General features: G+C 35.6%; 6 protein-coding genes across 6 annotated transcripts; 1 reads left to right on the top strand and 5 right to left on the bottom strand.

Moving 5' to 3' along the window:
* The first annotated feature begins 15,911 nt into the window (after positions 1-15,911).
* On the top strand, positions 15,912-16,232 carry LOC113351818 (ATP-dependent DNA helicase pif1-like). The gene has a single exon (XM_026595745.1). It carries the CDS (start codon positions 15,912-15,914, stop codon positions 16,230-16,232), a length of 321 nt encoding a protein of 106 aa, XP_026451530.1.
* Positions 16,233-41,633: 25,401 nt separating this feature from the next.
* Positions 41,634-45,494, bottom strand: LOC113348910 (dicarboxylate transporter 1, chloroplastic-like). The gene is made up of 3 exons (XM_026592813.1): positions 44,252-45,494; positions 42,326-42,547; positions 41,634-42,189 (listed from the first exon to the last, which is right to left on the bottom strand). Exons 1-3 carry the CDS (start codon positions 45,383-45,385, stop codon positions 41,827-41,829), a joined length of 1,719 nt encoding a protein of 572 aa, XP_026448598.1. The 5' UTR covers positions 45,386-45,494; the 3' UTR covers positions 41,634-41,826.
* Positions 45,495-46,704: 1,210 nt separating this feature from the next.
* On the bottom strand, positions 46,705-49,654 carry LOC113351817. Its single transcript, XM_026595744.1, has 3 exons — positions 49,513-49,654; positions 47,787-48,690; positions 46,705-47,554 (listed from the first exon to the last, which is right to left on the bottom strand). Exons 1-2 carry the CDS (start codon positions 49,652-49,654, stop codon positions 47,972-47,974), a joined length of 861 nt encoding a protein of 286 aa, XP_026451529.1. The 3' UTR covers positions 46,705-47,554; positions 47,787-47,971.
* Positions 49,655-50,145: 491 nt separating this feature from the next.
* LOC113351816 (protein KOKOPELLI-like) lies at positions 50,146-51,063 on the bottom strand. Its single transcript, XM_026595743.1, has one exon. It carries the CDS (start codon positions 51,061-51,063, stop codon positions 50,146-50,148), a length of 918 nt encoding a protein of 305 aa, XP_026451528.1.
* On the bottom strand, positions 50,492-51,950 carry LOC113353840. The gene is made up of 3 exons (XM_026597316.1): positions 51,823-51,950; positions 51,608-51,682; positions 50,492-51,492 (listed from the first exon to the last, which is right to left on the bottom strand). Exons 1-3 carry the CDS (start codon positions 51,916-51,918, stop codon positions 51,220-51,222), a joined length of 444 nt encoding a protein of 147 aa, XP_026453101.1. The 5' UTR covers positions 51,919-51,950; the 3' UTR covers positions 50,492-51,219.
* Positions 51,951-52,635: 685 nt separating this feature from the next.
* Positions 52,636-58,042, bottom strand: LOC113348908 (25S rRNA (cytosine-C(5))-methyltransferase nop2-like). Its single transcript, XM_026592812.1, has 17 exons — positions 57,638-58,042; positions 57,361-57,551; positions 57,206-57,266; positions 56,979-57,112; positions 56,756-56,839; positions 56,538-56,612; positions 56,388-56,459; positions 56,207-56,280; positions 55,867-55,919; positions 55,179-55,288; positions 54,601-54,669; positions 54,424-54,498; positions 53,825-53,917; positions 53,665-53,744; positions 53,486-53,585; positions 53,121-53,386; positions 52,636-52,896 (listed from the first exon to the last, which is right to left on the bottom strand). Exons 1-17 carry the CDS (start codon positions 57,978-57,980, stop codon positions 52,812-52,814), a joined length of 1,965 nt encoding a protein of 654 aa, XP_026448597.1. The 5' UTR covers positions 57,981-58,042; the 3' UTR covers positions 52,636-52,811.
* Positions 58,043-72,089: the final 14,047 nt, after the last annotated feature.

Genomic DNA, 72,089 nt, shown 5'->3' with positions numbered 1-72,089 from the left:
AGAGTTTTTGGAAGTTTGTAAGTGCTACATTCTGAAAGATCGAGAACAGAAATGGAAATTTGATTCTAAATGCGATGAAGGTATCTTTCTTGGCTATGCATCTGATAGTCGTGGTTTTCGAGTTTTTAATCTCAGAACCCAAGTTATGATGGAATCTGCAAACGTCATCATCGATGATCTAAGAAATTTTCGTCATGATAGTTCTCCTGCTAAATTGCCTCCAACTGAGACAATTGAGAAAGTCAAGGAAATTCCAGAATCAGTAGAAGTTGTTCCAACAGTTATTGATCCTGACATTTCTAGTGGCGAGGAGAAAATCCCTAACCCGACTATTCCTGTTGAACAAGAACTTGCTCCTCCTCGGCGCCTTGAGTTCAAAGGAATCATGATACTAACAATATTATTGGAGGAAATGATTCTACAGCTAAGACGAGAGGAAAACTTCAAAATATTTGTAATTTTGGTTGTTATCTATCGCAAGTAGAACCGAAAAATATTGATGAATCCCTTAGTGATCCCTTTTGAGTGAATGCAATGCATGAAGAGTTAAATCAATTTCAAAGACAAGATGTATGGGAGCTTGTACCTTGTCCCTCCAATATCAATATTGTTGGTACCAAATGGATATTCAAGAACAAGTCTGATGAATTTGGCACCATTGTTAGAAACAAAGCCAGACTCGTCCCTCAGGGATATTCACAGATTGAAGGTATCGACTTTGACGAAACTTTAAATGGATAAAATCCGCGTTCCTAAACGGAAATTTAAAGGAATAGGTCTATGTCCTCAACCTAAGGGATTTGAAGATCCTGAATTCTCATATCATGTCCCTAAGCTCAACAAGGAATTATATGGGTCAAAACAAGCACCTCGTGCCTGGTTCAAAAAACTAACTACTTCTCTTCTTAGGAAAGGTTTTTCGAGAGGTGGAGATGATAAAACTTTGTTTACCAAATGAAGTAGGAAAGATGTTGTCATTGCTCAAGTCTATGTAGATGATATCATCTATGGATCAACATCTGAGAAACTTGCAAAAGATTTTCAGGTCTCTCTTGGTAAGGAATTTGAAATGAGCAATGTTGGTGAATTAAAATTCTTTTTAGGATTACAGATTCAACAACATAAGGATGGATTTACTTATCTCAAGAAAAATATGCTAAGGATCTTGTGACAAGGTTCGGTCTTGATAAGTCAACTCCAAAACTAACTCATATGTCCACCACTGGTAAATTACATCGAGATGAGAAATGAGTAAGTGTGGATCAAAAACTTTATCGATCGATCATTGAAAGCCTTTTATATCTCACAGCTACTAGACCTGATATTTATTTTAGTGTTGGTTGTTGTGCTAGATTTCAGGCTAATCCAAAGGAGTCTCATCTTGCAGCTGCAAAAATGATCATGTGATACATTCGACACACTATCAGGTATGGTCTTTCTTATACTTTTGATACTAACACTGATCTTACTGCCTTTTCAGATGTTGATTGGGCAGGATGTGCGGAAGACATAAATAGTACACCTGGAGGTTTCTACTATGTAGGATTGAATCTTATGGCTTGGCATAGCAAGAATCAAAATTCACAACAAATGTGAAGCAGAATACATTGCTGCAGGATCATGTTATACTCAACTTCTATGGATGAAACAAATGCTTGTTGATTATGGAATTGACATTGGAATAATGAAAATCTTTTGCGATAACTCTAACGCGATTAGCATCACTGAAAATCCTGTTGAGCACTCAAGAACTAAGCACATCGGCATCAGGAATCATTTTATTAGAGATCTCTATGAAAATGGTATAATTAGTATGGAATTTGTGCCGTGCGAACAACAATTGGCTGTTATCCTCACCAATCCTCTAGCAAATGCTACGTTTCAACACTTACAACAGTCTATTTCCCCTGGATCTATCAATATCTTTTGGGCAATAAAATCTTGAAGTTTTAGTGAAGTGTTGTTTCAATTCCTCATTTGTTTCTAGTTGTAGTAGTTTGTTTCTGTTTAGTATCAAAATAAAACCCTTCTTTTCTTGTGAAAGTAAGGTCGCTCTTGTTGTTCTTTCGGGAATGACATTTTATGGGGGAGAGTTCTTATTTGAACTTGTGCTTAATTGCCAAATCTTTGCGGGGAGTGCGGCTGTGGGATATTGTAGGAGTTTTCTTGTATCTTTATAAACTCCTTGATGAATACACTAAGTTTCGACTATGTGAAATCATCGACAAAGTTGATATGTTCTCTTTTAGTCATGAAGTATCTCTATGAGAATTCATTATGATCCCACTAGTTTTCGTACCTTTGCCAATTTATATTGACAAAAAGGGGGATAAATAATGTGTAGTTCACACTACAAATACATATGGTTTACGAATCATTATGTAAGGGGGAGTGGTTTTCATTGTGAGATGAAGTATTGACTAAGGGAGATTGATACATATCACCGTAGTATTATTGTCAAAGTTGTGATACAATTGGACTTTGATGATGTGTAATAATACTATGACAATGTATAACAATAAGAAAACAATCTTGTGGAATTATTGTTATGGCTATGGATCTTCAACAACTATGATGCTGAGTTGAACACGTCCAGAATCACTGGAGTACTTGGAAGTGACGAAGATTTCGAGTAATGTTAAGGAATCAAGGAAATCAAGAATTTGGATGAGAAGCTACAAATTTTATTTATTTTATAATTCGTATGTATTGATAGTTTTGTCACTAAAATTGACAAAGGGGGAGATTGTTAAAGCACTGCTCGTTCGAACTCGCAAGCGTTACTATCTCAAGATTGTTGTCAAGTTTAGTTGCCAAAACTATAAGTCTTGATTTCTAGTCTACTTATAGTTATGTATCGGATTAGGATAGAATGTGTAGCCGAGCTTTAGATTTCACGGCGTCCATCGATTGAATACGAAGAACTACTAAGGGGAGCGTGTGGAACTTCATCAACAAAAGGTATGTGGAGATTTGAACTCATCTATCACTCAGAAGTCTATTTCTATTCTATCTCCTACTGAGACAAAAGTCGTATAGCTACATAGACTTTATATTATACACATTTGATATTTCGAGCTGAGTTTAACTCGCTTACATATTTCTAGAAATATGTGTTGGTAAGCTTTCGCTTTAACCAAGTTTATCTGTATTCTTGACGAAAGTCAAAAGATGATTATATGAAAATCGCCTGGTAACATCTTACATGATTTGTGTGAGACAGTCATTTGATGTAGACTCGGAATGTTTCGTATTGATCTAGTGATCATTTGAAAATTGCTTTGAAACTAATAGTTTGTGTGAGACAGCTATTCCCGTCTTCCAAGAATGTTTCAATGATTAAGATGGAGTTTATAACGATTAACCATTGATTGGATATACCACAATATGCGTACTTGTATGGTAACTGTTGCAAGTTATTCAAAGTCCGGGAACCATAGTATGCATACCCGTATACGTACTATTTTGATAGTTGAAGTCTGAGAACTTAGTATGCATACCCGTATGCGTACCGGCTGAAAAGTTCAAGTCCGGGAATTTAACTGAGTTTGGTCACGTATGAAAGTATGCATACCCGTTCGCATACTGGCGAAACCAGACCAAGTCCGGAACCTTAAGTATGCGTACCCGTTTGCATACTTGAGCGGGTTAAGTTCTAAAATCGGTTTGTTCATGAACAAATATATTTATATATGAAGGAATACAATCTTTTGCAAACCGTGGCTATAATCTTCATGAATTGATTCAAGTGAATCCAAATCGATTTTGCTTCAATCGTGTCTTGTATACTTCTATGAGAATATAAACAATTGAATAACTCCATAACTAGTTTCATTTGAGTCATTTGAACTAGTTGTAATTAAGATGAACAAGGTTGATATGGAAGTGTTCATATGGCTAACTTCGGTTAATTATTGTTGATCCATCTATGTGCACGTGTTTGGGTACGGTTACTCATACCTAAATGAAGTCACATTTCATTTGTATATAACAAGTTAAGATTCGATCTAACGGTTGAAATATATTAGCTTGACTCTAACCAGGTTTTCATCTAACGGTGAATATTGAATGCTTTGTTACTGAGGTAGCATTGATTGCAAACCCTGATTTGAAGACTATATAAGGGAGAACTCTAGCAACTGGGAAACCTAATCGACATACCTCATATATGATACTAGTTGCGACTAGAGTCGATTCTCCTTTAACCTAAGTTTTTACTAGAACCATTATAGCTTAACGACTTAAAGACTTCATTGGGATTCTGAAGCAAGACCCAACTATTTTTTTTGTAGTTGCGTGTTCTTCGGGAATATAAGTCCGGCATATCAATTGGTTCCTGTTCACCTTGATTTATCAAAAAACGGAACAAAAACTTGTAGGTATTTCTGTGTGAGACAAATTTATCTATTCAATAGACTTTTCTGTGTGAGACAATTTTTTTTATCAAGTCTTCGACTTTGGGTCGTAACAACTCTTAGTTGTGGGTGAGATCAGCTAAGGGAATCAAGTGTGCAGAATCCGGCGTGGTTCAAGAGGCGTAAGGAATACGACGGTACCTTAATCAGTGTGAGATTGGTTAGGGTTCAACTACATTCTATTCTGAAGTTAATTGGTAATAGGCTAGTGTCTGTAGCGGTTTAATACAGTGTGGTATTCAAATATGGACTAGGTTTCGGGGTTTTTCTGCATTTTCGGTTTCCTCGTTAACAAAATTTCTGGTGTTTGTGTTATCTCTTTTCCGCATTATATTTTTTATATAATTGAATATCACAGGTTGTGCGTAGTTCAATCAATTAGATAATCCAACCTTTGGTTGTTGATATAAATTGATTCACACTTGGATATTGGTCTTTGGTACCATCCAACTTATTTCTCATATTAATCCGGCTCACAGATTTCAATCTGTTCAATTGTAGATTGATTTGAGATATTGAGATATAACTCTCGGATGTATTTTTCTTGATTGAGTCTGACTGTCTAGTTGATTCTATTGGAAATATATTGGAGTTAGTCCATACAGATTGCCTCAACAAAATATTAGGTGTGGTTGTTAGACCCCTGGTTTTTCAGATACCAAGGAAACTAGGTAACTAGGGGTAGTTTACTTGGTCTCAACTATACGAAGTTGGTAGTGTCTTTGTATAACGACTTAATTCTTAGAGTATTCAAAACTTGACTAGGTACTAGGGTTTTTATGCATTAGCGGTTTTCTCGTTAACAAAATCTTGTTGTGTCATTTACTTTACTTCCGCATTATAATTATTTTTTAGTTATAATAAAGTAAATTACAATTGTACGTTAACCAGATACTTGATATTGATCTTATAGTTTAATCGGTCTTGTACCATAACTATTATCAAGTGATTATCTTGTTATTGTTTTTTCTCGACTTCTTTGCCCATAGACAACCACACAAGGTATCAGAGTTATAGGTTGATATTGAAAAGATTGTGGTGTACTTGGTACCCTCGTCATTTCATGATCAATGTATCCAAGTTGCACAAAGGACAAATATCATTGTTAACAATACCAAACTTAAATGGATAGTTTTTCAAAGATAAAATATTATGAATGCACTTCCAAATAAACTATCTGGACTTTGGTAAAGTTTTCGTATGCCATAACCCGAGCCATTGATTTTATGGATGAGCAGAATAATTACATTGATTAGCTAACAGAGCTTTATATACAAAAATATGGTGGAGAAGTCTCCATAATTTGTAAGAGACCACCAGATACTGTCATTCCCAGAGGAGGGAAGTCTAATGTGCAATATTTGATCAACTTGATTCCGATTAAACAGTCTAGTAAGAGTTGACTCATCAATAGGGATTAATTAGCTGAGAAACATGAGTATAGTCCTACAGATGATACTCAGTTGGTCTTACAAGAGGCTGCGAGTCTTTCGCTACCCAGTTGTCCTGCCAAATGATGTTATCCTCACATGTAAGCACTTCTCATGTGTGAAATTGTCTAACAACAGATAAAACTTTAGTTATCTCTCTTCATACCCAAGTACCTTCATTCTTAGCTACTGAATGTAGTGGTGTATGTTTTGGAAAATGTTTGGACTTGGGCCCATAAGGCATCAGGATGGTTTAATACTCTCCATGTCACTTATTAAAAGCATTGCTAAATTGAACTTACTAAGATTCTTAAAGCCCATACCTCACACAAACTTCCGAGTCTTTTTATGCTGGTGCAGCTTGAACATTTTTGATCAAACAACATCACAAACAACCATTGGTAAAATGAACGACATAAATCAATTTGGCATTTTTTTTTCTTTTCTCAAGTATTTTTACAAGTATCATCATGAACAACCATATGTAAACAGGTTATTTATAATGTTGTTAGATACAAACTGCTCGTGTGAACAATTTTATTCCCAAACTTTCTGCAAGATTGAAGATTTGGATAAAGCTTAAAAAAATTAATCAAAAGATACCATATCATTTATTTTTCCTTCCTTGCATGTGTTTTAGTTTGTTTATCGAAGGCGGTCTCCAATCTCCATAAGCTGGCTGATCGTTTTTAAAATAGTAAGAGAACTCAACAGTTGGGATTTTTATTACACAAGTAATCTTTTTATACACGAAATAGTTTCGTAAAGATTTCATGTTAAACAAATCTTATAAAGACGGTTTTGTAGAAGAAGATGGTTTTGAAGAAGAAGTAGAGGGTTTTGAAGAAGAAATGGGTTTTAAAGAAGAAGAGGATTTTGGAGAATCTAACAAGAGGGTTTAATGATGGTCAGAAGAATATGCAGAGATGGTAGAGTGAGCAGAAGCTCAGTAGGAAAGCATGTCTCTACCCATACAAATGATATGTTATTTTATGGCCAATAAACTACAAAAAGAAGGAGATAGTTGTGTTAGCTGGGGATGCACATGGTTCGGTTTAGTATGGTTATTGGAAAAAAAAATACGAAACCAAAGTACTCGGTTTTCCAGATTTGGAAACTGATGCAACCATTGCGCTTATTCAGTTCGGTCCAGTTTCTTACCGACTCGGTTCGATTTTGAAATGGTCGGTTATGGTTAACCACCAAATTGACAGATAATTTTTATTTTTGTTAGTTCTGTAAACCTGACAAGAATTTTTTTTGACGAAAAGGTGACAATGATAAACCTGACAAATATTGGTTTCTGCCACATTTAAAGTTCTAACATACATCAATACAAACCAAAAGAAGAGTAAGGACACAGGATTCCTTCTTTCAAGAGAGCACTATGACTCCCAAATTCTTCTTCGTCTACCTTTAGTATTATTAAGAACCTGAAAAACAAGATCATGCATTACATCAGTAACTCATACGATTAAATCTTAAGTAACTAACTTATATAGGATCTTTCAAATTCTATATAGAAACCACATATCAAAAAACAGTGCTGAAGAGTATGGGCATCACACACAAAATTGTTTAAGAAAAGCATGTCCATTGCGCAAATAATTGCTTAGAGAATGTGTGAGAATACCGCAAATAGGATTTTTTTTTTTTTGATGGTTCAATATAATTACAAAATGCACCACCATCTCTACATTGCAAGTGTCTAACTAGCTTAATCAGTTATAGAGAGGAAACTTGAAAGCACTACAACTTAATATTATGGAACTAGTTTCCCAAAATATGATCCAACATTAAAGTGGTACGCTTACAAATTCAAATCAAACATGTGGCTTAACATTATATAAAACAAATTCAGATCAAACATGTGGTTGTTCATGGAATGCAATATCGCATAGTTACCACTAATAAACAATGAGTCCAATTTCAAGAACAATAAGCTTACACCAACAAGGAACTATGGTAGCAACTTGATTACATCTAAAATGTGAGCATACCTACTAAAATCTAGATAATACTTTTGTTCCTGAAATCGATGTGCGGAAAAGAAAAAAATATAACTGTGCGTACTATCCTATAAGTACTATCTCTCCATAAACACAAAATGTGAAAATGACAATTATCCAGTTCCATTTTTCAATCGCCTAATCTCATAACAATTGAACTATCGACAACCCATAATACCAACCATCAGTTTGTTCAAAGTAATTCCTCCAATAATACCTAATGGTTTTCTAGCCACCGATATCCCATATATTATAAATATACTTTCATCAAATGATAATAAGAACACCATTATCAGCTTCTGCCATCACCATGACAAGTTTTTTCATGAACTTAAGGAAGTAACAAGCAATAGTGTTAACCATGACTACATCCTAAAATGATGAAACAAATCAAAGCCTACATTCTAAATGATCCAATTGATAAAAACCCACAATCAAATCATCCAAATTCATCAAAGAACATGTACACAAGAACAAATATGACTAGAATTTTGAGACATGAAGTCAAGCAAAAATCGAACCAAAACACATAATAAAATCAAAGCTAAATTAACATGCTCCATGTCTCTATTTACAGAATAGTCATACAAAAATTGGATTGATAAAATTTATTAGAGAAACCCTAAATCTCTAAATTTAATTAGATTTCTAATATAATTAAACAAATGAAAACAAACGGTAAAAAATTAATCATCGGTTATCTTGAACAAGGATTGAAAGAAGATCCTTGCGAGAGAATTGGCAGTAAGGACAAGGTAGTAGTGGATGGTGCTCTTCCTCTACTGTTATCGCGACGAAGGAATGAAAATGAAGAAGAGAAACAGAAGTGAGAAAATAAAAATGTAGTTAGGGTTAAATATCACAGTAACATCAATGGATAAAATTCATTCAGATCAATGTTTTTATAAACCGTTGGTTTCAGTTTGGTATTACAACAATCTTAACCGTTGATTACCATTAGATTAACGGTTTCATTTCGGTTCGATTAAGAATATAACGATTTCAGTTCCGTTCACGGTTCTGGTTGGGTTTTGTGCGACCCTAGTGTTAGCTGATATTTGTTTATATTGGCAATTAGTATGTCGAACGGGATCATTATCTCTAACTAATTATTTGAACAATAAAAGCAATATCCTAGAAGGTATAAAGAAAAGAAAAAAAAATGTTAATTCTAATACATCTTTGTTAAAAATGTATTACACATGTAATTATGAAAAAACATATATTTATCTGAAAAATATTCATAATGTTCCAAAAAATTATACTTCTTATGTTATACGTATAAAGTCAAGACCTAAAAATATATTACTCACTCTAATATAAAATCTATTGACTCTATTCTTATAACTTTCCAATATTGGGGCCAGAAAATTTTATTGTTATATGAAGGTTATTCCAATATGGATGTGGAGTTTCTATTGTACTTGGTTTAAAGGAGCAGCAACATTACAAAAGTTTTCTTACAACCTCATGTATTTGTCACCTCATGTATCTTCTCAATTACATCTCAATTATTCTCTCAGATTCATAGTATCTCAAGCACACTTAATTAATGACAACAAATAATGACAAATCGAAATTGTTGAACTTAAGGTTAGAGTTGAAGCTCTACGCATATGTCTGATATGTCAAGCGAAGAACAAATAGAAACAAATCCAAATTAACATGGAAACAGATTTAGCTAAGGTGGATGCAGAAATACGAAGCTTACAGGAAAAAGTCAGGTCTGCAAAGTCTCATCTAAAGAAGTGTGAAGGACTAATTCAGAAAAAACAGATTAAAATCAAAATAGACTCTCACATACTTGGGATGACAAGTGAGAGTAAAAAAAAAACGAATCCTCGGAGTTCAAGAGTTTTAAGCAAAGGATGCTAGATGACATGCTTAGGCATAAAACAATATTTGAGTCTAAATCGTCAGGGGAGGTTGATTCCAAGGAAGTTATTGATCTACGTTAATCTTTGAAGGTTAGTTATATTTAAGAATGTATGCTTCCTTGTCCTTTGTTTTTATTTGTTCTTCCTGATTGCTAATTCACATGTTTTCTGTCCTCTCATACTTACTTTTCTGAAATGAGTAAATATAATTTTTTTCAAATGGGTTTGGCTATATATAATCAGAATGGTTAAAATATTATTGGTCAATCAACATTCATAACCAATCCCCCTTAGTCATATGCACATTTATAAATATGTTTGTGCATGGTTTTAAGTTATGTTTGCTTTGTATGCTAAATATATATGTCTCGATTTATGTACAACAAATCCTCAAGGATGTCATATCGGAAGACGGATAGGTTGTCCACGTCGAAGTGTTGTAGGAATATCTTCATTCCATAATTGCGCAAGAGGAGTTACTTACCAAGTTGAATTAATTAATAAAGTATCATTTGCCACCATTAGAAACATGTCAAAAATGTCAAGCGAAGCTTTTCTATCGTGAATCAGAGAATTTTTGTTGTGGTAAGGGAAATATATTTACCATTTGTTGATCCACTTATAGAACTTCTGGAGTTGTTTGATGATCAGTGTGCAAGAGGGAAAGAGTTTAGAATCAACATCATATCTTATAATCGTTGTTTCTCGCTTACTTCGATAGGGGTTTACTTTGATAAGGATCTCGTTGATGGTACATAAGGGGTTTATACTTTTCGTATTCAAGGACAGATTTACCACATGATAGGTAGTCTTTTACCTCCATATAAAGCTCCTCGACCACGATATCTACAAATATATTTCTATGACACAGATCAGGAGATTAAGTGGAGGATGAAGGAAGGTAACGATGTGTTGTATAGAGATGTGTTGAAGTTTTTAAGGGAGATATTGAATAAACAAAATATTTTTATCCATGTTTTTCGTCAAGGTGTATAACAAGAAGATCTTTTGAATTTCCAGTTGATTATTAAAGAGCAACCTAAATATCAATCGCAGTGCACTTTTCCAAGTACTTCCCAGGTTGCAGCTATTGTGCCAGTAGGTGATGAAAGTTACCAACATATTTAACGTGAAATATTAGTGCAGACAACGTCTGGGAATCTCTTACAGATCTTTGAGACAGGTGGTAATTACGATCCTATGCAATATCCGGTTTTACTCCCTTATGGAAGCTACGGGTGGGACATAATAGCAAAGATGAAAATGGAAGAAAGATGTCATGTCGTGGATACTATTCGTACATTCTGCGGGTATTAATACGGTCTTTGATTATGAAAGATTTTGAATTCATGTTTTTCCTGAATTATGACACATTGTTTACTGTATCCATACATCATATCTTCTCTAATGTGTTTCCGACTATAACTTCTGTAGGTATTAAGTAATATAGTCTATAAATCTAAAGACCTGAACTCATATTTTTATAGTATCTTTTAATCAATTTTTTGGGTGTTTTTATATCTTTTAATTGTTGGACAGATCCGAAGCAATCATGATTCACTTTTTCTCCGAGGAGGGCGATTGTTGCAACAGTACATTATGGATAATTGGATTAAAATTGACTCTGTCAGACTCGGATGGATTTACAAGTCATCAAAACTAAATAAGGGCAGAAATCTACGAAGGACTACAAGATACACAAAGAGCGGGAGAAACCAGCGCATGTAAGTTATAAGTAGAATACATATTTGCATTCTGTTTTTTTTTTCTTTCTAAAATCAAATTCAAACTCAAAGCTTCAAAATCCACTTTTGTTTTAAAACAAAGCAAAACACTTGGTATGTTTCTAATTTTATATCCTAAATACATCAAACATGCATGAATTCGTGATACGTTTTTTTTGTCTCAATAGACGAACTAGGCAAGAAGATAGTGAAAACACCGGGGTTCCAAAATACACCACCAACTTTTTCGTAGGAAATATGTATGGACAAACTCAACACAACTCCGAGAGTTGAACTCATTCAAGGAAAAATATCTAGAGTTATCTCTCTCTCTCTCTCTCTCTCTCTCGCAATTAGAACGTTTACATAACCAAATCCGTAAACCTAATTACAAAGACATAACTTGGACGGTACCAAGACCAATGTCCAAGAATCAATCAAGTGGTATTCAAAAAAAAAGGTCAGATGTATCTACTATGATTGATTAACGCATAATCTGTGACATTTCAATTATAAAGATAAACAATATAATACGGAAAAAGAATTAACACAAACACCAGAAGTTTTGTTAACGAGGAAACCGCAAATGCAGAAAAACCCCGGGACCTAGTCCAGATTGAATACCAAACTGTATTAAGCCACTACAAACACTATCCTGCTACCAATTAACTTTGGTCTGGAATGTAGTTTATCCCGAACTCAATCTCACACCGATTCAGGTACAATCGCGCTCCTTACGCCTCTTGAATCCCATCAGGACTCCATACAATTTATTCCCTTAGACGATGTCACACCAACTAAGAGTTTCTTCAACTCAATTAAAGAATTTAAACCAATCTGCCTCCCACAGATTAAGCCTATATAAGTGATTTCTTTTACGATCAAAAACAAGATTTCTATCAAAGTGGTTTGGAAATCGATAGCAATACAAAGTCTATCCAACCTCAAAATCCGGACTTATGCAACCCGAAGTGCAACCTAGATTATTATTCACCTCACAAGTATAAAACTTGCGGAATCACAAAGTTTGAGACTAAGAAAACTTTGTGATTTTTATCTATCTTGTTCAAGTGATAAATCAACAATCGAATAAGATCAAGATACTCGAGTTATCGAGGTAAAAAATAACTGGACCTGGCTTCACGAATCCCTATGAAGTCTTTGTAGTCGCTAAACCATAAAAGGGTTTCTGGAGAGGATGACTCTAGATACAACTAGGACACACCAAAAAGTAATGTCGAGGTTCAAAGATACCAGTTGCTCGGAGTTCCCCTTACATATATATATATATATATATATATATATATATATATATTAAAAGCATAGGTTGCTTTAGGTTTAAGCTAAGATAGCTTTGGAACCAAGCAAACAATATCCACCGTTAGATGAATATTTGAATCTTATTCACGTAAACAAGATATACACTCTGGTTAGGTGAAACCGTAAGCGATCCGTGTATAAAGACTATGTTCAAGGTGGTTAGACGAAACTAGCCGATGTGAACTTATAAGCTTAACATTCATTTTCATAAACACTTAAGACATTAACTTTGAGTCACAATCATGTGATCAAATAAGTCTATGGTGTTTTTAGAGATTCGATCAAATGCTAATTATCTCGTATAAATAATTCTATTGCATTTGACAACAATCGACATGGTTAGTAAATGTACAAAGTACAAATGCATTGTCATTCGTGAGTCAGGTCAGTCATAATACGTGTAACGGTTTGTATACTAAAACCCAGTTCTGGAGTTCACAGAATTATTTAGGTTTGCGTACCGGTTTGTGTACCTTAAGACTATGACCGGTTCCGAAGTCCACATAACAATTTAGGTTTGCGTACTGGTATGGATACTAAACCATGTTCCGTAACACAGAACTTTTCTGGTACGTGTACCGGTATGGATACCAAGCCGGATCCATGAACACAATTCCTTTTCAATTAAAATACGGGTATGCGTATCGGTCCAGTTCACGAGTCAAACAGATTTTACATGATGTGCATAAAGATATGCATATCACAAATCTGCAAGTCGACATATAGATACTCCGTTAAGTGTACGAGTATATGTAATACAACTTCAGATTTCCCAGTTTGTAAGACTGATAACACTGTCTTGTATCCAAATATAATAGTTCTACATTTCTCTCTAAATCGAATCGAAACATTCCTGAATAACATTCAATGCCATATATCACTGTTCCAGGCTATTTTCAAATAATAAAACTTGAATCATAATTTTGATTGCGAACGATAAATTTTCCTTAACCAAAATTCATCAAGTATGAACAAATGTTCATTAAGCTTAGTCATTATATTTCGAGAAGTCTCTTAACCTGATAATTAGTTCTCCATTCGAAATTCTTGTCTATGCATGATAGTCTAATTAGTTACGCGACATCGTCTCAATGATAGAAAAGTGAATATAACTTGAGAAATAGGTGGTTCAGTCTTCACTTACCTTTTGTTGATGAAGTTCTCCAAAAGCTTCGGTTGATCTTCGCCTTCAAACGGTAGAACGCAATGATGACTGGTTCGTTACTCAACTATCTTTATCCTAGACCGAGACTTAAATAATTGTAGAATAAAAATCAAGATATAGTTTTGACAATAATCTTGAGATATCAACACTTGTGAGTTCCACCGAGCAATGCTCTAACAAATAGTATTACCTTCTTCATACATTGGTGGGCCGCGTGATATGTACCAGCGATACCAAGATGTGATTGCATTGATACAAAAATATGGGAAGCTTGATATATTTTTTTACAATGACTTGAAATCCAATTTGGCCCGAGATCGTATCTGAGTTACGTCCCGATCAATCTGCATCAGATAGACTTGATTTAATAAATATGGTATTTCGTGCTAAATTTTAAGAGTTGAAGGAAGATATATTTAACAAGAATGTACTAGGAAGAGTATATGCCCATGTTCATGAGATTGAGTTTCAGAAAAGAGGTCTAACTCATGTCCATATGTTGGTCATTTTGGAAAAATAAGGCAAGTTATAAAATCCCGATGATTATGATCGCATAGCTAGAGAAGAAATTCCTGATAAGAAGAAAGAGCCCGAGTTGTATAAGTGTGTGAAAAAATGGATGATTCATGGTCCATGTGGTACCAAGTGCATGAGGGAAGAAAAGTGCAAGAGAAGGTTTCCGAAATAATTTGCTGAATGTACCGTGCAAGGCAAGGATGCATATCCAGTTTACTAGAGGAGAGATGATGAAATACCATACCAATGAGTAAGAACTTCATAGCATATAACAGATTTGTGGTGCCTTACAATCCTTGGATTCTTCAGAAATACGATTGCCACAAAAATGTAGAAGTTTGTTCCAGTGTCCAAAGTGCGAAGTATCTTTATAAGTACGTCTATAAGGGCCCAGATTGTATTTCCTTTCGAGTGCAACCATTGCAGCTAGAATCCAAGAATGACAAGGTAGCACGTTATATCAATGCAATATGGGTGTTTGCTCAAGAGGAAATGTAGAGAATATACAGGTTTATGATGAATAATATGTGTCCATCAGTTCAACGATTGCAGTTGCATCTTCTCAGACAAAATAGTGTCACGTTATACGAGCATCAGACAGTCGAAGAGGTCTTGGAAAATGAAAGTAATTCCAAAACGATGTTGACTGAGTATTTTATTACAAATGCATGTGATCCTATGGCTAGGAAATGGTTGTATCAGGAGTTTCCTGAACACTACAAATAGGATAAAGCAATTATGAAATGGCAGAGAAAAAGAACAAAGCAAAGGGTATATTTTGTACCACATATTGCGGATGAAAGGTTTTTTCTGAGGCTCATATTTATGCATGTTAGGGGTGCCACTTCATATGAAGATTTGTTGACAGTTGACGGCAAAAGATATCAGACATTTAAAAGTGCAGCCGAGGCACGAGGATTGTTGGAGAATAATAACAGTGTGAGGGCATGTATGGACGACGCAGCAACAAACAAGATGCCATCTGATTTGGGAACTATTTTTGGTAGCGTATTGATTTTTTATAACTCGGTGGACACTATAAAGCTGTGTAGGAGTTCTTCAACAACATGGTTGAAGACTACTCAAGTTCAAGTGAAGCTCTGCATACTTATTTGATCGTCTTGTTAGAGAGTTTAGTCAAATGCTTCATCAACATGGAAAGTGTCTAAAAGATTATGATTTTCCAGTAATTGTTGGAATATCGGATGATAATTTACACGTATCTGATTTGATCGAAGAGGAGGTATCCATTACGGTTTCTGAAGAAGATACGTTGAATGTGGACTTGTTGAATGAAGATCAGACCAAGGCTTATGATGCAATTGTGGGTGTCGTCGGAAGAAAAGAAAGCAGAGTTTCTTTGTTGATGGTCCAGGAGGTACCGAGAAGACTTTTCTCTAACGTGCTATTTTATCGACCGTTAGAAGAAGTGGTGGTATTTCCATAGCAACAACTATGTCTGGATTTGCAGCTACTATGTTACCTGGTGGAATAACTGCACACTCAAGATTCAAGCTTCCATTTACCCCAACATCAATTTCTACATGTGACATCGCTAAAAGTGACAAGTTGGCTGATATTCTCCATCAAGCTACTGTGATTATGTGGGATGAAGCAACCATGGCACATCAATATTCTGTCGAGGCATTCAATAGGACTATGAGAGATATAACGGGAGACGAGAAGCCGTTTGGTGGTAAGATTGTTATTATCGGAGGTGATTTCCGCCAGGTTCTTCCAGTTGTACCAAAAGCTTCAAGGGGGGAAAATGATTGATTTGTATATATCTTACCAGGTCGCCTCTGTGGAGAAATGTATAGTTCTTCGTCTGAAGAAGAATATGCGTGCAATGGGCGATACGTCTTATTCTGAGTTCTTGATGCGAGTTGGTAACGGAAATGAACCTTCTTCGCAAATGACGTGATAAAGATGTCAGATGATACGTTGATACTCTGGATTGGTGAAGATTCAGTGTCCCAACTGATAGATGCTACCTTTCCCGACTTGGTAGATAATTCTGAGAATTACTTGCTTAACCGGGCACTGATTATACCACTGAATGAGCATGTTGATAAGTTAAATGATCGAGTGCTTAGCATGTTTCCTTGAGAAGAGCATACATATTATTCATTTGATTTTGTGGAACATGATATCCAAAACCTCTATTTTCAAGAACACTTGAGTGGAATATCCTCGGGTGGTTTACCTCCTCATGAGTTGAAACTGAATCTAGGAGCACCTATTATGTTACTCAGGAATGTTAGTGCCAAGAACGGATTATGCAATGGTACTAGGCTTATCATAAAGAAGTTCTTTCCAAATTATACCGATGAAGTGATCCTTAGTGGGAATTCAGCGGGTAAAAGAGTATTCCTCCATATGATTCCAATGAGCCCGCCAGAGAATCTTGAGTTTCCTTATAAGATGATTCACAAGAAATTCCCAGTACGTATGTGCTTTTCATTCACCTTCAACAAAGCACAAAAAAAAACAATTTAAGTCATGGAAAATTGTATGTTGGGCTTTCAAGGGGTTTTTCTCGCAACAATATTAAGGTGTTAATCAAGAAATGAGGCATTGCTGATAAAGTTGGAACGTTCACCAAGAACGTTGTGTACAAGGAAGTTCTTACGTCTTCTTAGCTTAGGTAAACAAAAATAAATATTATAATATCTTACAAACTGATGTTGTCCGCAAAGTTCTTAATTGGTATATTGTTTTTTAATTTAATGTTTAGTTCTAGTTTCATCTTACACTTTAGTGTTTATTGTATACGAATTTTTCACTCACTAAAATGTAAGTCACATCTATTCTAATTGATTACAAGAGATAGAACTGTGAAACGGTAATGTGTATTGTTTCTGTTTGAAGACGTTTGCTTTAGTTTATTACTCATTATATTTTGTAACGGAACGACAAGTATGCAAGTGCATCGCACGTGCATGTATAAAGTCAAGACCTAAAAAAAATATTACTCACTCTAATATAAAGTCTATCGACTCTATTCTTATAACTTGCCAATATTGGGGACAGAAAATTTTATTGTTATATGAAGGTTATTCCTTATAGAGAATTCTTATACGGAGTTTCTATTGTACTTATTTTAAAGAAGAAGCAACATTACAAACCTCATGTATCTCTCCCCTCATGTATCTTCCCAATTACATCTCAGTTATTCACTCAGATTCATACCATCTCAAACACACTTGATGGCAACAAATAGTGACAAAATCGAAATGGTTGGACCTAAGGTTGGAGTTGAAGCTCCACGCACAAAAAAGACAGAGATTTTGATAGCTTCATACATGTTGTTTAATCTTAACAACAATAAATTTTTAAAATCTTAGTCAAATATATCTATCCATAAACTTCATGAAAGGTTTCTCATTTCTCACCCTAACTCATATTATCGTCTATGTGTATCTATCGGTCCATTCTATCATCATGGAGCCATCTATTAATTTATTTATGAAATGGAATAAGTTAAAGAGAGTTTGGAAAATAAAATCATTAATCCAATAAGAAAGGCATAGATAAAAAAGTAGTATTTACGAGTGTCCTAAAGAGTGTTATTTGGATAAATTTGATTATTCAAACTAGTTTTTTCTCAAAGATTATGGTTACTGATAGAATGTTTTTTATTGAGTCGTTATAAAGGTATTTGAAAAGGAGAAGGTACAAAATACACTACCAACTTTTTTGTTCGACAAACTGTATGGACAAAACCTAATACAATTGCAAGTATACCAACTTAATGATCCTTGACAAGATGTATATAGATTTTATATCTGTAACTCTTCTCAATAAAAAAGTCTAGACACAAGAGTCCGTGAACCTGATTGTTAAGAAGAGTACTTGCACGATCTCAAAATTCAATGTCCAAGATCAACCTAGTCGTATCCAAGTAATCAAATCAGAATTCTGCCTAGTATGAAACTTATTATCTATCTTTCAAATAAGATTTCTACAAGAAAGAATCTCGTAATCGATCACAATTAATATGGACTTATCTACTCAATTCAATACTTGTGTTATTCTTATTATACTGCGTAAAAAGGAAAGCACACAAGATACCAGAAGTTTTGTTAATGAGGTAAGCGCAACTGTAGAAGTACCCTGGGACCTCCCCCAGATTTGAACATCGAACTGCATAAATCCCCTATAGACACTAGCCTACTATAAGACTTCGGTCTGGAATGTAGTTGAGATCGAATTCACCCTCCAAGAAATTCAGTTGCAATCGTGCTCCTTAATTACGTCTCTTGAACCTCGCAAGGCTTTGCACAATTAATTCCCTTAACTTACGTCCTTTAGAGCCTCAGAGTTGCTTCAGCGTAAGTGAAGACTCTTGATACCAATCTGCCTCTAACATATAATCCTATTTGATTTACCTTTAAATCGAATAGATCAAGGCTTGCAAAATATGTTCACAATAGACAAAGCTAGCAAACCTCACAAATACGGAACACTTACACTCAGTTAGATGAGAAGCCTGGATTCTTAACCACCTCTCAAGAATAATCGTGAACTAATCAATTAAGAATAGTTTTTAGATATCTATCTTGATGAATCACAAAGTTTGAGACGAAGAAAACTTTGCGATTTGTATATATCTCGTTCCTAAAAGAGATTACTAAAACCTCGATAATATAAAGAATTAACAAGATCAGGATATACGAACTATCAAGGTAAATATAGTCATACTTGGCTTCACAAATTCCTAAATGTCTTTAAGCCGTAGACCTAATTATATTTTTCAGGGGAAACCTATGTCAATAGCGGACGACTCTAGCAATCAACTAGAACACAGAAGTGTCAGGGGATTATATTTCCCTGTTAAATAAGTCTCCCAGTAATAGATTTTCAAGACTGAGGCTATCTTAGAATTCAACATAAGATAATTTGAGAATCAAGCAAACACTTTCTCTGTTTAGATGAATCTCTAGTTAGGGTTTGAAGTAATCATGTGAGAAACTTGTCTTTAAATCACATAGAAGAATATACGTTGTGGTCTGATAGACGCATTTATGTGTCTAATATATCTCATTTGTATATACTGTTAGTGCCCATTTTTATACTTATTATGGTGTTTTATTTATTTATAGGTGTTTTTGGAAAAATAATCTTTTGAGGCGAAATTGGTTTAAAATACGGCGTTTGGAGCTCCGTTGATAGCGCACCGGAAGTACCCCAGAAGTGCACCGGAAACATCCCAGAAATGTCCTGGAAGAACCCAGAAAAATTACTATTTCCACCCAAAATTACTATTTCAGCCCAAATTGCTAAAGGGGCACCCAAACTGGATTAGGGGACACCATCTTCAACATTTCAAATATTTGAATTTTGGAGGGAAAATGAGTGAATAGTGCTGTCAAATTAGGGTTAGGATTTTGGAGGTCTTATAATGAGACTAAACAGCTAAAAATCATTGGGTATCTTCCATTGAGCTAAACAGAGATAGTGGTATGATCGAATTCAGTTAAAATTGGCTGGATAATCACCAATTGATCAAAACATCAAGAACAATTTTGGCGGGAAAAAATATATTCAAATAATGGTTTTGGCGGGAAAATATATTCTCTCCCTGGCAGATTTTCAAATTGATTTTCGATGGATTTGTGGAGAGACTAAATTGCTGGAATTAATTGGGTCATATCCATTGAGTATAACAAGATTATTCTGAGCGTTGGAATGAGTTAAATTTGGCTAGAATCCGCTAACTTTCAATCGAGAGTTAAACAGGGGAGATACGCTCGAGTTCTCTGTGAGAGGAATTTTTGGAAAGTTTTGTGGACTAAATGGGGAAGATATCTGATCTTCTTAAGTGTTTATGCAACTATGGAAGTATTACAACTCATATGCGCAGGCAGAAGGGATGGAGAAGATCATATCTCGGCTGACAGTGAAGAAAATGGAAAAAAATATTTTCCGAGTAATGGAGGATTATGTGGAGTTATTGCGAGTGATTCGTTGCGCCTGTTGGGTATAAAAGGGACCCTTGGGAGCTGATAGAGGGTTATCAAGAGTTTGGGGAAGTTTTGGAGCCGAGAGAAGCGAAGGGGAGAAATCTCTCCTGCTGCTGCTGCTGCGCTCGAGGAGGAGGAAGAAGAAGATGAAGAACTGACGCTCCAGAAACGTCGTTCTTCAACAGTACCCACAGCAGTTCAGTTGTGTCGATGTTTACAGCACTAAGGTTGTATCGTTCTTTATTACACTTCAGTTTTGTTTTATACAGCGCAATTGTAACGCTTATAACTGTTGCGAATCTTTGTTTAACATTTTCTCATCTTTTAATCAACTTTTTGAGCTATAAAAATGTATTTTGAGAACATGATTAATATGAGTAGATAAACCCCAATACTGGGATGATGGAGGAAGCCATATTTCACGCATATGATAATTATATTTAATTCTTTTTGACTACTTGCACTTTTTATTAATCGTTTTATGATTTTTCTTAATTGATTGTCATTTCATTTGATGGTTTATGCTTGGTCATAGTGCTTTTGATATGCCATGCTTTCGATTTACAGTTAATCTTCTAAAAATCTACCTTGGCAAGAATGAGAGTCCTTATTATTTGAGCTATAACTATTTGGAATAAATATATGAATCCTGTGAATGATTAATGGTGGTATCCTGAGTCCCAGTGTCTCTTGATCCTGTGACAAATTTTGTATATATTTTTGTTTTAAAAATCTTTTCAAGTCCGAGCAACGAATTCTTATTTACCGCAAAATTAATACTACAACAAAAATGGCGCCGCCGACACGGACTTGTATATAGATTTATTTTAATTTTTTGTAGGTTTATTTTTATTTATTTTTATTTTTGTTCTTCTTTACGTTTTTGGGTTTTTGTCTTTTTCTTTCAGATTTTGGAAGTTGGAGCGAAAGAAAATTTTGCCAAAGTTTTTGGTGAATACTTAAAGACTGGAGTAAAAGGCAAAGCGAAAGGGGGGAAAGAAGAAGATTTTTTATTTTTTTTATTTTGATAAAAAAAAAAAGAGATATTTGTATTTTATTTTTTTTATTTTTATTTTTTTTAGACTTTTTATTTTTCTTAGACTCTATTTTTTCTTTTGCACTTTTTTTATGGACTTTGGAATTTAAATTTTGGGACATTATTTTTCATACCCTACAGAAGGGTATTATTAATTAAAAAAAAAATTATATATAAACTGTGTGCAGGGAAGGACGACGATTACTATATCGTCTCGGCCCCTCGGGTTCGTACATGACATAGGAGTCGTGGCCCGAGTCGACTTCAACGGTTCATCCCCCGTCTGGTACGGGAGGTAAGTCCATCGAAACACTCGCGAATCTCCTGTAAGCGAGTTACTGTATTCCTTAAGGTGATTCATTGATTGAGGACGAATTTGGACTGTTTTTAAATTCCTAGTAAAGGGCAAGGCCTGGCCAATACAAGATAAGGGTTCGGATTTCATCACCGCTCCCTTCTTGCCCGCCTTAGGAAAACGAAACCTAACGCGAACCCAAGCTTAAAACTTGACTAGAACGAGACCGATAGGGTAACGCGCTTATTAGGAAAAAATTTCGAAGGATATTGGTTACTTTCTTAAGCACACCTCAAAGTTCAAGAAGGTTATTGTGAGTTGAAATAAACCGCCTTGTAATGCCGGTGAGGCCTTGGGTATCCAAGCTCCATTGAGCTTCCCTCGCCTCAAGTTTCCTCACATTAGCTCGGATTGATTCCAGAGGGGTTTGCTCAAACTGTAACGAATTCCCCTTCGAGAGATAGAAGCAAGTCTAGAAACAATCTAAGTGAAGCCATCATGATTTTTGTTTGCTAGAAATCTTTAGGTTTGTTTTGGTGGAGTCGAGTCGGCCTTGTTTGTGGTTGTGTAGAATTCCCTTGCAATTAAGAATGTCGAACTGGTATGATAGAAGCCAATACAATGAGTATCGACCTGAATTTGAATATGGACATCATCCTTTTTATGACCATGTTGGGAATAGTGGTTGGGAACGCCATCCTTTGGAAGGATATGGGTCATTACCCTGGTGAGCCCAATTATTATCCACACATGCATCAGTCTTACGAGCAAGAAGATTATAGTACTAGTTCTTCGTCTCTAAAGGATACAATCAAACTATTGAAAAGTAGTCTTTTTTATGATCCCTCTGTTCCTATTCCTCCTTTAGAAGAGTCCCTCAGGAAGTTAGCTGAGTCGACGCGTAAGTTACCTGAGATGAATAGTATAATTATAGACGAAAGAACTACAATAATGAGTGAACCTTCTTTAGAAGACCACCTCAAGCGGATAGCTGAGACGAACGAAAGAATTGCTCGAAATTACTTGAATTGCCAATATAGTGTATCCAATAATACCCTTGAGAATGAAGATAGTTATTTACATAATCAAGATAACAAGGATAGAATTGGTAGCACTACTTGTTTTGATGAGGTTCGATCTTTTTCATGTTATTATGATGAGGATAGTGTTGATGGAGAATCATACTTATGTAGGAATAATGATCAGGAAATGGATACTCCAATTGAGCTTTACAATGATAATATTATTTCTATTTCAAATCCAAATAATTTTAATAATTATTCACCTATTCAAAAGGACGAGGATTTGACTAGATATACCCTCGTTTTACACGATGTAGTATTTCCTGTCTACGAAGCCGGTGATAGTTTTGAGGAACGAGTTTATTCGGAGAATATTGTTTTAGAGTATAGAAATTTAGAAACATTAGACTTAGAAAAATAAATGAACTCTTAGAAATGAGTGAGGATGGACCCGACTTAGAAGAATCAATTGACCATTTTCAGGAATCCGATGACCTAGAAATTAGGGAGATTGTGACCAGTCTATCTAGAGACGCTGAAAACTCTAAGTTTGGGGGTGATTATCGTTCTCCGTGTGCTTTAACTCTTAAAAAGGTCCCTCACTTGGGACTTGACATCAATGCCTCGACCATTCTAAAAGATTATCTTCATACACGTTTTCCTGAATCTAATGGTGTCCATAAGGAAATTCAGTCGTTAGAAACCCATCCTCTGGTTGATGTGGTTTACCCAGGCTATGATTCCAAGATCGATTTTGTTTTCCCACCAAAAAATTTTCTACCAATTGTGGGAACATATGAGTTTAAAATGTGTCAATTTTTAAGTTTTGAGACTAAACCTAATTATTTTAGGAGATTAGGGTCGACACATCTGTTTAAGGAAGACTATCACTCTCTGGCTTGTGGCAGTCTCCTTTTGTCAGCTCTTTTTGGTTTTGAAGACCCACAGTTATTCCGATTACTATTATACGGTTCGAGTTGACTAAACGTTTCCTAAGTCTGGCTGAAGACTTTAAACTTAACACTTCTTGGGAGGTAACCCAATCTCATGCAACCCGGTAATATCCTTCCTTAACTCTTTTACTTCAAATGGTAACAGTTTCTCCTTGTTCATGTTTTTAATTTTATCTTTAGAACATTGAGGACAATGTTAGATTTAAGTTTGGGGGTATTGGGAGAAACTTTTTAGATGCATAATAAATAAACTCCAGAGCCTAAAAACTTATGCTTATTTAGGATGGCACTAACCAATCTAAGTGGATAGAAGCATTTTGGTTTTAGGAGTTGAGGGACCAATCTGACTAGATGGAAACATCTAAAGAGTCTATTCATAAAAGCACAAAGCTCAGGTGTTAGAAATAACATGATAGTTTCGCCATATTTTGTTGAGTCCTTTTCATTTATGTTTCTATTTTATTTTATTTTTAATCTATGTTTCTCTAGGTGATTAGGTGGGGCTTACGATTCAAGTTGTTACCACTGCTAGGGTAAAATAGAGTGACTGAGAATGAAAAAAAAAAGTTATGAAAAAAAATAATATTTAGACCAGACCATTTGACCAAACGGAATAAAATTCAATAAAGTCGACCACTGGAGCCCTTGTATATGCCAGTTGTGTTGACCTAGAGTTAGGATTATCTTACACTGGTTCCCTTGTATATGCCAGTGATTTGATACTAGTCAGACTATCTCAGTCATTTAGGATAGGATTATTTTGGCAGTGGCCTTCAAACAGATATGAGAAACACCGTTCACTTAGTCAACATCAAAACCATCTATATTTTTCTATATCCATCTCTTAATCTATCCATATGATTAGTCTGACTCCGAGTATGATGTCCATCGTGAAACTATCTTAGTAGAGCTCTGTCACTTATATGAATTTTAGTATGCTTGAGTGAAAACTCGTGTACAACAATTGGAATTTCGCATCAGGGTACTTCCTCATGTAATTAATAAGTATGCCAACCAAGGAGGTTCTTTAGTGCTTTCTAAGATTTTGCCTAAATATCTAGGGTCTGGAGTAATGATTTTGTGGGTATATCTCTGGTAAGCCCTCCTGAGACTATAACTCGGCCGCTAGGGCCACCTAGGGGTTTAAAGACTTATTGCATATGCTAAATCCAATCGACGATGCTTGTGAAAGTGAGTTAGGATTTTATTTTATAGTTTTCATTTGCTCGGGACTAGCAAATAATAAGTTTGGGGGTATTTGATAGACGCATTTATGTGTCTAATATATCTCATTTGTATATACTGTTAGTGCCCATTTTTATACTTATTATGGTGTTTTATTTATTTATAGGTGTTTTTGGAAAAATAATCTTTTGAGGCGAAACTGGTTTAAAATGCGGTGTTTGGAGCTCCGTTGATAGCGCACCGGAAGTACCGCAGAAGTGCACCGTAAACATCCCATAAATGTCCTGGAAGAACCCAGAAAAATTACTATTTCCACCCAAAATTACTATTTCAGCCCAGATTGCTAAAGGGACACCCAAACTGGATTAGGGGACACCATCTTCAACATTTCAAATATTTGAATTTTGGAGGGAAAATGGGTGAATAGTGCTGTCAAATTAGGGTTAGGATTTTGGAGGTCTTATAGTGAGACTAAACAGCTAAAAATCATTGGGTATCTTCCATTGAGCTAAACAGAGATAGTGGTATGATCGAATTCAGTTAAAATTGGCTGGATAATCACCAATTGATCAAAACATCAAGAACAATTTTGGCGGGAAACAAAAAATTCAAATAATGGTTTTGGTGGGAAAATATATTCTCTCCCTGGCAGATTTTCAAATTGATTTTCGATGGATTTGTGGAAAGACTAAATGGCTGGAATTAATTGGGTCATATCTATTGATTATAACAATATTATTCTGAGCGTTGGAATGAGTTAAATTTGGCTAGAATCCGCTAACTTTCAATCGAGAGTTAAACAGGGGAGATACGCTCGAGTTCTCTGTGAGATGAATTTTTGGGAAGTTTTATGGACTAAATGGGGAAGATATCTGATCTTCTTAAGTGTTTATGCAACTATGGAAGTATTACAACTCATATTCGCAGGCAGAGGGGATGGAGAAGATCATATCTCGGCTGACAGTGAAGAAAATGGAAAAAAATATTTTCCGAGTAATGGAGGATTATGTGGAGTTATTGCGAGTGATTCGTTGCGCCTGTTGGGTATAAAAGGGACCCTTGGGAGCTGATAGAGGGTTATCAAGAGTTTGGGGAAGTTTTGGAGCCGAGAGAAGCGAAGGGGAGAAATCTCTCCTGCTGCTGCTGCTGTGCTCGAGGAGGAGGAAGAAGATGAAGAAATGACGCTCCAGAAGCGTCGTTCTTCAACAGTACCCGCAGCAGTTCAGTTGTGTCGCTGTTTACAGCACTAAGGTTGTATCGTTCTTTACTACACTTCAGTTTGTTTTATACAGCGCAATTGTAACGCTTATAACTGTTGCGAATCTTTGTTTTAGCATTTTCTCATCTTTTAATCAACTTTTTGAGCTATAAAAATGTATTTTGAGAACATGATTAATATGAGTAGCTAAACCCCAATACTGGGATGATGGAGGAAGCCATATTTCACGCATATGATAATTATATTTGATTCTTTTTGACTACTTGTACTTTTTATTAATCGTTTTATGATTTTTCTTAATTGATTGTCATTTCATTTGATGGTTTATGCTTGGTCATAGTGCTTTTGGTATGCCATGCTTTCGATTTACAGTTAATCTTTTAAAAATCTACCTTGGCAAGAATGAGAGTCCTTATTATTTGAGCTATAACTATTTGGAATAAATATATGAATCCTGTGAATGATTAATGGTGGAATCCTGAGTCCCAGTGTCTCTTGATCCTGTGACAAATTTTGTATATATTTTTGTTTTAAAAATCTTTTCAAGTCCGAGCAACGAATTCTTATTTACCGCAAAATTAATACTACAACATGGTCCGGGTTCCAGAACCGTGTATAATGATAGTTATTGGTAAATATACCTTTTAAACTTGTAAGAATTATTGTGATCATTTAAACACTTAAGACTTGAATCATGATGGACATACACAAAGGTGTTTTAGTGATCATAGATGTTCTTAGAGGTATTTATAAGAGTCATATCAATGTTAAACATATTTATAAAAATAGTTTTTGAGCATCTGCTAATACTACTGAGACTGTATCTGAAACAGTTCATGAACCGTTAGCCAGTTCGTGAATTCAGGATGCTACGTTTCGTGAACCATTCATCAATTTCCAACTTATATGTCTACGGTTCATGAACTATTTCACAAATTCAGATCACCACAGTTCGCGAACTTGGTTCATGAACTGTCCCATTTGGAACTCTACGGTTCGCGAATTGGGTTAGTGAATCTACCTATATTTCGGAATTTCAGATACCCATGGTTTGCGAGATATTTCGTCAACCTACCTTGAGTCCAGATTTTAGTAGTTCCGATACACTCTCTTTTGACGTTGAAACATTCTCATTTGCAATAGATATAAAATATCATTTCTTGGACAATTTTCAAATAATCCGTATGACACAAAATTAGTCCTTGAACTATAAATTGGTTCAAACGAAGATTGCTAAGGACCAATGAACATCCATTGATTAAATCATATTTCAAGATGTTTAACAAGACAAGCTTGACTCAAAATTTCTTCTTTTTAGTTTTAAATCTAATAGAAGTCACAGTCTCATAAATATAAAATAGTAATGCATGTGAGTAATTAGAATGGTTTGGTCTTCACATACCACTTTGTTGATGAAGTTCTCCAAATGTATTCGTCGATCTTCAGTCCTCGAGGGTTATCCAGTGATGTCTGATACTCCACTATTAACCTCTACACCTAGTCCGAGTCTTGACTTTAGTAGACTAGAAAATTAAGATATAGTTTTGTTCATCTAACATTGAAAACAAGCTTGAGATAACAAAACTTGTGAATTCGAACTAGCAGTGCTCTAAAAATATTTAAATAAACTACCAGTATAATTTCTTGACTCTAACATATTTCGCTAGTTCATTTGCCACTCCATTGGCTTCTTTATTAACAAAATAACAGCTCCAACTAGTAAAATATTTTAGCAATAAAAGACATTCCTGAATAACACTATTGTAGTCCATATGATAACATTGAAGGTACCGTTAGTAGCAAAAACATCATTTTTATTATCTCCTTCCAAATGAAACACAAAAGAATCTTTCTTCTTGACCCATTTTATCGCCTCTAGTGCAGAATTGGCCTTCCCTTGTTCCTCACCTATTTGCCTTTGAGCCATCGTCTTCTGCTACCTAACATTCACCTATAAAGTTGTGCAGACTTTGTCCGGTTTATATTATCATATTATGTTTAAAGAAAGGAACATTCAAATTCACTTTCACTGTTGGATGAGCTGGTAGACTCCAAGAAAGAATCTACAAGTTAGTCAAAGAATTATCATTGATGTTTATAGTAAATTCGCAGTAATACATGAACTTTTTGAAGGACTTTACATATGAATTTGGTAGGTCTAAACTGAACTTTATCAAACACAATAGAACATTAGAGTTTCCTGATAAACCAAGGAACACTACCTACAAACCTGATATTTTCCTAAATCATGTCATCACTAAATTGACTAGATTAAGCCAAATAGAAAAGTCAGTATAACTTATTGAACTAGAAAGAGTATTGTCCATAGCAAACCAAATATTTTGGGATACAGAGCATCACATAAATAAGTGTTGCATATTTTCATTGGAATTGCCATATAGAGGACAACTGCAATTAGTCTCAATTCTGGATGTATTTTCCTATGATTCTATGGACAACCTTTCCTTGCCTCCCTCAAGGAATATTTCTATGGAATTACTTTCTTTCCCAACTATCAACACGACGTAAAATACATTCAAGATCCTCGTGAGAATCAAGGGTATATGAACTAATTCTATATGATCGTGATATGCACATCGATATATACTTGCAGATTACTTACACATTGAGATGATGTAGTGAGGTGGCTTACTTATTCGAATTGCATTTCTTCGATGTCATCAATCTTAAGAGAGGGAAATGAAAAGTGAAGTTGTCTTCCCAGATTCTTTAAGTTTACCCTATGCGAACGTCCAAAATATTTTTATTCTGTTTTACGTCATAATTAATCATAGACTATCAAATCCATCGGTTAAACTAAACATCACGATTGAAATTTTGCATATGCTTGGGATGATAGCTAATTATCTTATAGTACAAATAAATATAAATCTAAAATAATAATTATTTAATCTCGATGTAATGACGCACTGCAGAAATACTTGCGAGTTATTAAGCAGGTAAAGTAAATATAATTAAGTAATTGACACAATGCTTTTACCTTGTTGAAGGATCCGTAAGATCTTCGATAAGTTGTAAAAAAAATAGATTACATGACTTGACTATATATATCTAGAGACTAAAGTATATGCAGTCCAACTAACACTAACGACTAATAGGAAATTAAATAAATAAAACAGAAAAGTAGTTTACATTAGTAACCCCGTTATCTGTTGTCAGTAAGCTAGTTATGGCTTTCTCTGACACCTCCCCTAAAACTGAGTACTGTGATAGTGCATAAGTTTGCTCCGCAACTTGAACAACAGAGGTTTGGATAATCCTTAATGAAAAGATCCACCATTTGCTCTAACGTAGGAACTAACCTCAACTTTGAGAAAACCATTTGTAATAATACCTATGATCATGTGGTAGTCGACTTCAACATGCTTGGTACGAGCATGGTATATTGGATTGGCAGCAAGACTAGGTGCATCCAAATTATCACAAAAAATAGTATAAGGAGTGACCAATAGTACATACAGCTCTGCAGTAAGTAGGAGACCCAAAAAATTCTGGATAAGAAACTTCTAATGCCTTATACTCTGCTTCGTGTATGAACGAGGGATATTAGGTTGCTTTTTGAAAGACCAAGAAACAGGAATATCACCAAGAAATATATAATAACCTGTAGTTGATGTACGAGAATAAGGGAAACTGGCTCAATCACTTATTCGTTCGGAAACCTGTATGGACTAAGACTTAATAATATTTCGAGAGTTACAACTTAATGTTACTCAATCAAGGAATAATATTAAATATATTTATCTCTTTCTCTACACAATCAGCCGTTAAACAGAAACGAGTCTATAAACCTGATTATAACGTGAGAGTACTTGGACGATCTCAAAAATCAATATCCAAGTTCAATCAAGTCTTACCCAACAAACAAGGAAGGATTTGTCAACTATGATTGATATAACGCACAACCTATGATATTTCACATATATAAACAAAATTTAATGCAGAAAGGAAAGGAAATAACACATACACCAGAAATTTTGTTAGCGAGGAAACCGCAAATGCAGAAAAACCTTGGGACCTAGTCCAGATTTGGACACTAAACTGTATTAAGCCGCTACATACTCTAGCATATTATGAATAAATTCGGTCTGGAATGTAGTTGAGCCCGAACCCAGTCTCACACCGATTCAGGTACAGTCGCGCTCCTTGCGCCTCTTGAATCCCAGAAGAACTCTGCGCAAATGATTCCCCTACCTGACGAGAAGTTGCTTCAACCCAAAGAATAAGACTTATAAACCAACATGTCTCCCATAGATAAGTCTATTATGATTTCCATTTAGATCAAATATTAAGGTGAAATAGGAAATCAATTGTAATAAGCATAAATCTCAGCAAACCTTAAAATCCGTTACTTATGACTCCCGATGAGTAACCTAGGTATTTATTCACCTCAGAATAACTTAACTAATAGATAGAAGAATTTATTGTGGAATCACAAAGTCTGAGACGAAGAACTTTGTGATTTCTTTATATCTTACGTATCAGAGATAAACTCGATAACTCATAAACGAAATAAACTCAAAATGGTAGAATAGTAAGATCGGGATACACGAACTATCAAAGATAAAATAGTCGGACCTGGCTTCACGAATTCCAAGCGAAGTTTTTAAGTCGTAAACCTATGTTTCATAGAAAAATCTGAAAACCTAGGTTAAGAGAAAATCGACACTGGTTTACAACTAGGACACACGAAAGTGTCAGGATTAGTTTTCCCAGATGAAAGAGCTTCTCTTTATATATACTTTCAATATCAGAGGTTGCTTACGATTTAAGCTGAGATAGCTTTGTAATCAAGCACACAATATTCACCGTTAGATAAAAATCTGACTTGAGGTTCAAGCTAAGATAGCTTAGAAAATAAGCAATCATATCCACCGTTAGATGGTTTAGCTTGACTTTCACACAAATGAAATAGACAATCTTAGATAAGGATGAACCGTACCTAAACGTGTACAATGAGTAAGCTCAATAATGGTTAAACGAAGTTAGCCGTATGGACGTACTAAGATTTTCGTCATTTACGTAAAATACTTTAGATTCAACTTGATAATCAACCAAAACTTAATAGGCGATCAAATATATATCTAACATGTGTTTTGAAGAGTTATTCAAATATTCTATATCTTATAAAAATATTTTCGAATGCATCTGAATATATTCGACTGGGTAAGTACGCATACTGGGTATGTGCACTACATCCAGTTCGTGAGTTGTAATGCTAAGGTATGCATACTATGTATGTGTAACCTCACGGCAGTTACAGTTCAGGGACTCTTGTTTGCACACTGAGTACGCATACTCCCTTGAGTTCACGAGCATAGACGTTTTGGTATGCATACTGAGTATGTGTACCAAGGTGTCTTTAGCAGAACATAAACTGACTAGTACATCTGCTGAGTACGCATACTAAAGCTCCAGACCTTTCCTAGTCTCGTCGGTACGTGTAATGAGTACGCATACTACAGATCCGGATCCATCACATCTAAGCAAGTACGTGTACTAGGTACGCATGCTGAAGTTCCGGACCCAAACTAATTTCGCCAGTACGTGTACCAAGTACGCATACTTTCCTGTATCCAGAAGTCAGTATTTTTGTAAAACTCTCGATAATCGATTTGAAACATTCTCGAAAAACGACAATGGTAATCTCTCACATAGCACTTGCTCCAAGTAATTCTCAAATGATTACTTAATCAATACGAAACATCCCAAATTAACATTAGATGATTATCTCACACTGATCATATAAAATGTCAAGGTTATTTTCACATGATTGAAATGAATTAAATCCAAACATTCATGAGTAATGATAATCTCACACATATCATTGTTCAAGGTTATTTTCGATTGATCATCTCGAACAATAAATTGTTCGAATGACATATAACTTAAGTCATATTTCGAGAAATATATTTGGAATAAACGAAACTCGAAATTTTCTTTGTGTAATGATTTAAAGACTACTTAGTCATACGACTTAGTCTCATTTTAGTAGATAGAATAGAATATACGGTTAAACCTCTATAATTTAATGGCTTTGGGACCATTAGATTTTATTAATTTAAAGAGATATTAAATTATTGATAAATTAATAATTTATTATTTTAAAGATAAATTAATAATATATTAATTTAGAGAATATTTCCTATTAATAACGTCAATAAATTGAATTTGACTCATTTAATCTGAACGGTTTGGAATTTGAAGTATTCTACTATTGACTATTGACTACAGAAAATTAGATATTGATCCATTGGAAATTGTCGGTCAATATCCATAACTAAACCATTTAAATTGTTGGTCGGTCAATCACCGTAATTAAGGATGAAATACAATTAGATTTGAACTTCAAAGAAAAACAAGCAACTATTGATTCATATTTTCCTAAAGTTTGATGTGCATAAAAAACTTTTCAATTTTCTTATTAGTAATTATTAATTTATATAATATTTGGGACCTATAAATAGTTAAGAAATATTTTTGAAACGTATTAAATTAGTATATTATCGAAATTATTATTTTAGCACTATAGACCCAAGAAGGGACCAAGAAATTTTATTATTTTAGCGAGTATTAATTTACAGAGGTTATATTGTATATGAGTGAATAGATGGTTCAGTCTTCACATACCTTTTGTCGACGAAGTTCTCCAGAGTTCTTCAGTTGATCTCTAATCCAAAGTCTTCAGTTGATATTCTTCTTCGAATGGTGAACGCGGTCAAGTCTGATGCTCAACTACACACTTCCATCCTAAAACGAGACATGACTACGTAATAGACTAGAAATCAAGATATAGTTATGATCAACTAAATTTGACAACAATCTTGAGATAGCAACACTTGTGAGTTCAACCGAGCAATGCTCTAACACGTTTGGCTAGTTACATATGAAGATGAGTGGGGGAGTGCATGAACTATGAGACATAATTTACAACAAAACTAAAATCTGGCCTAGTGAGAGTAAGATATTGCAGTCCACCAACTAGACTTATGTAATAGGTATCATCTGATAAAGTAATGTCATCGAGGATTTAGCTTTCTTAACTTGAACCGGTGGTGTCTTGCAAGGCTTACAATCAGTCGTATCATGCTTCTTGAGAATTTATAAGTAATACTTATTTTGAGTCAGCATAAGCTTGTCAGAAGTAGAGTTCAATATTGCTTCAATTCCCAAAAAATAACTCAACTGACCAAAATCTTTCATTCCAAACTCAAAGTTGAGTGCAGAAATTAAAGAGTCAAATAAATAATCAGTTGAGCCAACTAAGAGAATGACATCCACATAAAATACCAAAGCCATCTTCGTACAATTTATCTTAAAGAAACATTGAATTGTCAACCTCTGACTCTATGAATCCATAAGCCACCACAAAACTGCTAAAATTTTCAAACCAAGCTCTACGGGTATGTTTCAATCCATACAAGGATTTCTTTAAGTCACATACATAAAATAAATGTTCAAATGAAACAAAAGCATGTGTTTGTTTCATATACACATCTTCAGTCAAGTATATATCCATGCAGGAAAGCATTGGATACATCAAGTTTTCTCATCGCCCAATTTTTTTACCTGGCATTTTTAGGGGCGACCAAAAGGAATTAGGGGCGACTTTTTTATTCCCAACCTATACACTACGTTAAGGTCCAAAAACGCGGAGAATACGTTAATGCCCTTACATAATCAGAAGCTATATTGTACCCGATTGTAAATACCTAATCGGAAGGTTATTAACTAGATTACACTACCGATTAAGTTCGTTTATGTGCCAAACTCGTATCTGGCTTCTATAACAATCGGGAGTAACAAGATCCTCAAGAGACTACCGATTGTTAAAGTATAGAAATTAGAAATCTTTAGATTTTCGCAATGGTGAAATTTTGGGATCATATATAATCGGACGAATTAAAACCTGTCTAAGCTAACGATTTGGGGCTTCCCATAATCGAAAAGCTACGAGTAACAATACCTCCCGATTATGGTAGATTTCAAATCCATTAAATGAAGGATTTTAGAAGAAAACTTATTTTGGGAAACCTATAATCGGAAGTTTATGTAATCCATATACCTTCCGATTATGACTACATCCAAAACACGAACCAAATGGTTATGGTCGGCTCTGTACCCTCAAAACCTATGGAATTTGGCAGCGGTTCGATTTGGGGCTTTCTGTAATCGGTAGGTATATAAGTAACAAACACTAACGATTTTGGGCTACTCAACAATTGGTAGCTTATGATGTGGTAATGCCTACCTATTATTAACCGTTTGACAGATAAAACCAAAGTCAACCTAAATTCATTTCATTTCATTTCTTTTTAACTTCAACTTCAACTTCAACTCCTCTTCTCCTCTTCAACTTCAACTTCAACCTATAATGTTGGTCCAACTCGTCGCAAAGTCAAAGGAAAGAAGAAATAGTAAACTCTCGATGTTTTTCGTTCACTTTATGGATAACTTTGTTTATGTCGGATTATGTCGTTTTCAAACAATTGTCGGATTATGTCGTTTTCAAAAAATGTGTCGGTTACGTTATGTTTTTGGATTGTGAATGGTTCCTTGTATGGATTATGAATGATTATGTTTCTATGTTTATGCATTTGATGATGACTCACAAGCGAATCACATTATGTTCCTTGTATGGTTTGATCTGTGGCTCCTTATAATCGGTAGGTTGTTAAGTTGTATTCCTTCCAATTATAGCAGGTTTCAAAATTCAATACATGAAGGATTTTAGAAAAAACTCATTTTTGGGAAACTTATAATCGGTAGGTTTTGTAATATATTTAACTCCCGATTAACGCTGCATCCAAAACACGAACCAAGTGGTTATGGCTGGCTGTGTACACTCAAAACCTATGGAATATGGCAAGGGTTCGATCTGTGGCTCCTTATAATCAGTAGGTTGTTAAGTTGTATTCCCTTCCGATTATAGCAGGTTTCAAAATTCAATACATGAAGGATTTTAGAAAAACTCATTTTGGGGCAACTTATAATCGGTAGGTTTTGTAATATATTTAACTCCCGATTAACGCTGCATCCAAAACACAAACCAAGTGGTTATGGATGGCTGTGTACACTCAAAACCTATGGAATATGGCAAGGGTTCGATCTGTGGCTCCTTATAATCAGTAGGTTGTTAAGTTGTATTCCCTTCCGATTATAGCAGGTTTCAAAATTCAATACATGAAGGATTTTAGAAAAAACTCATTTTGGGACAACTTATAATCAGTAGGTTTTGTAATATATTTAACTCCCGATTAACGCTGCATCCAAAACACGAACCAAGTGGTTATGGCTGGCTGTGTACACTCAAAACCTATGGAATATGGCAAGGGTTCGATCTGTGGCTCCTTATAATCGGTAGGTTGTTAAGTTGTATTCCCTTCCGATTATAGCAGGTTTCAAAATTCAATACATGAAGGATTTTAGAAAAAACTCATTTTGGGGCAACTTATAATCGGTAGGTTTTGTAATATATTTAACTCCCGATTAACGCTGCATCCAAAACACGAACCAAGTGGTTATGGCTGGAGGTGTACACTCAAAACCTATGGGATATGGCAAGGGTTCGATCTGTGGCTCCTTATAATCGGTAGGTTGTTAAGTTGTATTCCCTTCCGATTATAGCAGGTTTCAAAATTCAATACATGAAGGATTTTAGAAAAAACTCATTTTGGGGCAATTTATAATCAGTAGGTTTTGTAATATATTTAACTCCCGATTAACGCTGCATCCAAAACACGAACCAAGTGGTTATGGCTGGCTGTGTACACTCAAAACCTATAGAATATGGCAAGGGTTCGATCTGTGGCTCCTTATCATCGGTAGGTTGTTAAGTTGTATTCCCTTCCGATTATAACAGGTTTCAAAATTCAATACATGAAGGATTTTAGAAAAAAACTCATTTTGGGGAAACTTATAATCGGTAGTCATATAAGTTGGATAACCTACCGATTATAAAAGGGATTATTATCCGAAGTATCTACACTATAATCGGTAGGTACAATTTCTATTTAACCTATCGATTCACCTCTAATCTACCGATTATGGTGTAGGCTCCCGATTATATAAGGACATATTGGCCATTTCGAAAAATCAGAGATAAGGGGTAGCTTAGAATTACGTTTGGGTGACCTTTTTTGTCTTTTAGCGTCTCCTTTAATTACTTTTGGGTCGCCCCTAAAAATTTCAAGTTTTTTTAGTCATGGTTATAATCAATACATACCTAATTATGCTTTCTTTCACAATAAAAATAAAAGTTTCATCATAGTTAATCTCATATATATGATGAAACCCTTTAGCTACCAACCTAGCTTTATAACTCTCTATAGTGTCATCTGACTTCAATTTGATCGTGTAGACCCACTTGCATTCATACCAGGTTCATATAGTACCTCTTTCTAAGTGTTCTTCTCATGTAAAGCAATGTATTCGTTCTTTATTGCTTGTACTCCTATAGAGTCTTTAAGTGCTTGCTTAAATATTTTTGGTTATATAATTGAAGTAAATACAGAATGAAAAGCCACTGGTACAAGATTTTTGGGGTGACGTGTCTTTATTCTAGAATTGATGTCTTCCGTAGAAGTACGATTATGCTAGACAACATATTCATAACCAAATTTCTTAGTTTCATATGTGCCATATTTGGACCTAGTATGCATAAGAACTAGAATTAATAGGAAGAGAATAAACATCAGCTATATGGTTTACCTCTCCTGTGGTAGTTGAATCTTCAGAAGTAATGCAAGACAAAGGAGAAACAATCACATAACTTGGAGGAAATATAAGAGGAAGAGCCAAAACAGTTGGAGCAGCAATTGTAGATGACTTAGAAGTACTTGCATAAGGAAAAAATACACTCACCGAACACAATATTAACAGATGTGTATACCTTTACACTATAAGGGTCATAACACCTACAAATTATATGATTAGAAACATAACAAAAAAAGATACAAGTTCTTGTTTTTGGGCTCAACTTGTCATGTCTTGCGTATGTAAGAATAAGGAAACAAAGACAACCAAATACCTTCAAAAATGAGTAGTCAGGTTGTCTTGAAAAAAGTACTTCAAAAGGGAATTTGAATTGTAGAAGTTTAGTAAGGAATCTGTTAATCTGGTAAGTAATAGTGAGAAAGGAATCAACCCATAACCTCATAGGAAGAGAAGCATTAAAAGCAAGTGTATTTTCCATCTACGTCATTTGTCTTATTTTCCTCTTTGCATAACCATTTTGTTGATGAAGAGTGGGAAAAGAAATTCTAAAATAAATATCACAGTTATCCAAAAATTCTCTAAAAGGGTCCATCACCAATTCAAGTGCATTATCACACTAAAACTCTTTAATAGTATAATCCAAAAGAGTTTCCATTAATTTTTTGAATATGGTGAAACAAGACAAACTATCATTCCTAACTCTCATTGGAAATATCCAGTTGTACTTTCTATAGTCATTAAAAAAAACAAAATGAAGTACTTAAATCCTAGATGAGAATATACATGACTAGGTCCCCAAATACCACAATAAACCAAAGCCAAAGGCTGACAAGACACTGAATCAAAATGATAGAAAGATAAAAAAAACTCTTACTTTTACCCAACTGACAAGAAGTAAAGATTGTATCAAAAGTCTTAGAAGACAACCTTATTGCTGATGTAGATGCAATATGTTGAACAATCCCGGAAGCAGTATGACCTAATCTTTAATGCCACAAAGTTTTTGAAGCTAAAACGGAAGCATAAGCAGCCTGTAATGTCACCTTTCCAAGCTAAGCAGACTGAATGGGATATAAATTCTGGTACATAAAGCCTCTTGCAAGCACTAGTTATTGTGAAGAGACTAGATTTCATAACCCCATGGATAAAATTCAAAAGAGTGGCAGTTATCATAAGTAAATCTAGCAATGGATAACAAATTATGTTGGATATGAGGAACTAACAAAACATCTTTGAGCAGAAAGAAGTACAACTATCTCAAAAACTATAGTGCTAGAGCTAGTAAGATATAGGAAGCATCTAATCAGCACCAGAATCAAAAACTATGGTGCAGAATATTCTTGAGAATCATTAAAAGCAACTAGATCATGGGTTAGATGACTAGTTGTACCAGAATCTGGTAACCAGACATGACCAGATGAACCAAAACTCCATTCACCAGAAATATCAGCTGACAAATTTAAAGTACCAGAAGTCTGACCAGATTCATAGGTCTCATAAGTAGCATAAGAAGGAGAACTATGATTCACTCCCCTTCATGCAAAAGCCTTCTCAAAAACATTTTTGTACATTAGTAGTTATTAGCATATCTAAATCTACATCTCCCTGAAAAATTTCCAAGTCTGTTGTATATCTGACAAGGAAATTATATTGTAATCAGGATTAGGTTTTTGTGTAGGATTGAATCCTCCTCTTTTGAATGTGTGAGTGGTAGGAGTAGATGCATAAGGAGATGGTGGAAAATGTGTAAAAGGTTTCTTATAAGAGTAATTGTTGGAACTGAATTTCCTGACATAGAATGCAAAGTTAACTGGATCACCAACAACAGAAGATAAATCCTGTTATTCTTCTCTCAACCACTGCTCATCTTAAATAATCCTATACCTTAATTCATATAAAGCAAGAGGCGTTTCTTTAATCTGAATTGTGATAACAAAAACTGAATATTCTCTTCTGAGTCCAAACAGAGTTACGCTACTAGATATGAGTCAGGAACTAATTCACTGATTTCTGCTAAAGAATCAGAAGTTGACTTAAGTTGCTGAAGGAATTCAAAGATCGAAGAGTTACCTTGTCTGATTGTATGTAATTGACTACGTAATTGAGATTTACGTGCAAAGAACTGTTGTCTAAAGATTCGAGAGATATGATTCCATTTATCACGAGCAGTAGCTTTACCAAGTAACTTTGTAGCCAAAGATGGAAGAACAGTTTCAATTATGCAGTATCTTATAAAATGATCCATAGATCGTCATTCCATGAACAAAGGTTTCAATATCGCCATATTATTCAAATACAGAAACTGTGGTTGATATTCAATCGAACCATCAACATAGCCAAACAAATTTGTGCTGATCAAAATTGAAGAAAGTTGACCTCTCCAAACAAGAAACTTAGAGGATTCAAGTTTTCAGACACAAAATTGGACATATTTTGGAAAGAAGATTGAAATCGTAGAAGTTGTAGTGGATATGGGGATGGTTGATTCAGTGGCAGTGGAAATTGTGGTGGTGGTAAAGGAGAAAAAATTGAGCTGTTATTGATAGGATTTTCCAAGGTAGAAACTTGATCGATAATGGAATTTATTGAGTTGCTGGTTTTCTTCACCATTAAAGATGAAGAAGCTCATGGATTTGATAATGAGTTGTAGGATCGAGTTGGTATGTAAGATCTGGAAGATCTTGAATAAATTGTAAAAAGAGAAAACAAATGAGTCGTGAGGATGATTTGTATAAGTTGTATTCAATCAAATAAGAAAACGATTACATGACATGTCTATCTATAGCTAAAAACCAAAGAAAATTCGGTCCAACTAACAATACCGACTAACAGAAAATAAAAAAAGAAGAAGAAAATAAATAGAATAGTAGTTTTCGCTAATAATAATGCTATCTGTTGGCAGTGAGCTAGCCATTGCCGTTGGAGAAAATGGTTTTTAATTAAATATTTTTGATCTTGGTATGGTTTGATCTTGAGACTTAAGGGTTTTATGGATACTCACTCATTTTCTTTGGGCAAATGAAACTCTTTAGTCCTAAATTGGGTATACTAGAGAAGGATGACCACTATATAACTATTCTCTTATGGATAGTTAGACAAACAAGGGTGGAATGGTTGATGATACATGGCCCAACACATGTTATATGCGCGTATGTTATAAACCAAATCCATGTCTATCTACTCGAAATTATTTTTGTAAGTTTTTCTTTTGAAAATTACTTCCTGAATTATTTTCTTAAGCGTTTAATTATTTTTCTTATCCTGGACACATCTCCCCACGTTGGTGGTTTAGCATTGCTCTTTTTGAGTATACCCGCAAACTAATGTGTTAAGGACAACTTATTAAACCTGTAATTCTGCCTTCGTCAAATTGTTTATGATAGAGTTGTTTTGATTTAGTATTTTAGTTATTATTATCTGATACATTTTTTTTATAAACATTAATATTGGATAAAGAGTATTATTACATTAACTAGTTGGAAGCCTAACAAGCTAAGCTCCAACAACGTAGTACTACATTAGTTGAACAGGTTGTCGTGCTAGCCTACCAGCGAGCCTCATGAGGAACCAACCAAGGGAGCCGAAGCAGATAGGGGGATGATTATGTCGTAAGGGGCAAACTAACTCTACCTTCCATGTCAAATTCTGCAATATTGCGTCATAGGGACCCGAACCTGGGACCTCCTGGAGCGCATGAACGGTTGATACATTTAACGTGTTTTTTTGTTTGTCTTTTTTGAAAAAACAAAAGCAAATTTTATCGAACAAAAATACAGAAACATGACTTAGAAAAGAAACAACAAGCAAACAACTAAAAGACCTCAAACGAAACTCTGGTTTAACCGACTTTCCTAGATTAACTGACAACAACAGTCTGAGATTGCTCCTTAGCAGCTATATCTTTGAGCAAATGAGGAATGATCACTGTTGGAGCTTGGTTCAGTCATCCACTGTTGATTAATCAGCTACCCTGTTACAGACATGATCGACAAACCTACAAGTAACTTCAGATAAACCCGTAATGATACTTAAGCATTCACCCAATAGAACTTGGTCTTCCCATTTGATATTTTCAATCTGATTCTTGTGTACAGCTTCCATAATAGATTTATTACCACCTTCTATTAGAACTTTACTTAAACCTTTAGTTTTAATCCATTGTGTCACCATCTTCAGAGCTAAAGCTTCTGCCTGATCTACATCCTGTATCGTTCTTGTCCAGGCCATGGCTGCCACGAACTCTCCTAAATGATTACGAACCACAAAAGAAAGACCAGCAAAGTTAGCATCAGGAATGATGGATGCATCAAAGTTAATTTTTAACCAATCTAACATGTTGTTCATTGTTGCAAAATTCCAACACTAGTTGTAGCTTGCTCTAACAATTCGGCTATGTTTACCCCCATGGGGTAATGAGGATGAGTATGAGTTACGAGTGTTTAGTCGGTTTGAGAGAGAGTAAGGCAAGTAATACAAGTCTCAATGATGCTATACTATCTTTGCTCTCTCAGTGTAATGCCAGTGTGAGTAAAGCTAAATACAAGTCTCAAATTCTACAACTCCTTTTGGATTTCAGAGATTAGTATTGTTTCCATTTTAGACTTTCGGAAATCTAATAACAAGTGTGATTTTCTTTGAAAGCCTTTTGTATCCCATCTTCTTGTAGAACAATAAATCAGAGTCCTCCACACAAAGCATCAGCTTACCAACATTAGCAGTTAACCAACTTGACAGTCATTAACTCAATGTCACAATGATTACTCATATGCTAAAAAACTTCAAAATTGAAACCATATCTTTGAAATTTCAAAATCCATACTAGGCAGACATGATGGAAGCTTCCATAATTCTCAAAAAAGAATAATAAATCACACATTTTTACACATGATCTTAATATGACAAAAAAATCAGTAACTACGTCACTGCTCAAACAGAAAAACTCCATATAGATATGTGTTTAACACAATCCAATAAACTTCCACCAAACACCTCCAACACCAAGCCAGATGATAATATTGACAATAGAGATCACGAACCCATATCCCCACCATTTAGCTAGAGGAACATAGTTAGCACCATAGAAAACAGGGGCGGAACCAATTCCATAATGGGTTAAACCTCCCATGAGGTTGGAGAGGAAGGCAAGAACCATAGCCGCAAAGAGTGGTGGGGTCCCTAGAGCGCTCGAGACAGACAGAAATGCTGTAAACATTGCACCAATGTGAGCAGCACCACTAGCAAAGAAGTAGTGAGAGTAGAAGTAGAGAAGAACAAGAATTCCGAAGGAGAACTGCCAGGATAGACCTAGACCCCCAACAAACTGCAAAAATGGAGGAGATGATGATCGTGTTAGCTGACATTTGTTTAGATTGGTAATGAGCATGGGAACGTAATCTCTAACTAATTAGTTGAACAATAAAAGTAACATCTCAGAAGTTATAGAGAAGAGAAAAGACCTTAACAACAGTCTCACTGAACCAGGCGATCAGACCATATTTGTTAAGATAACCGGCCATTGCAATAAGAGCTGCAAACCACGTAAGGGTGTCCCAGGCAACTCCTTCAGCTAGGCACTCTTTCCACGTCACTACCCCGGTTATGAGAAGGATAGATAATCCAAGAATAGCAGCAGTGACAGCATCCACACCTAGCATGCCTCCAAAAATCCAAAGTCCCACCTGAACATGATATAAACAAGGAAAGGTGGTTAAGAACTGCATACTAAAACCTTAGAATTACCATTAGAAAAATAAATAAGTTGTATCCATTTTGGCTTTCCATCCTAAAGTAGGGAACAACAAACTTGTATGCACGGAATAGAGGATATCCCTTAAAAGAGCTATTGTAAACATTTGGATATAGTTACATACATGATCTTTACCTTGTTCGTAGACCAAACAGCAAAGTTTGGTCCACGATAACATAGTAGGGAACTGCATACTATTTGGCCACTACATTCCTCGATAACATGATAAGAATAAAGGCCTTGACAGCATGATAACTGTTATCAATAATACCCACTTAGAGCATCCACAATGGTGGAAGCTAAAATGGTAAAATTGCTAAGCTAAATTTAACTTCAGCAATAGCATATAGGGCTAAACCCACAGTGGTCAAAATAGTTGTACGGTGAGACGTACTTAAACATCCCGCCTCAATGAGGCTCACTTTAAGATCCCGTCCCATGTAGTTTAATTAATAATGTAAAGGCGTACACTGTTATTTAAGAACTCGCTCCATAAACCAGGTGGGATTTAAAAGTGAGCCTTGCTAATAGGAGGTATTGATTCATTAGATGAAAAGGTTACTAGAGAATTTTAAGTGTAGTTTTTAGGCTTGCACTCTTACAACCTCTCACTCACTCTTACTGACTTTTTACTCGCATGAGTTTTCGATGATCATACAACAGCCAATTTGACATATATCAAACTAGACCTATAACCGACCAAGAAGAAAATTCTAGAGCTATCTCTAGACTGTTAAAAATATTGGATAATTTGTGATCTAAACAAATCCATAAAAACATAGATTAGTCAATGACAAGTTATCTAGACTAAGCAAAATCTAGACTAATCTATGTCAATAGGTCAGTCTAAAGTACTGTATCCCTAGACACATCCTAGTATTTCAGTCACGTGTTCTCGAGAGTATTTCAACTCTAGAATCTTCTTCTTGGGCGGTTGTAGCTAGTATAAATCGAGGTCTAGTTGGTTGTTGTAGGATCATCAAAAACTCAAGTGAGTAAGAAGTCAGTAAGAGTCAGTGAGAGGTTGTAAAAGTGCAAGCCTAAGAGCTACACTTAAAATTCTCTTGTAACATTTTCATATAGTTAATCTAAACCTCATCTTTCAATTGAAGTCTCCTCTTTTCAACTAAGCAACCTCTTTCTTTAAATCATTTCTATATTACATGTGAGGGCGCTATCTAAATCCTCGCCTATTATCAAGCTCAAGTTTGAATTGTACCTAGTACCAAACGTAATTTAAGACGATGCCCAGCCAAATTTGGCAAATGCTAAATTTTGATGCCACAACTGGCATAGCAATTTGGCTTTTGGCAAGTTTAGCAACTCCCACTGCGCTTGGATTTTTATGCATAAATAGCACATATGGCCATGACTATGGATGCTCGTACAACCTAATCTTATTGAAGTTCTGGATATGATATTGTTTTTGTTTTTTTACTTTTTTGGAGATCTAATTAATAACTTTCTAACTGGACAACCCTGTTCTACTCCCATCCTAATAATCAAACAAGAAGAACAAGATCCTTTCAGCCTCAAGAATCTAGACATAGATAAGAGCAGTAAAAGTAAAGTGGAAAGGAATAGCATAAATGAGTACACACGCACACAAAAAAAGGAGGAGTTTTGGGAGGTATACCGTAAGAACTAGAGTGATAGCCATGATGATCTCATTCTTGGACATGGGACCCATCTTCTCCAACCTCTCCTGTGCAAGTTTTGGCGCATCTGGACTGCTCTTCACTGATGGTGGATAAATGACATATAAAAGTGCAGGAACAACAACCAAAGAAACCAAACCAGGCACAATTGCAGCCTTAGCCCAAGTAGTCCACCCAATTGTCTGTTGAATTGCATTGTAAGTCAAAGTGGCACTCAACGGGTTTGCAGCCATAGCAGTTAGAAACATCGCCGACGAAATCACAGATGTCTGGAAACAAGTAAGCATTAACCAAGATCCTAACTTATGTTCTGTACCATCTCCAACATTACTACCACAAGCAACACAAAGGGATTTCACAAGTGGAAGAAAGATCCCACCAGCCCTAGCAGAAACAGAAGGAATTGCAGGTGCTAAAAGTGCTTCACTGAAAACCAAACTGTAACCTAACCCCAACGAAGAACTACCGAAAAGCTTCACAAACTGATACGCAATTCGATTCCCAAGTCCAGTTTTAATAAACCCACGGGCAAAAAAGAAAGCAAGTGCAATTAACCATGGAATTGGATCACCAAATGCAGAAAATGCAGCAGCAAAAGTTAATGTTTTAGTAAGAACACAAGCACCTAATCCCATCAACGCAACGGCACCAAGTGGTAAAGGCTGAGTGATAATACCAACAATAGTAGCAAGAAATATAGACAGTAATTGCCAAGCATTCTTAGTAACACCAGTTGGTACAGGCAAAAACCATATGATAATACCTGTAGCTATTGAAGCCAATAATGGCTTCAAAGAAGCTCCCTGCCATGGTTCTTTGGGAACAACAACGGCAGGAGTTTCACTTGCCGAAGCTTTAACAGACAGTGATTGATTTGTTCGAGTCGTCAAATTTTGAGTCTTTTTCTTCAATAACGGAAGAACCCCACCATTGATAAACTGATTATTAGACGAACTACTGAAGGAAACCCGGTTCTGGGATTTGGATCTAGAGATCGATTTGAGATTAATTATCGACGGCGACGATGATTTAATCGAGTAAGAAGATCTGGGTTTGGAGATGGAATGAAATCCCATTTTGCAGGATGATGTGAGTAGGATTGAAGACGCCATTGATGGCGTTTTTGTGAGATTTTACTCAGAGTTTTTTCTCAGAGCAGCATATATTGTTGTAAGTAACGAAACAGAACAGAGAAAAAAATGAAAGAGACTCTGATTTTGATTTCTGTTTTTAAAATAAATGAGGAGATTTTTGATGAGATTTTTATGGCTATTATTTAGGGTGATTTTTCGACCGTAGGATTGGTGAAACAAAAATTGATTTCGTTATCTGCGAGGTGGAAATCCTGTACAGAATGTCGCCTTACAAAATCCGACTAGTTCAGTCAGTTCAGTCAGTTTTTATGGTTCAAATCAGTCACAATTCGGACTCTTGTAAGCATCTCCTCCAGAGCCACAAGGACCACAGTTGGACATAATATAGACAAATAATACAAAAAGTTACAAGTTTGATCATCGGAATTTACTAAGACAAGAAATCTGGTCATTTTTGGAACTACCTACTACAAGCACCAATTATGGGTAACAAAAATTTGGCACTGCCCAAGGCAAAATGAGTTAGGTGATTATTAGGTCTAGCATTTTTAAAGTCGGAATTGATGTCAAAGTTTTATGACGGTATCTTTTGACCCTAGCGCGTTTGGATGCACATTTCGAAATTGCTTTTCGATTTCCGGAAGTTAAAAGATCAAAAGTTAGTTTGACAATAAAATTTCAGAACGACAGAAAAGTCAGTTTTTTGTGAAGTTAAATAGTTTTGTTTTTGACTTCTACTTCCGGAAAAGCAAAAGTCAAAAGCAGATTTGTATCCTACTTATAAGTTGAAACCATTGTCCAAGACCATCATCCCTCACCTGCTTCATTTGTTAACACCAATGGTTGTTCAGGACATTTTCTGCACAGAATTATGCAAGTGTGCAGTAATATTTGGGTTTCTAAGGGTTAAAGAAATGGGAAATGTTCATTTCTCTTTTAGGTTTATCCCTGTCCAGAATTCAATCCCCCTGCTAATTTTAAAGACAAATGAAAATACTGTAATTATCTGGACTACAATATCTTGTGTGCCGGTCCAAAGATGCCCTCCAAAGCTTCCAACTTTTTTAACCATGTCAGTATCTGGACTTTCTGGAGTACACAAATCAAGTAACATCGCGGAGGAAGTGCAGAAGGATGACAATGGAGTGACAAATTACTGGTCAACCCAAAACTTGGACAAATTTTTTCTTAAGTTCCAGCATTTACTCATTTGCATAAAAAAGGAAGAAACTGGACAGGTTTAAGGGACCTGCAGACTGGCCTTGCTCGTTCCAAACTACAAACCTAGCAGATATTATTTCTCAACACCAGAAGACATTTTCAAAAGACAGCCGTTTTTAAAAGACAACAAATACATTTATGAACAGAAGAAAAATAGCAACAACAAACACTTTTCAGAAAACCACTACCAACACCAAAAGATGATGGGAAAATTGAAAAAAGAAGAATATGGGTAACACAAGAAAAGGATGCTCCATCTGAGTCCAGATAATTAAAGATACAGTGCGATGTTTGATTTCGACACAAACTTGCTAAGCTGATTTTGCTGTTCCTCAAAACTCTCTAGTTCCAAAAATTTGCATGCATACGTAGAAGGCCCTTCACACTCATCAGTACATCATGTATTTTCGGCCTATCCTGCGGACCCTTTGAAGTACCCATGGACGCAATGCCATTCACCCTTATCAGTACATCATGTATTTTCGGCCTTTTCTCTGGACATTTTGAAGTACAAATGGTAGCTATCTATAACATTTCTTTCCACTGTGCCTTCTTTTCTCTAAATTGTCTCTCCAGACGATTTTCCAGTGTATATATGTATTTGTTTCTAAGTAATTTAACCAAAGTAGGACTTACGAGTTCTTTCTCCAGAAACAAGTTCAGCAAGAAAACATCCGTAGCTATAGATATCTGCTGGTTGGGTGCCGAGATTTGGCAAGTAATCCATTTCAGGGGCTATGTGTCCATGTGCCTCGTGATTGATATCAAACAATGGTGTGAACCATGTACATTGGCCGAGGTCAGAAATGCAACCATAGTTTTCGCCATTGAGAAAAATATTTGAGGATTTGATGTTTCCGTGGAACAGATTGCCGCTTTCTTGTGCATGTATATATGCAATTCCTTTTGCTACACCAATTGCTATCTTTACTCTAGCCTCCCAGTCTAGAGGAATCCTACCTTCTTCTGCAATAGAGTGTAGCGATCAGTGGACTATTTTTACCTTGTAACTTGTATGTTGCAAGCTACAAATAAAGGCTTTTAGAGATTGAAACTCGTCTACAAGACTAAATTAGCCGATCAAAGAAAAGTAATCAAGGAAAAAGAAGCTTTAACCTAAGGATGAAGCACTTGATAATATGATAGGTTAATTGATTAGGACACGAGGAAATTATGCGAAAGGACCAAGCCAACGTACCATGTAACATTGAGTAAACACTGCCCTGGCTGTAGAAATCGTACACAAAAATCTTCTCATCCTTGGAATAGTAATACGCTCTTAGCGGAGCCACATTTGCATGCCTAATCCCAGAAACTATGTCAATGAATTCCTGGAAGATTTCCCTCCTACGTTTAAAATCTTCCTTTTCCAGCGTTGGCTCTTTAATGGATGCCTTTAGTACTACCTGATGAGCAGTGTGGTGTAGAGTCGTTGCTTTCAAAAATCCCTTTCCCAAGTATTTCAAAGTCAGCTTCCCTCAGAACTTTGAGGTCAAACTTTTTAGATAAAGTTGTCTTTGCAATTCCTTTAGGTGCGGAAAATTTACCACCACTCACATCATCTCTAAAAGAGAACTGATTCATCTCCAATTTGTCATCATGACAAGTCGTAGAAGATCGCGGCACCTCCAAACTGACAGCAGTATTAGTACTACTAGTATCGGGATTATCTGTAGCAGCTGGGACTTCATGAGCATCTACCGAACCACCAGATGTGCCTCCTTTTTCCAACCGATCAACTGTCTGTTTGATATGTATAACATCAGACCACATGTGTGCCTGTACATTGATACCGAAAAATTCAACCATGCACTTATCCAATCGTCTAAGGTCATTTGAGTACCTCTTCTTCACCTTGCAATTCCAAGATTGTTGAACCTCTGAACACTTCTGAACCAACATCATCCCATCCTTTAACTCATCGTGAAGTTTTTCTAATTCGGTGCTTGGCTCTCGACGTTCAATAGCTTCAATGTCAGAGAATATTGATTCTAGCGTGATTTGTAGTCTCTGAAAATCGTCTGTGAAACTCCTATATTGCTTTATCTCATGTAGAAGTGCTTTCAGTAATTCCGATACAACTGCACCTAGTCCAGCTCCACCTACTAAATCAGCCATTTTTTCAAGTGAAGTATAACAAGCAGAAAGAAAGAAAGGATGAAATCTCAAATCCTAATGATAAACAATATTCATTGGTTTAATGTGCAGAGGATCAAACAATGTTGATTTCTAGTCTTTCTTTACTACTTGCCTATCTTTTATTCAATCCATTGTGCATCAGAAGCTATATGCAAGAAGTTTCTTAGTGCTTGTATATGAAAGACCTAAATCTTTCTTTACTGCCAAAAGTTATCGAAGCTTCTTCACACTTGTGTATGAAAGTCTTAAATCTTTCTTTACTAGATGTCCGTTTCGCCGCCTTGACCATTTATAATTGTTTTCTAGTTTGTTTTTTGTTTTCTATCACCCACTTAGACTGCGACTGAAGGGCTCCAGGGGGCACATATCATCATTACCCATTTCATTTCCAGAAAAAATGCAAGAATATTAGCTTAGTCAGACGGTCCCAAAAGGCATATGTTTAATACAAGATATCTAGCTGTATATACAAGTTGTGATTTTTTAAACATCATTTGTTTTGTTGATTTTGTTTCTTTATATTGTCTAGTTGGTTTATGGATGTTGATGCATTTTCTGCTATATATAGATACACTAGACTGAAATCTGTTGAATTATTAAGAGCTTTTTTGGCTGCAATATCAAATTTTTATACTACTATGCTGGCTTAATGCTTATCCTAGGCAAGTAGGCCAACTATATGGCAGTGCAAGCAAGCCGAATATTGTTTTAGCCTTTAAATCATCCTGCTAAGCCTCTCAAATTATTTTTTGACATTCATACTAACAAGAATATAACTAGCATACCTGCTTGGGAGCAGACGGAGCTTTTCTCACTAAGATGATCATGTAAACCAAAAGACGGCGTCCAATTCTTTACTGGAACGAGAAACTGCTGCAAGTGGTATATATCTCTACAGATAAGAGATGAATGGGCACGTAAAGCCATCCTTTTCCTGGTAAATAAACCAACTTCTAGTATATAAGTTGCGACCAAACGCAGATAAGAAAAATGAATAAAAAAGAATTCAGGGAACAATGAGTAAAGTGAGTTTATCAAGTACTGAAGAATCAATATAGCATAAATCCAGGTAAGAGACAAACACACAAAAAATACTCAGGCTGAAAGTTATAGCTGTAAGAAGTCACAAACAAGAAACAAAGTCATGGCGCTTCTGCATAAAGATGAACTTCTCATCAAGCAATAGATAGATAGACATTTAAGATCAATGATGTTAGAAACTGATGCAGATACATTTCTGAATCCTAACCAGCACTTACATGGTTCTTCCATGAGTTGATTAGTACAAAATAAAATATCAGTTAAGAATCAGCTATACGTATTTACAAAAAAAAAACTTTTATACAAACACTAAAATTGAACATTCAGATACAGAAGCCAGGTTTAATACAGGTGCAGTTGCACTGTTTCCTGTGTACTTACAGAAGAAGTTTCTTCATCTTACTGTTATGTTTATTCCCTTTGGACTTGGGATACTTAGTCTTAGATCCAAGCTTGGCGTGTGATTTTCCAGGATTAGACGACCCTCGTCTTTGAATTTTCTCCAACCAATGCACTTTCTTGACAGCAACATTTCCCTTGCCTGTTACTGTTCTTTCTAACCGTCTTTTATCAGCTGCTGACGGTTTAGATTTATTCGAGCCCAGAAAGTGACCAACTACACCTCCAAAGAACTTTCTGACATGTCCATGTTGTTTGGGCTCGTTCTTCACCTGTGTTCTTCTGTTGGTCTTTCTCACCGCTTGGTCATTCCTTTTGCAATGAAGTTTACCATTACTTACAGGATTCGGAATGGAGCGATGCTGAGCGTGGACAGTTTCATCCTCCTTGGATGATGAAACCCCAGAATTATGACGGCCGGGATGGTGGTGGTGGTCATGCTGATGATGGAACCCAAGCTTGTTCTTTATTCTTCTAAACCATCCCACCTTGTCAGTGGAATGATTTGATGGATGAACATTGGAACCACGACTCCTCCTGTGTGAGTAGACCTCATCTGGTGATCTACTACATGAAGGAGACCTGCTGGAACTACATGAATAATGTGGCGAACGGCGACGAGGATCCAGCGTTCTGCCTCGTGGATGTGGTTCCCTCTCATTGCCACTAGAATACTCGTTGTAGCTTGTATTTGGAGCAGCGGAACCAGATGGCGAAGCAGAATATGTCGAATATGTTGACTCCCACGACGATGTTCTTTGATATCTACTAGGAGAATTCGAACCAGTTGAGGAAGTTGCAGACCTCGCAGGTGAAATGGACCTTGACCGGCTTCTACTTCCAGAGCAACTCGAGGAATCTGAATATGATTCTACTATATCTGGATCGAATCGCATCAATGTTGGAGCCAGTATGACATCGTTATAAGAATCACTGTATCTCTGTCGAGGTGCAACTTTTTTCTTCTTTGAGGAAGATAATCTATGTTGAGTCTCATTTTTCTTCGTAATTCTTGGACTCAATTTTTGCTCATGTGCATATGGAATATCTTCTCACTTTGAATGTCTCTCAAGTGCATACACTGTTTCCTGACCAGATTGAAATCTTGGAACAGTGGCTACACTCTTCTGTTGATTGCCGGAATGGTCATCCTTGACAGAGCCAGAAACCAACTGAACGGACGAAGGTTGTTGAGGATGCTTTCCAAAATATGCAAACCTTCGTGCTGCATCTACTGCAATAACCATCTTCCTTCCAGCTTTCTTCATTTTTCCACAATTCGGACACTTTTTAAGAAGAGATTTAAAATATTTCTCCTCAATCGTCTGTTTGATCACCGGAAGAAAAGAAAAAAATCAGTGAAATTCCAAACCCTTTAAACCAATTAGATACGAAGTTAAGATATTTAATCATGAGTTGGATGAAATGTTGAATGTATACCTTTAGTTGGGATTGAACAGCATGCTCCGCGATATTGTTTATCACCCTTTTAAACCCAAGTGTATCCTCATCTAACTGCAAAGAAAAAAAAAGGGTTTCAGAGGAATAAAATCAAACTGCTTGCAATCAGAATAATAAGGTTCAAGAAATTTTAGAACAAAAAACCCTAGAATCGAAGAGTAGGATTAAGAAATATTTAGGGATTCTTTACTTACTGTTGGAGAATTTCTTGATATTTGGTCTTCATAGAAGAGTCGCCACATATTTTCAATGGAGCGCATGGTTTCTGCAATCTTATTTTCGGAATCCATTTTTGTTCTTTCTTGATTTTAGAATATCGCTGAGAGAAGCGTGAGCCTACTGCGAACGAAAAGCAAATTATGCGGAGAGTTACTGTTAAAAGAGCGGAGCCTACTGCAAAATGAGCGGGAGACTACTACAAAAAAAAAAAAAAAAAAAAAAAAAAAAAAAAGTTATGAGCAAGTATTGTAGGGTATTTATAATGCATGAATAAGTATGTGTCAATTATTTGAAGAGCAAGCATTGAACCATCACAATGCTTTAATGTTGATTGAAACATTGTTTTGAATCATCACATTGTTTTGAACCATCACAATGTTTCAATCAACATTGAAACATTGTTTGAAAAGACACTTCTCTCTACAAGGACAACTATCTTTGAAAAGACATTACTCTCTATAAGGACAACTATCGACAGTCTTCCAAAATGACTGAATGTTCTATATGCCCATATGGTGGCTGGAAAGTAGTATAGTAGACGGTTTGAATGGTCTATGTATGGTGCCTTGGCTAGATAGGCCGCTGTTGTTGGAGGAATGCCAAAGTTTACTGAAATCAATAATGGAGCAGCTGATAGTCTTGCCAAGTTGGCTAGATAACAATGGAGCACTAATGGTCTTGCCAAGTTTGCCAGATCTAATGTTCGTATACGCAGGTGTTCTCTGCACCTCCTTTTTAAGGGGTTTTTGTAATTGGAATCATCAATTCACAACATAGTACACAAGAGATACAACACCAAACCGCAGCTCTGCTCTTCTACATAACATTAATTAATTTGGATCCTTACATTTTGAGTTGCATATAGTATGGATGGAATAAAGTTGAAAATATTTCTTAAGCATGATAAAAAATCAAAATTTGTAAACTGACATCAAAATTCCCGTGAACAGGTTTCAGGTTCCATTCAAGTATCTCGTTTCTCTTTTTTACCACCCTTAATTTTCTTGGTTTTGGGTTTTTCTTCCCTCAGAGCTTTCCTTTTCTCTTCTCTGCAAGAGAGAAATATAAAAATATGTGAAAAGAGTTAACCACAGTCCTTGCAGAAACAAACAAAGTTAAACCCACATGCAGATCTGATGTGATACACACATGATACTTCGGCTAACGGAAAATTAAAACTCAACAGTTGCAAAGAAGCCAAACATGAAACAGATTGTATAAGAAAACCAGATACACAAAACACGATATCATGTCATCAGTGTATAATGTTTACCTGGCTTGGGCTATCTCTTCTCTAGATGGAAATTTCCTTTTCGGCCTGCGCTCCTTAGGCTTTGATGGGTTATTGCTCCCATTATTAAATTGAATGGTGTCTTTGCTCTTCTTAGGACCACTAAAATCCTTAGGTTGTTGGGATTTTACTTCCGGCTGGAGTTTCTCATCAATACTGCCATCAACAACAGGTTCAGGTGCCTGTTCCTCTGTCTCTGATGGCTCTGATGTTTTGGGAGGTTGCTTCATATTGCTCATCTTTTTCAACTGCAAAGATGTAACCAAGCTATTAAGCTTTTTTCCAACAACTTCAAATAATATGCATGAAGCAGTCTATGTACATGACGAGACAAGTTGCAACAATACCTTGGCAACAAAAAAACCATCCATGTTATGAACATGAGGGTAAAAACGCCTGGTCTTGTCCAATGAGGGGTGGAACCGGTGCTCTCTAAAGCGAGTAAACCTGGAAGTAACCAAGAAGGTTAGGTGGGAAAATTACATTCATCGATGTTTCACGCGAATAGTGAAATATTGAAGCTTACCCAGGGCGTCCAAAATCTAGCCCACATGGCACGAGTTGTACATCCCTCTTCTTGAGGGCATAATCTATTATCGCTTCATTCTGCAAGCAGAAAGTTTAGACTATTATGTAAAAAATAATTAACACATTGGTTATGACTTTAACTTGAGAATCACACAAACCTCTGGAATCATTATAGAGCAAGTTGAGTAAACTATGTATCCGCCAGATTTGGAATTAGCATCCACCATATCAATGGCTGCAAGGATTAGTTGCTGCAACAGAAACATGAATTAACAACAGGTTCATACATCATAAGCAATAACGATGGAGACAAGAAAACCAAGTAGAAGCCACTATAGAGGATGATCAAGATAACTCAGATGAATGAAATGTATGCAGGAACGCCAATCAAGATGGCATGAGAGTAGAAGGGTTAATTAGGTGGCTAGTGTTCAAGTTGAGCCATCGAAAACTTAGTTTTTGAGCACATGCACATTACTGAAAGTTTTCGTGGGTACAACTTGAACACTGGCCACCTAATAAACCCTTCTACTCTCATGCCATCTTGATTGGCGCTAAATTTCCCTCTTAATTTGCCCATTCCTACGTACATTTCAGCACATACACATTACTGAAAGATCAGGAATTTGATATCCATGTTTGAGCTTATATGACTCCAAAATGGAGAGCATTCACAACTTTCAGAAGCGGTCAACTGGACATCCATAATTCTGGGTATCACAGCAACTTGTCGCGGTAATAGAAAGAAAGAATGTACCTTCTGCAAGAACACACAATTTTGTATATCTTCCAAACTTTTTGATGCTTTAACTGATTCATCTTTAGATATAACCTGCATCATGACCAGACTCGATAAGCTCCTACAAAGTGATATACATATAAGAGGAACAGTAAATGAGAGACAGGTGCTAATGAAAAAGCCAAGGTCACTTACTCCAGTCCCGCTGCAAGGTGCATCCAATAACACTCGATCAACAGTGTTCATCCCCAATACCTTAGGGAGCTGAAATTAACAATTACATCTCATTAAATTTCAAAAAGATGAAATTCATCTCGCTCCAAAACATAATCGAGTTATACAAGGTTCCAAGGTCAATGATTTAAATTTTACGCAGATCTTTAAAAACACTTTCACCAAAACATATGTTTAGTAATTCAACATTCAGTAACTGCAACTATCAAACTTAACTCCTCACCCTTGTGGACATGTATCATATTATGTTCCAACATACGAAACTTACATGCGAGGAACAATATTCTTTACAGGATAAGAACCTACAAACGAAGTAATATACTACTCCCAATGAAGAACGAGATTGTTTTGATATTTCATCAGCAGAACACGTGAAGTGGGATTCTACAACATATTAACCTAAAATAGTATGTGAAATGTGCATCCATGAAAGCCATATCAAATGTCTATACCTAGGTTCAAAATATTCCATATCTAGTAGGCGTGTGTGACTCAATAATCTACTTTTGCTAAATAATGATAAGAAAAATCAAACACACCTCCTTCCCGTCGTAGTTAGAGACAATGGTGTTAGTCACTCCCATCCGTTGCAAATTTGCAGTAAGTGACTTGAGTCTAGACTCCTTTATCTCATTTGCATAAATAATTCCTGATGAAACAGCCAGAAAAGAGAGTAAGAAACTGGGCATTGCAAATATATACAGGGAAAATCATGAATCTGAAGGGGGGATAAACAAAACTAAGGACAGACATGTAAATTCTGATGCATACAGGATTCACAAGTCATAAATGTATCTAGATTAAAAAAGGTTCCACGTTGTGCAGTCACCTGCTCTAACTTATGGTTTTGTCCCACTATCCTGATAACAGCATCTCATTAGTAAGTAACACAGTATGTGGACAAAAATCGGAAACTAGTTTTCAACTAGTCAAGATGTGAATTTTTGACAAATGGTAAGACACCAGAAAAACCTCAATCCATGGCCATGGGTATGTTCAGTTTTGTTACCAATCCTTCATCAAAGATTAGATTTAGCATATTAGCATGTTTGATTGGACATTCCTAAATAGGTAAGGAAATGAAATCTTAAAATTAAATGTGAATAAAAAAATCAATTTGGTGATAGCTCATTCGTAGTGAAAGTAAGCCATTTATTAAAACTGTGGCAAGCTAAAATATTCGGATTGACAGGCACTTTACAGGAATAGTGAGTGACAAGCGCATACCACTATTCTTCATAAGAGCTGCAACATAGGTTGTTTTACCACCAGGTGCGGCACTGAAAGAGAAGAAAAGACAAATATATGGCATCAAATTTAAAGAGCAAACTGGTGGTTGAACAGCATGCGATGTACATGATATGAGAAGTTCTAGGAGACATGAACAGTCCAGGAAGACTGCTTTTTCCTAAAGAACTAAATAAACATTGGAAATCTGAATAAATAAACACATTATCATAAACTGTACTACATTCTTGTTTAGTGTTAGTCAATGGTGAATCAGTACGAAAATAAAAATCGCAATACACTAAGAAAAAGTACCGACGAACAATGTTGTTTTACTTACGCCATATCTACCACCCTTTCATTTTCTTGAGGAGCAAGGGCCATACAAGGTAAAAAGGAGCTCGCACTTTGCAGCTGCATATGAACAAAATGTAAAAATTATAAGCATCCAAAAGCCACACACGAAGAATGTTGCATGTTGCAACACTGTCATTGTCTAGTTGCAATGAGAAAAGAATTACCATGTAGTAACCAGCCATGTACTCTGGAGTAGCACCGATGGGAACTTGAGAGTCATATACGACCAGTCCAACCTGTTAATGATAATATAAGGTGACCCGAATTTATTGATGGAAGCTAAATGAAAAATCAGTGCAGATTCCCTTTATTACCTTCGACCACTTGCTTAATGGATCCAGGTTTACTCCTCTGTTTAACAAAACATCCGCTAAATCCCGTCTACGAGCCTATAAACAAACATGAAGTCAATATTCAAACGCAGTAAGCAAGAGCGAAAAGCCCATAAAACCTAAAGGGGAAAGTTCAGAGAGCATATTTTCCTATTATAATATGCTGAGAAATATCCATGAGTTAGTGAATATGTTTGCACCTTCAGGGTATTTGTCCTTAGGCAAATGGGTCGAGGCTTTTCATATGCTTCAATAAGCTCTAGAAGTTCAACTACTGGGAACATCTGCAGACAGATAAACATACCACATATTAACAAAGAAAATGGTGCCAACTATCAAAAGCTGAAAAGCAGGAAGCAGTGAAAAGAAAATGAGAGGCAGATACAAACACAAATACTTAGTTATCCATAAATTTTTCATTACCTCAACAAGAACACCAATCAGGAACTCATTGTAACCATAGTAAGAACTCAAATCCAACTGAAGTTGCTCAACATAATCCTTCCTCGACAGTCCCTCCTGCCTCAAACCCTTAAAATTGGAAAGAACTCGGACAACTAAAACCACCAAACAAAAGCAAAAACTTTATTAGCTTAAGAGTTTTAAAAAAAGAATGGGTAGAAACAAAACAAGAATGGCTCAATGCTTACTCTCTTTTATTCTTCGTTGAAGACTGGTAAGATCAGGCCGAAGCTTCTCCTCTTCAAGTTCCTGAATTTGTCCAAATACATTAATTTTAAGCTCAATCAGTAAAGTGCATTTTAATAAGAGAAACTCTGTAATTAAATGAAAACGGCAATCAAACCTCTTTAGTTGGCAATCGGAATTCATCAGTATCCAACCCCATTTGTATATTGGTCACAATTTCCTTTTGAGAATCATCTTGCTGTCTCTTCCTTTCAGTTTCAAATTTTCCTGATATCTTTTCGGGATCCTCATTATCAGAATCTGAATCAGAATCTTCATCTGAACCCAAATCCAATTCTGAAGCTTTTTCTGTGAAAATCAAAAAACCAAACTTTAAATCATTATACAATCACTATAAAATTACATGAGCACTAAAAAGCCAGTTAAAACTGTACCTTCATCCTCATCGTCTCGTAGAACATCTTTGGGAAGGGGGTCATCATCATCCTCATCATCATCTACATCTGAAGACATATCTGAGAAAGATTCACCATCAATTTCCTCTTGTTCTTGTTCTTCTACTTCTTCTTCTTCTTCTTCTTCTTCTTCCTCCTCCTCTATTGAACCATCAGAGTCGTCGGAATCTGATAGTTCTTCGGGTTCAGGAACAAATTCCTTCTTTTGCTTCTTCTTTGGTGGTAGTGGTCGAGCCTGTGGTTTTCCGCCTTTTTTCTTACTGAGTGATGTTGGCGTCGGTGGCTTTCCACCTTTTTTCTTACTGAATGAATTGGGCGCCATGAAACCCAAAGATGGAGGAGACACAGAGATGGTAGAGGTGAAGTTCAGCTGAAGAAGACGAAGAGCACAGGTTTTAGGGTTGTGCTGTTTTGTACTAAACCCTAAACGAAAGAGGTTTAAAAGAAATGGAAAGCTTTATACAAACGGGTGCCGCCGAGTTATTAGAACCGGTTCGGTTCATGTCCCATTCTTTCTTTGTCTACCACCCCTGACGAAGATCATAATTTGAGTTACCTCCCCTACAGAACAAATATTAGTAAAACCTCCTCTCGTCACTTTTTCCATCCAAACCCGGTTAGCTGAGTCAGCTGCTTCGTACAGCTGGACAATTTCTTACATGTGGATTTTATATTTTCCCATAATACCCTCATGTATGATCAGAACACCTAGACACGTGTTATGGTCGGATTTTCTGAGATTCGACCGTTCAACGGTCGAATTTGAGCGGTCATCTTCACCATCCAGTTCTATATAAAGCAGATATGAAGAGAAAATATTTTGCACCTCTCCTTAAATCCATTACCACAGACCTGCTCTTTTCAAACAAAACCAATCTCATCATCTGAAGTGCAGCCAGAACTATGGGTGATTCATCTTCAAACTCCACCGATGTAAGTAAAACCACCATTAGAGGAGGTAACACTAATTTTTATATTTACAGTTAGGAGGTAAAACTAAAGAATTTTTCATGTTTTTGCAGTGTGTTGAACATCTGTGTAGGTGTCAAATTTGCAGGGGAACTACCCATTTAGCCATGAAATGCCCTTACCTCTATTCCAAATGTAGAAAATGTGATGGCTTGCGTAGAGTTTGGGAAGCAAACACTCAAGCCAACAAAGGAAGGAGATTCTTGAGATGCCAAAACCAACCAAAGTGTAATGAATTTGAGTGGTTGGATAAAGCTGTTGTAACAGAAATACCAAAAACAGAAAAACAACAGTTAGGGGATGGGTGCTTCAAGTGTGGTAGTGATTCTCATTGGGTTTCACAATGCCCAGAAGCTTCACCTGCATCCAACAAAAAAATCACACCAATAGCTGGCCTTGATGGGTGTTTTATCAAAGGGAAATATTCAATTGAAACACATGACATGAAAATGGTCAGTGATTCAGATGTTAGTGACAGTATGTTTGCAGAAATATGTGACAGGTTTAAAGGTGCAGTGACTGTGGAAAAGGGAGAACAAAAAGAAAACTAAGAGCATTCACAAAAGTCTTATGTAGCATTCACAAAAAGGCAGTTTCATCATCTGTTTCATTAGCTACTGTTCAATTGTTATGTAGTATTATGTAATAGCATAATTAGTAATGAAGTAAAAGTCTTAAGTTCCAAAAAAAGATGCTCATACTGTTAGTTAAATCCTCCATCTTGGTGGCTTGAATGTCTGAGAAGCTGGTCTATTTGGTTCCCTCATTCCATCTGGCATAGTCCCATATAGATTCTGATAATTTCCAATAGTGGCTGATCTTGACGCTGACATTGGGGCAGACCTTCCTCTGCCTTGTGTTGGTGTAGACCTTCCTCTGCCTGGTGATGGTTCAGTTGTTGTCCCAAAAAGCAGGTATTCAAAGCCTCTTCCACTTCCTTGTGTTCTGCCCCTTCCTTGTGTTGGTGTTGCAGCAGCTCTGCCCCTTCCTTGTGTTTGTGGTGCTGCAGCAGATCCATCTCTTCCCCTTCCTTGTGTTGGTGGTGTAGAAGCAGCTCCTCCCCTTCCTTGTGTTGGTGGTGTAGAAGCAGCTCCCTCCCTGCCCATATTCAATCAGTCTAGGTAAGATACTATTATGTAAACATTGGAAAAAGGCATAAGAGAGAAAGAAACACAGTACTGACCTTCCCACAGTAGGTGATACATTAGGTGTAGATGAGGATGTTGTGCCTCTACCTCTGCCCCTTCCTTTTCCACTGCCATTTGGGGGTGTAACCCTTGCATTTCTGGTTGGGCAAGTCCTAATGTTATGTTTAGTAGACTGGCAATTGGTACAAGATCTCTTTGCCTTTTTGTGTGGTTGTTCTCCTTCTACATCAGACCTAATTCTCTTAGTTCTTGGTCTACCTGTCTTTATCTTGAACTTAGGCCTGTACACCACCATTGGATGCTATCAAGTACAAAAAACAAACAGTTACACTCAACCAAATAATACAAATGAATGCTAACAGTTTTCCAGCATAAGCCTTTTTGTAATCAATTGCATTAAATGACATTACTAACTGACCTCCTCATTCCAGTGATCTTGATTATCACATGCAACAATTTTTCCAGCATAATCCTTTTTGTAAGATGAGATTTTGTGATAATCATCCACCAGACTGCACAAAATCAACAAAAAGTATCAAATGAATTATTAAATGGAACCTGAAGTTACAATGACAGAAAATTTGAACCAACATTAGCATGAAGTGTTTAACTGACATATTGATATCCAGTCTAAGGTGACAAGCAACAGCAATAGCATGTACACAGGGTATTCCTGTAAGTTCCCATACATTACAATTACAAGTCTTCTCCTTGACATCCACATTCCATCTACTTGAGGTTTGATGGTTCTGCACACACCAACAGAACTCAAAAGAACCATACAAATGGTATCTTCTCTTCTTCTCAATCATGTTCTTGATTATCCTGGACAAGAACTAAACCTTCAGCTTTCCATTCCTTCACCTTCATCTTTCTATCAAACATCAGACCCATCATTTTCAAATTAAACCCTTTAAGGATCTTGTGCAGAGGTTTGGATCTTACATCCAAACTCCAACTATTAAAACTTTCTGAAAAATTATTTGTCACATGCTCACATTTTGAAGTAGTATCAAAAGTAGATCTTGCCCACAAATGTGTTGGGATATCAGCAAACCAATCCCTTGCCCTCTTATTATCTGTTTCCATGGTAGCCATATACTTATTGTGATCTGTGTTCCTGTAGTCCTTTGTTGCACCCCATGATAATGTCTTCAAGTGAGTCCCCTTGTGGCCTTTGGTCTTAAAATTCTCAAATATGTGTCTAAAACAGAATCTGTTCCTACTTGAGTGAAACACTTCTTCAAGTGCTGGGACCAATCCCTTCTGCCTATCTGAGATGAATGTTAATGGAGCAGGATGTTCTAGCAATCTATCCTTGATTAGATTGAGAAAAATAATCCAATTTTCCTTGTTTTCACAATCACAAATAAACTTTGCCAGAGGATACATACCATTGTTTCCATCAAGTGCCACTGCAGAAAGCAACACTCCATCATACTTTCCTTTGAGAAAACACCCATCTAGACCTATAAATGGCCTACATCTATCCTTAAAACCAGTCAAAAAAGCATCAAATGCCAAGCAACAATAACTGAAGTCATGGTCAGTATCAGTGGAAACAACACCTATACTCCTTGGATTATTTTTCATTATCTGATCCATAACCTCAGGTGCTAACTTGTACCCATCTTCATAAGACCCAAACTTCTTTGTTAAAGCTTTACATTTACCTTTCCAAGCAACCCAGTAACTAAGTACAACACCATACCTTGTCTGCAGTCTACTTTTGATCTTTTTAGGTTGCAATGAGTAATCATCTTCATTAATATCTTGTTCAATGACATTATCTACCCAACTTGAGTTTGCCATCCTATTGTAGCCAGTACCAGTTCTACTCACACAAATATGCTTAGGAATATACTTAGTGATCTTGATAGTATGCCCATCTGGTTGCCTGTTGTAAACAAAAAAGCCCACAAAGTGTAAAGTTAGATATCATTAAGTTACAAACAAAAAAAGGCCCATACTTAAATATGGTATAACTTGGCTTACCTGTTAGTATAGAGTCTGAATGGACACCTTTTGACTTTGCATCTGCACCTCAATCTGGTTGGATCATCCTTAAACTTCTCAACTTCAATACTGTTGGAAATGCATAATTTAGTTACAAACAACTTATACTCTGCCATATTGGGACACATCAACCCTTCCTCAACCTCTTCAGTATCACAAGTCCATTCAGTAACTTCCTCACTCTCAACATCAGCATACATATCATCATATTTCTGGTGATCACTTTTATATTCATTGTACCTTGCAGGTTCTTCTTCTCCTGCTTCCTCATCCACATCAGTATCAGGTTCACCCTCATCATTAAATTCACCTTCAGAACTTGATGAATTGCCACTATGATAATCATCTTCTATTGGAAGTTCATGTATTGAAGGAGTCTTCAGATTGGTGCACTCTGGTAGTACATCAAGCTATTCTTCAGGCATATCTAACAACTCATCCACAGTATCATGTTCTTCATCTAATGCAATAATTGATTCCTTCCTCTTGTTCTTCTTTGTTGCAACTTAATTCTGTGGAGTTTGAGGTTTGGATGCAAGCTTCTTCTTTGTTGCAGGTGACCTATGTGGAGTTGTAGTTTGGGTATGCTGAGTAGTCTGAGTTGGCTGCTCTGTTGTCACTGTAGTCTGACTTGGCTGCTGACTTGGATCATCTTTAGACACTTGTGTCATATGCTGACTTGGATTATCTTCATACACTTGTGTCATATGCTGACTTGTTTCCTCATCTTCAATCAAACACCCAACAACATATGGCTCTGTCTGAGATTGTGTGACTGGCACAATATCTCCATCACCCACACCATAATTCACCTCAACTTCTTCATCCACACCATAATTCACCTCAACTTGTTCACCTGGTGGCACAACTTTTAGGGGTCCCTCATGAGTCATGAACAAATGAACTTCATTAGGAACATCTTGATCTGATTCATTCCAAAACTTCAGCAAACCTTTATCATCCACAACATCACAAAGAAAGCCACTCTCCAAGTACTGAAAATCACAATGGTGGTCATCTATCCCATCAATATACTCATAAACATTGTGCAACAAATCCAGCATGTTCAGAGTGTCTCCATCATACTTAGGCAAATACACCTCATTTCCATTCATATAATCAAGGAAACTGAATCCACAAACAGGTTGTTGCCTAGGTCATTCTCCATCATAGTGTAAATAGACATTCTTAGTATCATAAACAACTCTTTCACTGCAACATAACCAAAAACCTAAATTAATCACCACAATCAACACCTTTAATAGACTGTATAATATACAAAAAACCCAAATCACATGAACAAAAAAAACAGAGCATCAAATACAGAAATTATAAAAAATGAAATTAGGGTTACTTTGAAAAACCCAATTCCTACACTATATCACATCAGAGACCCTTTTCTCAACTATCACCAACTCACACACAGGTAATTTCTACAATCGATTAAGCATATAACATCCATCCTAAATCAGAGGATAATGATAAAGACCCAAGAACAACATGCATAACATCAAACCCATAATCACGTATCGAATCATTAAACGAAAACAGAATGGAAGAACATAAACCCTAGAAAAAAAATCACAATCTTTGTCTCCGATTATGATTCATCACGATTAAACCCTAGAAAACATATGAAACAGAAAGAAATAGGAAGCCAGTTCTTCTCTTCGATCAATTTCTTCTTCTCTTCGATCAATTTCTTCTTATCTATGCAACTGATAAACTTTTTTTTCTCTCTCTCTAATGTGTGTTCCCGCTCTATAAAGGGGTAGTTGTACAGACGAAGAGGTACGTGTTCAATTCTAATCGGCTACCCAAACGGTGCCAAATCGAAACCATCCATTGTCTGACATGATGCACAGCCGTTGGATGATCATACATGAGGGCATTATGAGAAAGTATAAAATCCACGTGTAAGAAATTGTCCAGCTATACGAAGCAGCTAACTCAGCTAACCGGGTTTGAATGGAAAAAGTGACGAGAGGAGGTTTTACTAATATTTGTTCTGTAGGGGAGGTAACTCAAATTATGATCTTCGCCAGGGGAGGTAACAAAAATTACCCCTTTTTTTTTACCATGAAAGCAACATTAATAGTATAATGAATAATTAATACTCTCCGTACTAACAAAGCGATGTTTTCACTTTTCAATTTGATCAAATTTTAGGAGAAAACGAAAAGATTAGAAGTTCATATTTGGAGACCAATTATTTTTAGGAACCAAAAATTATGTCCAAACTTGAAAATTCATTTTGTCTAGTTTACGAATGAATAGTATAAATGCACTCCATAGAATTAGAAAACGATGTTCCTAAACTTGGGTCAATTAAGAGATGATATCCAATGATTAATTGATGTTATTTTTAATTTACGCTAGATATAGGAATGTGATAGATGTTGAACATCTTTTGAACTACACTAGTGAGAATGATGAAGTTATAATATCGAAGAAGAAATTATTTAGTTAGTAAAACATGCTACTAATAGTGATTAGAATGATCATGAACCAGATGATAATATTGTTATTCCAGATGTGGTTGCGAAAGAGGCTTTTCGAGAGATAGTCACCATGAAGAAAAAAATACTTGCTACAAGAAATAGGGCTCTCCCCTTGTGAGTTGTTATTCCCTGCATGACAAAAGACTAACAAACAAGACAACCTTTACCAGAAAAAGGTTGACAAAGTCTTAGCTTTTACGTGCCAATGTAAAAAGCTAAAACCGAAACTCATATGTATATTAAATCCATAATTTATGAAACATAAATTGATAATAGTATGATCATGACTTCACACACGAGTTTAGTCAGTATCTACTTATAATCATTTGATAAAGCATCTCACATGGTTAGATCAGAAACCTGCTTATATCAAAGAGTCACAACATCATAAAAGATATATATACACATTATGGGATTTGAAATATTAGGGTTTGTGAAAACCCAAACAATATCTCATAAATCGAAAGCAAAGCAAAAGAGATAATCATTCAGATTAAGAAATGCAATCATAACTATCAAAAAAATGACACAAAGGATTTAAAAATAAAAAGTTAATCATGCATATTATTGATAGTTGAATAAACCTTACACAACATTCAAATAAATCAAGAATTAATTAGTTTGTCTATAATTTGGATCTTTGAGTCATCTCATTTAAAAATCATCTTCAATATCCTCAAATTTTTCAGGATCCTCATCTACAACATCACGACTAATTTCCCGAATTCGATAAACAGTACCGTGATTGTGTTCACAAGATAAATCATTAACCTTTCGATTAATATTGCGAGCATACTCCATATTACCGATTCCAAGTTTAATCAGCTCCTTTTGGTTACGGATAACAGCTCTTAGTAGTGTTGCATGTTTATGATGAGTTTCAACGGTAGTGAGGAGAACTTGATGAAGACTGAAGATGCCAATATTGGTATCCAAACTGTTTTGTACAAGTAAATCAGTAACCCCTACATGAGATGGCATATCTTCATTCAGACATCTGTTTTCTTTTTCATGACTCTCACAACCAGATTTCTTGACGGTATCACAAGATTAATAGTTTTGTTGGAAACATTTTCACTCAAGACTTTTAAGAGTTTAGCTTGAGATCTGGTTTGAGGATCCATCCTTAGTATGATTTCTCAAACAAAAGATGAGTACAAATACTAACGGATTTCAACCCATACCAAACTTAGGTACCAGCCTTATATAAATAATCGTGATTAGATCCGAAAATAAAATTGTCTCTTATTTACACGTATCCACAACAAAGATAATATAATATTTTTTTCCTTTTAATTGTCCAAATTAAAAGATGTTAAAACAAATGAACTAATGAGGACATAAGGAAAAAAGAATTTTGTTGAAGAATAATCGACTTGAAAGAGAACTAACAAAGATATGAAGATCTTTGACAAGAAAAATCATCATGTTTACACAATATATCGCAAAATAAATTTTCTAAAATTTAAGAATCATGATAGATCCTTAAGTAGATTGTGTAATTTCTCTATATTGAATAATAGATACCAACAGGATTGCAGATGCCCAAATGCTTGTGCTTCTTTACATCAAAAAGATTGGGCATTGTAAGGATGCACATTCCAACACTGTTAGTTAGCATTGGGGTGAGATAAATTTTTCTCACCAAGAAATACTGGAGTAGTATTTTTCTCGTGATTAAGGATTTGAAGTTGAATTCTTGTACACCTTGTCTGAGCAGCAAATTCATCATTCATACAAAGATGGTTATGAGAAGCTAAACCAGAGATTCTTTTCTGAGCCCATCGTGGAAGTATTTTGATTGACTCCTCCAGTTTATTACCCGATATCTTATGACAATACGAGATCTTTGATTCAAGTTCTTTCATGAGTGTGTTCAAGATGTTAAGTTCTTGATGAAGATGCTTTCTTAAAGATTTATCAAAAGATAACTCTTGATACAATTCAGTTAAAAATTTCCTTTCGTGAATTTTGTTTTTTTCTTGCAAAATATTCAGCAACTGTGTAAGTTTCTCACACTCTAAAGTTTTTTGATTCACTTCCTTACACATATAGATTTTTTGTTCTGAATAGTCAGAGAGACAATTTTAAGAACTAAGTGTTTCTTGCCTTAATTCATAAATCCTAATTTATTGTAGCACAACAAGTTCTAAAGCATCTTCCGAGTGTAAATTTGTGCACCCCTTGAAAACCAGAGTGCACGTTCCGGTCTTCCCATTTGTCCACATCGCCTAAAGTGGTTTCCGGTTTTCTCTTTTAATTTTTAATTTTCTCTCTTTCTTTTTTTTATCTTAAAATTATATTTCAAAATATGAGAATTGGAGGTCTGCCCCCTGTTATCTCTCAATTAATGCCATTATTATCTCTCTTCTCACCCAAGAAAAGGAAATAATAAAACTGAAGGTCGACTGAATCAGTGAATCTCCACCACATTTTTTATCGCTCTTCAAAACCCATCAAGAAATCACTGAACAGTCAAAGAAAAATGGTATGTTAACTGAAGTTTAAATGGCAGAGAAGATATTGATCTCTTAAACTTAATAGACTGAATACTCGGAGAAAAAAAAAAAGGAAAACCAACAGTTTTGAATGTATAATTTTGTTCTGGTTACAAGGAAAAAAAAAAGACTATCATCAAGAACAGATGAGTTTGCACTGTATTTGTTGTTATTCTTCTTCTTCTTCTTTTTTTTTTTTGGGGGGGGGAGTTTTTTCTTTTAGTATTCTTCGTACATTGGCGTCTATATTTTTTGTTCAACAATGTACATGTTTCTGCTCCGACACCTACTGTGCATGCCTATTACACCTGCTTCTACATCTACTTGTCCATTGTACTTTATATATTGCAATATGACTATACTTTCCTACAACAGATTAATCCTATTATGAAATGCATTAAGGATTGCCTCCTACTACTGCAATAAAAAAAAAGAGACTATTCTCTGATTCAACTTGTCCTACTGGAGCTAATACTGTTGAGTATGCGTTACAAACAAATTTTCTCCTGCAACAACTTGTATTATTCTGCCTTCTAGTACATCCTTTTTATCACCAGCAACACTATTCATCCTATTGCTTACATAGTTCACCTCCCACTGTTGCGACAACAAATGCTTTGCATACTTTCATTCCACAACTACACCCACTGCGACTACTACGACAATCTTCCATATTCCGTCTACAATAACGACTACCAGTCTACCCATCTAGCTTGTCCAAGTTTTTGTTTATGTCTGCGACAAGTCGTAACTGTGACTGTAATTTTTAGTTACTTCTAAGATTAACACTCAATACTCAATTTTAAGGATGAAAATTTTCCATAACCATTTTGCATGGTTGTATAGTTAAAAATGTTCGATTTTGAACAAGAAATGCTCTTTTTTTTTAATCCACGAAACCAAACAGAAATGACTATTGCGTTATTGTACAAAAGAAAATTATTGTATTACTGAGACAAGCATAGTTGTATGTGATTTATTCATTTTGTCATCTGAGTTGACCATCCCAACTGATAGTAGTCATTGTAAGATAACTGCTTTTATGTCTCTTCTTATGAAAAATATGTTATACTACTATGATCATTTATAAATTCTTACTAAATATGATGCAAAAATTGGTGAAGTACATATCCTTTAGCATTAATTCTACCAAGTAAAATTCGGTACATATCCTTTAGCATAAATCCCTTTGGAGTTTTTGAAAACAAAATGGTTAAACTGAACCATAAGAAGTCTGACAACAAATGCTGAGACAAAATAAGTTTAGATTGAGCCAAAAAGATAAGGCCATTGATTGTACCAAAATGAAAAGAAAATGAAGTCCTCATCGGGTAAAGAAAGAAACACCGCTGCGCAAAACCACTCTTCTAACCATTATTGTCGTCTAAATGCCCAATATTATCGTCAAGTACTTATAAGAAAAACTCATCAAAACTAACTCTTAGAATCTTGTTTATAAATTGGCTATCTGTTTGAACTAGGAGTTCCTGAGATAGTAGTTGTTGGCAGAAAATTAGAACACCAGACGTTTATCATATTTAACAAACAAACCTGGCCTCCAACAACTAAAAATGACGAGGGTACCCAAATATACAACAATCTTTTCGTTTCAACCTATAAGTCTGATATCTTAAGTGGTCGTCTATAGACAAAGTCGAGACAATACAACTTCAATATATTCACTTGATAATAGTTACGGTCTAAACCCGATTTACTATAGGATAGATATCAAATGATTAGGATTAATGTAAAATTGTTATTTAATTTATTATAATAAAAAAATTATAATGCATAAGTAAAGTAAATAACACAACAAGATTTTGTTGACGAGGAAACCTCAAATGCAGAAAAACCCCGGGACCTAGTCTAGTTTTGAATACTCTTAGAATTAAGCCGCTATACAAAGAACAAAGATAACTTCGTATAGTAAGACCAAGTAATCTACCACAAATTACTTAGTTCCCTCAGTATCCCTGCGCCTAACACACGTGAATCCCAAGACAAAAACATTGTCTTGAGCTGCTTTACCGATGTAAAGTCTTAAGCACTCAACTTATTTTCATTTTCTTCCAAGCAGCAAAGGAACAAAGCTGTTTGGTAACTAGTCAAATAATCTTTTAAGAAAAGATTCATTGAGTTTTGACAAAGGCTCTTTCGTTTAAACTAGTAACTCCTTTGTCGGGTAAGATCAATCCAACTCCGAAAATCAGATCTAGATTCAGATACTGAAGAATACTATCAAATGATGGTTGCTAATCTAAACAACTATATGACTAAATCTATTAAAGATAAATTAGATCTAAGTTGAATCTCAGCCGATCAAGATGTGTGCAAAAATCATGAGATACGAAAACCAATAAGAAAAAATCTTACTGTCTTCAAATATTCAATTTCCTTCTATTGTGCCTGCAGAATACAAACTTGAATCCACTTATGATCGATCACACACCAAATGGAGTCTGTTAACAATGGATGATCATAAGTTATCTTCAGATCTAAGAACAGTTTCGAAGATCCCGTCAATATTTTGATATAATTTGAGTGACCTTATATCAAAAAACAAGGCTCTCAAGAATAATTAAACTAGGTGCAATCAAAGTTTCAATAACCGTTAGTCAATCAAATCAATAATAGAAAATTAAAATTATGTAGTTTCCCACCAACGGTACTCGTAGAGCTTTTTGATCCCACAAAAGTCTTTAAACGAGAGGTCGCAAACGATTTCGCCTAATTAGGGAACTTTCCTCTTTGGATAGACGGCTCCACTAGAAACAACACCAATGAAGTTTGCCGGGCTCTTAGGATAGTTTGCAAGAAATGCAAACGCAACTATTCATAGACCAATGTTGTTTGGACAATAAGAAAATTCCAAAATCGAAAGATTCTCATGATATGCATCAAAGTACCAAATTTCGGTTTTCATATTAGACACAACAAATGTCCTGGAAAAATCAACATTTTCGATTTGAAAATTTCTTAAAATTGCGAATTTAACTTGAGGTAATCATACAAATCGATCATAAATTTCGTCTAAATACATTCAAATGAACAAATTACAAGTTCAAACTTATCCCATTAAAATCGATAAGAAATGATCAATTTAGTCTTCAAAAAAATTCAAACTACAAAAGCAAAAAAAACAAATAATCTCTGTTGATTTTACAATTTTCATCCAACTGAAGTTTCTATACTCAACCCATTGATTTGTAGCTTGGAACAATCAACTTCGATCAATTGTACCAGCAAAGAATGGATTCATATAAATGAGATAATCGTGTGAAGAAGATGAATTTTCCGAATCCGGTGTATCTGAATACGATTTATACCCATAGACCAACCAGACTCACCTTGTTCCATCTGATTTGAGTTCCATTACATTTCATGGAAGCTTGGATCAGACTTGATGGGCGAAAATTAATTTGGAATCAATTGTTCATCTTTAATTACATTTCACAAAGAAGAAAAACAATGGTAAGCTAAAATGGATATAGAATAATTTGTTTTAGTAACCAGTGATGGGTGTTTGATATCGCAGAGATAGAATAAGAGGAGAATGTTAAAAAAATTACCCTTAAAAATCCACCACTCAAACCCAAAAACCATTAGAATATGTAGCTTTTTATCTCGTTTTTTCAAGAAAATAGAAAACCCAAAATATGAAACTTACAAAACCCACAATAAAAATGAACAGAATAAAAGAAACCCAAGTACTCAAGCTACAAGAAGACGATGAAGATTCTCTTGCTAACCTATGTTTTCATCAGTATATCTGAAAATGTTTTTTTTTAATTATTTTATGATAGTAAAGAGACTGAGCGAAGGAGAAAGCGGCAATTGTTGAAGGAGGAGGAAAAATTGGTAAGGGCGATAACTAGGGCTCATCTCCTAGTATGAGTTATTCAAATGGCAAAAACACCCATTGTAACCACCGCAAGCGGGACACATGGTGCAATTATTAAGTTTTTAAGTTAGATATCTTGGACCTCTGGTTAATGCAGTCCAAATTAATTAGATAAATGACTCACTTACATATTTTTTTATTTTTTTCATTAAACTTCGTGTACTTGTATCCTTCCCCTTATACGAAGTTTTGAGTTTCGTCATTGGCTAAGAATTTTAACGAGTTCAACGTTTTCGTCTGCCCCCTCTGCTTAACAGTCATCTAGTATACATGTCCAAATTATGTTGACACGTAGAATTTTTCTATTTAGCAAACCCTAATTCCAACTCACACAAAACTGTAATTAATATGTGAATGTTGAAAGTCGGTTTTGCTTTTGGTATCGGTTCTACCATGACTCCTAACAAAGGTTAAGATTGGTTATACCAAGTCTCTGAATATAGGTGTGGATCGGTTCTACCATGACTCCGAATAATAGCTAGGATCAGTTATACCATGACTCTTAATATTAGTAAGGATCGGTTCTACCAAGACTCCCAACAAAGCTAGGATCGGTTCTACCATGTATCCCAGTATAGGCTAGGATAGGTTCTACCATAACTCTCAACATAAGTTAAGATCGGTTCTACCATGTATCCTGAAATAGGAAAAGATCAGTTCTACCACAACTATCAGCATAATTTAAGAGCGGTTCTACCAGAAGTCTCACATTAGGTTTGAATTGGTCACCAACAGATCTTCATTGAAAACCGGACCAAAATGCCTATTGATTTCTTTTCGATTACGAAACAAGTTTCGTATATGTACTTCCTTTAAACATATGTAATCAAACATAGTTTCCTAGGATGAAACCACACCTATATCCAATACACAATCAAGTAATGAGTTACATAGATTATGTCGATGTTGCATTTACGAAGTTCAAAAGATAAACGTGATACTTCATAATTAAATATTCTTCCTTGACATTTTGATCATAATAAATGACCAAGTCTAATACTAGAGTATTAAATATAACTTCACAGGTTATGTTTTCAATCTTAAACGACTTGAAAGTAACGATAGGAATGAAAACAAGTCAAATCAGTATCACTAACCTCAAGTGCAAGTATGATCTCTGCATTCTAGTCGATATGTCTTCACGTTCTTCAGATCTTCAAGGTAATCCTTGTATGTCTCAACCTTCTTAGACTTTCTAATCTAACCTAAACAAAGTTGACTCTAGTACATTTAATCAAGCGACTCTAATTGAGCTTTGATACTAAAATATGACAACCAAACTTGACATACCAACGCTTGGAGGGTTCAATCGAGCAGTGCTCTAACAACAACAGTGCTAATACCCGATTGCCCAACTTATTTTTTTCTTGGAAAATTTCGAGTATCATGACCTACCTT

This window comes from Papaver somniferum, chromosome 2 (genome assembly GCF_003573695.1).
Source record: "Papaver somniferum cultivar HN1 chromosome 2, ASM357369v1, whole genome shotgun sequence".
NCBI lineage: Eukaryota > Viridiplantae > Streptophyta > Magnoliopsida > Ranunculales > Papaveraceae > Papaver > Papaver somniferum.
The sequence above is the reverse complement of the archived record's forward strand: the minus strand, read 5'-3'. Positions and strand labels throughout refer to the sequence as shown.

Bases quoted from the DNA above. Each gene is read 5' to 3' on its own strand.
- LOC113351818 (XM_026595745.1), top strand. From the start codon at position 15,912: ATGTCTGGATTTGCAGCTACTATGTTACCTGGTGGAATAACTGCACAC.
- LOC113348910 (XM_026592813.1), bottom strand. From the start codon at position 45,385: ATGGCGTCTTCAATCCTACTCACATCATCCTGCAAAATGGGATTTCAT. The intron at 42,548-44,251 runs GTATACCTCCCA...TATCATGTTCAG, and splicing joins CTATCACTCTAGTTCTTACG to GTGGGACTTTGGATTTTTGG. The intron at 42,190-42,325 runs GTCTTTTCTCTT...CCATTTTTGCAG, and splicing joins TCAGTGAGACTGTTGTTAAG to TTTGTTGGGGGTCTAGGTCT.
- LOC113351817 (XM_026595744.1), bottom strand. From the start codon at position 49,654: ATGGCTTTACGTGCCCATTCATCTCTTATCTGTAGAGATATATACCAC. The intron at 48,691-49,512 runs GTATGCTAGTTA...CTGATTTAGTAG, and splicing joins CTCCGTCTGCTCCCAAGCAG to GTGGAGCTGGACTAGGTGCA.
- LOC113351816 (XM_026595743.1), bottom strand. From the start codon at position 51,063: ATGCGATTCGATCCAGATATAGTAGAATCATATTCAGATTCCTCGAGT.
- LOC113353840 (XM_026597316.1), bottom strand. From the start codon at position 51,918: ATGGATTCCGAAAATAAGATTGCAGAAACCATGCGCTCCATTGAAAAT. The intron at 51,683-51,822 runs GTAAGTAAAGAA...TTTTCTTTGCAG, and splicing joins TATCAAGAAATTCTCCAACA to TTAGATGAGGATACACTTGG. The intron at 51,493-51,607 runs GTATACATTCAA...GTGATCAAACAG, and splicing joins CTGTTCAATCCCAACTAAAG to ACGATTGAGGAGAAATATTT.
- LOC113348908 (XM_026592812.1), bottom strand. From the start codon at position 57,980: ATGGCGCCCAATTCATTCAGTAAGAAAAAAGGTGGAAAGCCACCGACG. The intron at 56,840-56,978 runs GTAATGAAAAAT...ATCTGTCTGCAG, and splicing joins TGATTGGTGTTCTTGTTGAG to ATGTTCCCAGTAGTTGAACT. The intron at 55,289-55,866 runs GTATGCGCTTGT...CTGTTTCATCAG, and splicing joins AGCTCTTATGAAGAATAGTG to GAATTATTTATGCAAATGAG.